General features: G+C 33.0%; 7 protein-coding genes across 40 annotated transcripts; 5 read left to right on the top strand and 2 right to left on the bottom strand.

Moving 5' to 3' along the window:
* Positions 1 to 2,530: 2,530 nt before the first annotated feature.
* LOC105965645 (histone deacetylase 19) lies at positions 2,531 to 8,318 on the top strand. 3 transcript variants are annotated; one of them, XM_088826937.1, is made up of 10 exons: positions 2,531 to 2,696; positions 3,120 to 3,141; positions 3,732 to 3,820; positions 3,926 to 4,544; positions 4,854 to 5,294; positions 5,542 to 5,772; positions 7,141 to 7,266; positions 7,385 to 7,453; positions 7,652 to 7,736; positions 8,084 to 8,318. In XM_088826937.1, the coding sequence occupies exons 4-10, from the start codon at positions 4,017 to 4,019 to the stop codon at positions 8,119 to 8,121; spliced, it is 1,518 nt and encodes a 505-aa protein (XP_088683063.1). In that variant the 5' UTR covers positions 2,531 to 2,696; positions 3,120 to 3,141; positions 3,732 to 3,820; positions 3,926 to 4,016; the 3' UTR covers positions 8,122 to 8,318. The 3 variants fall into 3 exon arrangements, with proteins under 3 accessions (XP_088683063.1, XP_088683062.1, XP_012845666.2); XM_088826936.1 differs by lacking the exon at positions 3,120 to 3,141 and having other exon boundaries at positions 2,560 to 2,696; XM_012990212.2 differs by lacking the exons at positions 3,120 to 3,141; positions 3,732 to 3,820 and having other exon boundaries at positions 2,565 to 2,696.
* A 5,812-nt stretch (positions 8,319 to 14,130) lies between these two features.
* LOC105959881 (gibberellin 20 oxidase 2) lies at positions 14,131 to 16,407 on the top strand. Its single transcript, XM_012984044.2, has 3 exons — positions 14,131 to 14,800; positions 15,043 to 15,364; positions 15,859 to 16,407. The coding sequence occupies exons 1-3, from the start codon at positions 14,205 to 14,207 to the stop codon at positions 16,159 to 16,161; spliced, it is 1,221 nt and encodes a 406-aa protein (XP_012839498.2). The 5' UTR covers positions 14,131 to 14,204; the 3' UTR covers positions 16,162 to 16,407.
* Positions 16,408 to 30,835: 14,428 nt separating this feature from the next.
* Positions 30,836 to 31,862, bottom strand: LOC105965650 (uncharacterized). Its single transcript, XM_012990216.2, has one exon. It carries the CDS (start codon positions 31,807 to 31,809, stop codon positions 31,093 to 31,095), a length of 717 nt encoding a protein of 238 aa, XP_012845670.2. The 5' UTR covers positions 31,810 to 31,862; the 3' UTR covers positions 30,836 to 31,092.
* An 869-nt stretch (positions 31,863 to 32,731) lies between these two features.
* Positions 32,732 to 34,061, bottom strand: LOC148766270 (F-box protein At3g22700-like). The gene has a single exon (XM_088826972.1). The coding sequence runs from the start codon at positions 33,900 to 33,902 to the stop codon at positions 32,829 to 32,831; it is 1,074 nt and encodes a 357-aa protein (XP_088683098.1). The 5' UTR covers positions 33,903 to 34,061; the 3' UTR covers positions 32,732 to 32,828.
* A 15,707-nt stretch (positions 34,062 to 49,768) lies between these two features.
* LOC105965651 (F-box protein At3g22700) lies at positions 49,769 to 50,866 on the top strand. The gene has a single exon (XM_012990220.2). The coding sequence runs from the start codon at positions 49,769 to 49,771 to the stop codon at positions 50,864 to 50,866; it is 1,098 nt and encodes a 365-aa protein (XP_012845674.1).
* A 3,811-nt stretch (positions 50,867 to 54,677) lies between these two features.
* LOC105965652 (putative F-box protein At3g22650) lies at positions 54,678 to 55,715 on the top strand. Its single transcript, XM_012990221.2, has one exon. The coding sequence runs from the start codon at positions 54,678 to 54,680 to the stop codon at positions 55,713 to 55,715; it is 1,038 nt and encodes a 345-aa protein (XP_012845675.1).
* Positions 55,716 to 57,221: 1,506 nt separating this feature from the next.
* On the top strand, positions 57,222 to 62,085 carry LOC105973481 (uncharacterized). Of its 32 annotated transcripts, none has more exons than XR_016034717.1 (9): positions 57,222 to 57,420; positions 57,588 to 57,746; positions 57,812 to 57,852; positions 57,971 to 58,021; positions 58,386 to 58,489; positions 58,567 to 58,670; positions 58,786 to 58,862; positions 59,168 to 59,246; positions 59,350 to 62,085. XR_016034717.1 is itself a non-coding variant. In XM_088826350.1 (7 exons), the coding sequence occupies exons 1-7, from the start codon at positions 57,368 to 57,370 to the stop codon at positions 60,051 to 60,053; spliced, it is 627 nt and encodes a 208-aa protein (XP_088682476.1). In that variant the 5' UTR covers positions 57,222 to 57,367; the 3' UTR covers positions 60,054 to 60,151. The 32 variants fall into 32 exon arrangements, 5 of the variants coding, with proteins under 5 accessions (XP_088682476.1, XP_088682477.1, XP_088682480.1 ...); XR_016034718.1 differs by having other exon boundaries at positions 58,829 to 58,862; XR_016034720.1 differs by having other exon boundaries at positions 57,588 to 57,651; positions 57,812 to 57,868; positions 58,410 to 58,489.
* Positions 62,086 to 72,089: the final 10,004 nt, after the last annotated feature.

Consider the following 72,089-nt stretch of genomic DNA (forward strand, 5'->3'; position numbering starts at 1 on the left):
GGTTCTAATTAGTAAATTTACAATTTGTTAGACAAACACTTTAAATCGAACAATTAATAAGTACAACATTCTAATTAGTAACTTGACAATTTGTAAGATAAACACTTTAATTTGAACAATTAATCAGTACAACATGCTAGGGTTACTATGGATCTGTGATTAGAATTCTAAATAGTAACTTGACAATTCGTAAGATAAACACTTTAATTCGAACAATTAATCAGTACAACATGCTAGGGTTACTATGGATCTGTGATTAGGATTCTAATTAGAAAATTGACAATTTGAATCATATGATTGTTTGTAATTATGTTTCTAAGTAAAATCAAATTGTTTGGGATAAACGGAATTATTCGAAATCAATAAAATAATCCGTAGAAAGTTCTAGGTTCCCTATGGATTTATTTGTAATTAGGGTTCTGCGGATTCGTAATTAGGGTTCTAGGTAAATTCTAGGCAAATTGTTTTTTTTTTTTTTTGATAAATAGTTACCATCGAGAAATTAATCCATACAAATTATAATAATGCAGATGTAATTAGGATTTTAATAAATTCGTATTAGGGTTCTAGTTCAATTCTCAATTTTAAGTAAATGTTTTTTTGTGAAATATAATCCAGATAATTAAGAGGTCAATCATAATTATTTAAATTAATAATGTCCTTGTTCCGAATAAAATTGACTAGGGTAATTACGTCAAAATGATAATTTATATTTAAAACGGATTTAAATTAATTATTTCAGTAAAATATAGTCGGGGTAAATTAGACAATTCGATATTAATCTATTTTATATTGGTTTGATAAAAAAAAAAATTGAATGATACTTCGGTAAAATGCTTCAATTTTTGTAACACCAGTCATGCTATTTTTTTAGGGTCCAGATTTAATTTTAGAAAATTAATGGTGATTGAAGCATATCTCATATAAGTTTAGAACACGGTGTATCTCATCCTAGACTAATCCTAAATAACTATCCACGAAGTATAAATATACATGGGTGTTTGTGATATTATATGTAGATCTAAGGTTCAAACCACCCAGCGTAAATAATCAGGTGTAACATCTAATTTATCAAATAATGTGTGTTGAAATCTATGTACGGTTAAACCCAAGAAATACATAATTCAGTAAATTTGCACACATAACGTAGATAGGGAAATTAGTTAAACCATATCAACCCTCGGTCAAAGGAAATTAGGTGTTACACCTGGTTATTTACATTGGGTGGATTTAAACGGCTGATTTACACAGTGTATGTCTGCTTAGTAAGTAATTATTTAATCAAATTTCAGGTATACCATCTAACTGCCCATCGCTCAACGTAACCAATAAAGAAATTAGACATAAATTAGGGGTAAATGCAATTTTTTTCATAAATTAAGTTAATGCATGTGCAACAATTCACAGATACTTGGTAATTCGGTCCACCATAAAATTCAACCGTAAATAAGGCAAAACTCATGAAAACAAGCTATTCGTGAGGGACGAACAAGCGAGTAGTGAGTAGATGCCTAGTGTTCTCGCGCAAAGCAACCGTCCAGGAGACGGTTGGCGAGCATCGAAACCTTAGCCAACTTGGTCGTTTGACAGCATTTAGCATTTAATGCACGCCCCATCATATTCATGTCACTTCAGAGAATATTTATTACTCTTGACACATGCAGTTAATAAATTGACATGATATAGTACATGCTATTGGAATGAAATTTGGGTTCCGGAGATATTTTTTACCGGCAATGATTAGACGGATTAAACTGATTTGAATGCAGAATTATAGTAAGTCCATCCCCTATGTAATTGTAATTGTATTTTGTTCTATAAACATAAAATAAATTCGTCATATAAGATGTTTAAAATTTCACGGTTTTATGTTGTTAATTGCTTGATCTCATTATATAATTCCTACTCAGAAGAAAGGAGTATCGAATTCCAACAATTTAACTCATGATTATATGTATGTGCAAAACTAAATTATTTTATGTCCAATTATTAATCATATATTGTACTGAAATTTCCAATTTTTGCCAATTTTAATTCTTCAAAATTCAATTTTGGATTGATATTTTTTATACCAAACTCAAAAATTTCAATTTTCAATTTTTTTTTATTGAAATTGGAACAAATAGAGATTTCAATTTTTCATTTGATTTTAATTTTTTAAAATAAGTAGATAACATTAAAAAAAATCAATATCTTTTTAACAGAAAAAAATTGCATTTGTAAAATCAGAAAATTGAATTTCACCGATTTCGATCCTAAATATTTGGTTTATGAACATTTTTTTTCCATATCAATTTCCCTAAACACTAGCTTTTACTCTTTTGAATTTGTTGTTTAATTTGTTTTCAAGTAATAATTTATTTTTTTTAAGAGAATAATTTCGATTCGATCCGTACGATTTCTACCTGCACAATGCATACAATCGGATTTTAGAAAATAAAGAGATTATTGAAGGAGAGAGAAATTAAACACTAAAAAAAAGGCAAAAAAGAAAATTGAAATAAATACAAAAGAAGAAAAAGTTGGCAACAACAAATGACAGTAATCTGGAATGAGCAGATTTCGATACATAACAAAATGCACACACTCATCATTCTTAAAACACACACACACGCACTCTCTCTCTCACACACTCAACCTCTTTCTCTCTCTATACACCGATTCACTGAGTCTGCGTCTCTCCGAGTTGGTTGCAGGTATATTCTTCCGTCTTTTCTCATTTGATTTCTTCATCCATTTTTTAGGGTTTATTTTTCTGCATTCAGAAAAAAAAAACAAATTGTGCTTCTTCTGAGTTGGGAATTGTTCTTTAAGATTCGAAAAGTAACGCCTGATGCATCAAATCGTCCAATTTAAGAAAGAAATTCGATTAATTTAGGGTTTTTTGTTAGCATTGAAATCATCAAAGACTGGATTTTTTTTAATTCTAGTTTTTTTAATTTTTAATTTGTTTGCATGCAAGAGTTGACAATCACGTGCAAAAAAAACATGATTTCTTTGTTCATTTAGTTCTTATGAATTACAGATCTCCATTTTGTTTATGTTTTACTGATTTCTTTTTTTCCCCTAAATCTTCTGTAATTTTTCATTGGATTCTCTCTGCCTACATCATCATGCAGCGGTTGATGCTATTAAATTTAGGTTTTTTTGGCATCTCTCTCTCTCTCTCTCTCTCTCTCTCTCTCTCTCTCTCTCTCTCTCTCTCTCTCTCTCTCTCTCTCTCTCTCTCTCTCTCTCTCTCTCTCTCTCTCTCTCTCTCTCTCTCTCTCTCTCTCTCTCTCTCTCTCTCTCTCTCTCTCTCTCTCTCTCTCTCTCTCTCTCTCTCTCTCTCTCTCTCTCTCTCTCTCTCTCTCTCTCTCTCTCTCTCTCTCTCTCTCTCTCTCTCTCTCTCTCTCTCTCTCTCTCTCTCTCTCTCTCTCTCTCTCTCTCTCTCTCTCTCTCTCTCTCTCTCTCTCTCTCTCTCTCTCTCTCTCTCTCTCTCTCTCTCTCTCTCTCTCTCTCTCTCTCTCTCTCTCTCTCTCTCTCTCTCTCTCTCTCTCTCTCTCTCTCTCTGACTCTCTCTCTCTCTCTCTCTCTCTCTCTCTCTCTCTCTCTCTCTCTCTCTCTCTCTCTCTCTCTCTCTCTCTCTCCCTCCCTCCTTTAATTTATATGTATCTCCGCAGATCCCCTTTTCCAATTGAAGAAACTAAAAAAACTAATAATTCCATTAATTATTTATTTTTGAAATGTAGTTTGCTATTTTTCGAAAATCGAAGCTCGAAAAGGGAATCGGGCGAATCGGACTGTGTAATACAGTGAAGGACAGTGCAAGTAGTCTTGTGTAATGCATTCTTTCCATGTTTAACTATCTTCATTTCAAAACCTAGTAATTAATTAATTTTTTTTAATTGTACTCATTCAGTTAGACTTAATTCGTCCTGTGCAGATTTTTCACCATATCGTGCGAGTTCGTGCGTTTAAATATATTCGGTGTTCTTTAATACATACAGTGCAGTTCAAGCTCGATTTTTTTTTAAATGGATATCGGAGGTAATTCTTTAATATCCGGATCGGACGCAACGAAAAGAAGAGTGTGCTACTTTTACGACTCGGAAATCGGAAACTACTATTACGGGCAAGGCCACCCAATGAAGCCGCACAGAATGAGAATGACACACGCCCTTCTTGCACAATACGGACTACTCGAACAGATGCACGTCTTAAAACCTAACCCTGCTCGAGAAAAGGATCTATGCAGATTCCATGCAGATGATTACGTGGCGTTCTTGAAACGAATCACGCCGCACACGCAGCAAGAGTACATGAGGCAGCTCAAGAGATTCAACGTGGGCGAAGACTGCCCTGTTTTCGACGGGCTTTATTCGTATTGCCAAACTTACGCGGGCGGGTCGATCGGTGGGGCCGTTAAGTTGAACCATGGGCATTGCGATATCGCCGTTAATTGGGCGGGCGGGTTGCACCATGCCAAGAAATGCGAGGCTTCGGGTTTTTGCTACGTGAATGACATTGTGCTCGCCATTCTTGAACTCCTCAAGAATCACGAGGTATTAATTGCGTTTTCGTTTTCCTTCAATCCAAACAGAGCCTAAATATTGAAAACGCGATGCTACCCAACATTAATGATGATTCTTTTTTATTATTATTATTATTATTATTATTATTATTATTATTATTATTAATTACAATAGAACCTCGATAAATTAATAATTCGCTAAATTAATAGTTTCTCGCGGTCCCAACCTGGTGAAAAAACGTGTTAAATTATTAACTCGATAATTTAATAATTCGCTAAATTAATAGAATTTCCCTTATCCCGACTGTATTAATTTAGAGAGGTTTCACTGTAATTGCAGCGTGTTTTATACGTCGACATCGACATTCACCACGGGGACGGTGTAGAGGAGGCGTTCTACGTAACCGACAGAGTAATGACCGTCTCGTTTCATAAATTCGGAGATTATTTCCCGGGTACCGGAGATTTTCGAGATATTGGATACGGAAAGGGGAAATACTATGCGATTAATGTTCCGTTAGACGACGGAATTGACGACGAAAGCTATCAATCTTTATTTAAGCCGATAATGAGTAAGGTTATGGAAGTATATAGGCCCGGAGCGGTTGTGTTGCAATGTGGGGCCGACTCTTTATCGGGAGATAGATTAGGGTGCTTTAATCTCACCGTTAAAGGTCATTCGGAGTGCGTTAAGTATATGAGATCTTTTAATGTGCCGCTTCTTTTGCTCGGTGGCGGCGGTTACACTATACGTAATGTCGCTCGATGTTGGTGCTATGAGGTATACAGTAGAACCTCGATAAATTAATAACCTCCCTTAAATAATAGTTTTTTCTGATCTCGACTCGGTAAAAACCTACTAAATTATTAGTTCGATAATTTAATATTTCGCTAAATTAATAGAATTTTGCTAGTCCCGACTGTATTAATTTATTAATACTTGATTTTTATTAATATTGTCACTTTTCGGTTTACGTCGAATGATTAATATTTGATTTTTTTTATTTTTGTTTTAATTTAAAAAACAGACAGGAGTGGCACTCGGAGTTGAGGTTGATGACAAAATACCAGCACACGAATATATAGAGTATTTCGGTCCCGACTATAGTCTTCATGTATCACCAAGCAATATGGAAAACAAAAATTCTCGTGAAATGGTCGATGAATTAAGAGCAAGAATCCTCAATAATCTTTCTAAACTCGAGCATGCTCCAAGTGTCGAGTTTCAAGAGCGGCCACCTCATACTCAACTACCAGAGGTTCGTAAAAACATAAATATATTGTTCTCTCGATTTTGTGTTTTTCGATTTATTTTCCTTGAAAATTTACGACATGATACTATAAATTTTTTCCACTTTGATATTTATTTTTTCCCGTTCCATTATCTATATTCTTCGTTGAGTAACAATCATTTTGTCACTAAATTTGCTCGATCTAGTTATATTTGCATTCCTTCTCAAGACAAATATTCAATTAGATATCCAATCAATTTCAATAGTCACCAGCTAACGATCCATCGAGTTTAGGGATTTATTGTAATTATCATAACATAATCGTGATTGAATATTCTTTAACATCATAAACTTATTACTAAATTGCAACATAAGTTCCAGAAACATATGAGCAACTCTATAACATATAAACAAAATGATTATAGCATATATAGAAAAGGAAGGAAAAGTAACAAGTACCAATAACTAACGGGTTTTACGAAGGAACTCATATTTTTACGATTTCTTGAAACTTTTATTCGTCTTCTTTTCGAATCTATGACAAACCATTTTCTACAACTCCGGAACAATTTGGTTTTTTTACGAGAAAGTATATAGAGAAAGGGAAAAATTCTTTATCAACTATTTTTCTTTATTACAAGTCTCGTTTTATATAGTTGTAAAGTAGAAGTTCAAAGGTTTTATACAATCTCGCGTAGTTGAATCGTTTAAAAATTTGTCGAGATGCACTAAGACTATAGTTTTAACTCACTAGTGTCTCTAGTTATATAAAACACTCTATATGACTAGACTTGCCATCCGATATCGTTAAAATACGGCTACCCTAATTTCATTAATTCAAACTTTATTTAAGCATGTTTGTTATTATGTATATATTTTTATAACATTACTAACTAACCGATTCGATTGCAAATCGGCGAATATTCAATTGAGTTGACCAGGAACATTATTTGGTAATTATAAATTTGATGAGAATCAACAGTAAGTAGTTGTGTATATATTCCTTAATCGTGTATCATATATCCCTCGATACTACTCTGCATACTTACACCATGTGAGTGTGTAACGAGTGTCAAATACACACATCCATTTACGGATGTGCGTACTTTTACGTGTATAAGTGAACGGTGGATGCACATGGCGTTCACATTTTCCGCGCATAGCATCTATCGGAAATGCACACATGGTGCGCATTTAACATGTGCAGTATTTGTACCTTCTAGAAATTTTTTTTATCAATATATTCTATTTGATATTTAAAAAACAAACGAGATACGATTCACAGAGTCGTACAATGTAGTTGTTATATTTGAAATACTTTCTTCATTTTGTTTTAATATAAAATAAAATGTAAAATGTTTAATAAATTCGTTTTGTCGTAAATGGTTCTCACAGGAAGATGAAGGTAAAGAAGGTGCTATAGATGAAAGGAAGCATCCCGATTTCGATGCTGACGTGGACAACAAATCTAGTCCGGGCAGGGTGCAGATGGACATTGTTGAACCAGAGGGACGAAATAAGGTATATTCCGTTTTCTTTAGTTATTTTATAAAATAATTTGTCGAAACACATGGCTATAAATATTTATACAAATATTCTTGCATTTAATAGTATAACATCGTTTCTTGCGTTCTTTCAGGATGATATGGTTGTAGACGAGCTTGCCACACCGGTCGAGTCTACATGCATTGAGGAGACAGGCCCAAAGGTAAATAAAAATAAATAAATAAATAAATTTGCTTAATTAATTATATTTTACAAATTTGTATAATAAACAATATATGCACATCATAAACGCGTCACATGCACTTCATAAACGTGTCGTATGCGCATAATGCATATAAGATTAATTTGTATTATATACAATCTTGCCGAACAGCTTTGTGTAATTTGTATTGTCTAACAGGACTCTGTCGTATATGCGGAAGAAGATGCTGCCACGCGTGTTAACGTGGAGCAGCAGAACTCGGTAAAATTGCAAGACGAGGCTGGTAAGACTGATCTGCTGCATTGATTTATTACTAAAAATTCTTTAAACTCGATATAATAGTAATTATGTATATGTTGTATTTTAGTTTATGCCAAATTGAATTATGTGATTCCGAACTTTAATTTATCAAGAAGAATTTGTGGTACTCTGTTTCTACGTGTATATTCCGTGTATGTGCCTTGTGTGTGCATGTTGTGTGTGAGATCGTATACGTGTATACGTCTACGTTCGATATAATTTTAATTTAAGTAACTTTATTATTTAGTGATTCAATTCAGCAAGAATTTAGTATTTGTATTACTTAATGCACTGTTGTGCGTATATATGATTTGATTTTATATTTTTCAGATACCGAGGCGAAACTTAGGTTCTTGAAGATCGATTGATCTTCCGAGTGCCAGGTGGAGTTGATGATGGAAGATCAATCCGAACTTGCTATGTTATTTCTTCCTCAGCAATATATATACAGGATAAACTTCAACGTTATGAATGTACTATTTCTTATTAATTATAACTACTCGATTATATGTAGATGTTTTTATGTTTCGTTTTGAGCATTAATTAAGTTTTAAGAGTTTTATTACATCTCGTCGAGTGAATTATACAATATTAGTCGATAACGAGTTTTTTTGGTTGATGAACTAACTATGTATATGGTGATTAGAAGTATAGATTACTACATTTATCATCCATCTCGGATTTTCTATTACATTTTTTTTGTATTGTACAATGTTTGTACATCGTATGTACCTTGTATGCGCCTCGTATGCGCTGACTCTGTGCATTGATGTCGGGGGATTTATGTGTATTTTAAGAACGAAATGTGCGCATTTTATTCTGCTATTTTGAAAGCTTAGTGATACGCTTAATTGGGCCTCCAACAGTCCCATTATTCACTCTATATTGGGCTGAGAAATTAATATAATAGATTAATAGCCCAAAGCTCACTGAAAAAAGGGTTTGGGCTCATTATATTAATTAGGGCTTAAATTAGAGTTATACTCTAATTATGTGTCATTTCATTTGCATCCATAATAAAATTTAATTTAAAATTTTCTCTCTCATTCAATTATTGCATCTATACAACGTTTGTCCAGTGAAATACACTGGATAATTATTAACCACTGATGTGGTGAAATAGCTTCCCACCTATATAGCACAAAAAGTCGAAAATTTCAAATTCGTAACATTTTCGCATTTCGAGCATATTTAGTGTGCGACACTTTCCGGACACCTTAAGGGCCATTTTGCAATTTCTAAAAAGTTAGAAAAATGTTTGAATAATATATTTTCCAATATTGATTGTTGCTTCCCTAATTATTTACATGATTTTGATGATCAATTGTAAATTGATAGTTGATAATAAAATTTATTTTGAATATGTTTGTATAAAAATGTATAAACAAAATTTTATATATAAATAAAATTTTATTATCAACTCTTAATATTTATACGATTCCTCTGAGTTCCCGTATCTCTAATTTTGGGACATGCTGTTTTCTCGTATCCGTTTCCCCGTTTCCTATACTCTTTATATTTATACGATTCCCCTGAGTTCCCGTATCTTCATTTTTGGGACATGCTGTTTTCCGTATCCGTTTCCCCGTTTCCCTGGCATCGTCGTTTTCGTGTCCGTGCTATAGTTTCCCACTAAGCACACGCACACATGAGTGTGTCGGATTATGTTCAGATCAACGGCATCAAATATACCTGCAAGAAACGGACAAAGGGCTATATCAAAATTGAGAATAAAATCATCTCGGGATTTATATGATAATATCCATTTTCTTCACGAATGCACGTGCTCTAGTTTTTTTTTTATCTATTCTCAGCAAACTATAGCAGCTTTGATGAATCCAAATTTTTTTTTTTTTAATTTGTAATTTTTTTAATTTGGGTTTGCAGAAAAGGACAAATCTTGAAAAAAAAAAAATCAAAGAATAAAATCTTCATACGGTAGCTAAATTAACAAAAAAAAAAAGTGTCACGTGACATGGGCGTGGTACACTGGTGGAAGTACAGATGTATGCAGCATGAAATACAGACAAATTATTATTGGGAATAAGAAATCTGAGTTCCCAAACAAAGTTAATAGATTGTCTCTGTCTTATTTATTGGAACTTGAAAACTGGCTTTGATTGTGTGCTAAAACTGTGTTCTGTTTGATTACCAATTTGTATTCTACTGCTTCTGAGATTCATGAACATACTCGAAAACACTCCCAAAATTAATCTTATATTAAAAATAAACCCACTTAGATATGTTTTAATAATGAATATCCACTTGTTATTGGGTGGTGATAAATGCACGACGAGTTTCAATAATTAAAAACTAATATATATCCCGTCTTATTTTGTCAAAATGATGAATACAGAACGAGTTTTAGTAAATATAGGGCATTTTTGAATTATTTAGTTTTATACTTATTGACTTGTAAATTGTGGTGTATCAGAAATTACAATTTTTGCATCCTCCAAAAATAATGAATCCATGTTCTTGGTGATTAATAATGATTAATGGTGTGATATTCTTCCAAAATAATGACGATGGAGACTTATAAATAAAAAATAAGACCATATATATTAGGTTTTGAATTTTTAAATAAAGTGTCCACGTTTACTAAAACTCTGCATGTGATATTCTCCCAAAATAATGTCTTTAAAAAATTCAAAAAAAAGGGATTTAACAAAATAAGATGGGATATGTATTAGCTTTTGAATTTTAAAAAAAATGTCATATATTTACTGTTTTCAAATTTTCGATGTACCGAAATTTCGGTTTACGAAAATTTCGGTACAGTTCTTGTTTTACCGAATGAACACCCATAAACATAAGAATAAGAAGTCAATACTTAAAAATTGGGGTTTTTTTATAAAATTACTTTTAAAAATCAACTATAGATCTCTAATTCTTTATCAAATAAATTTTGCTAGAATTCCAATAAAAAATGGCATATTACAAATAAGTCCGTCAGAGGATACTTATTCATAAAAGGGTTCAGATAAAATTTTTTTTTACAAAAAAGTCCATACATTGTCCAGAGGTGTGTAAAAGACTAAAATAGCCCATCACAATTTAATATGCTATAATTTCATCATTTAATTTAATTTAACCTAAATTTGACCCAAAATTTCACAAATTATTCAATTTTGACCCAATACCCAATTTTGAGTATAATTTCGGCCGTCGCCGCCGTTGACCGTTGGTCTCCAGAGTTGACTTTTTTTCTTTCTTTTTTTTTCTTTTTTTATCTTTAACATATTTTTGCTCCGTTTAAACAACAATATTGTTGTGGTTGAAAGTCATATTATTATATTACTGTTAAACACGGTAATATTAACTATACTACATTTTAACATAGTAATATTGCTATATTAATCTCTAGCACGGTAATATTAACACACAAAAAGTCGTTATTATTGTGTAATAGAGTAATATTAATATGTTGACCGTTCAACAAAGTTAAACATAATAAAAAGTCAAAAGAATTAATATTGACGTGGATGACAGTAATACTATTGTCATCCACAGTAATATTACCGTCAACCACAATAATATTATTGTGTTTACAGTAATATTACAATAGTAGACAGTAATATTATTACGTTAATCCGTCAACAACTCAAACAAAATAAAAAAAGTCAAAATAAATAATATTGATGTGGTTGACAATATTATTATTGTGTTTACAATTATTTTACCGTCAATGACAGTAATATAATTACGTTGACTTATCAACAAATCAGAAGAAAAAAAGCCAAAAAAATAATAATATTGTCGTTAACTATAATTGTACTGTCAACGTTAATGTACTGTCCACAACAGTACAATTAGTGTCAGTGACAGTATAATTACTGTTAATGACAGTACAATTACGGTCAACGTTTAGCGGCGAGCGTAGAAAAAACGAATAAAAATTTTAGGAAAAAAAATAGTCAACGCCGAAAACTGACTACGGAAAAAGTAGACATGACAAAAAAATCGAAAAAGTCAACACCGGAGACCGGCGACAAAAAATAATTTTAGAAAAAATAAATAAAAAAGGTCGAAATTTAATTTTTGTTGTCAAAATTGATTAAATTGGGATTACAAATAAGAATAATGAGTGTAAAGGGTTGGGGATAATTTTGTCATATACATTAACTTTTACTTTATTTATTAATACATGTTAAAAGGATGGAGCTTATTTATGAAAAAGATATAACTCCTGAAACTAAAATAATAAAAATAATTGGTCAGAACTTATAAAAACCTCAAAAAAAGTGTGAAGCCGCGGATTGGATTTTTACAAATTGACCAAGTGTCGTTAACTATTAGAAAAGATTCTCAAACAAATAATATTTTAATTTTTAAGAGACCTTTGGTGGAAACAAGTATATAAGAAAATGGTATAAAGAAGAGAATAGACCTTGGGTGGAAACAAGTATATGGGCGATTTGTTAAACTTTCATTAACACTAATACTCTTTTAAATTAGAATAATGAGACTTTAACATTTTACTAAAAGTCTTTCAAACAAGGTCTTCTTCTCCAACATTCCAGCCATTTTTGCTGCAACCTTTTAGATTTGTTTCACTCCCGCTCCAATCCCTATTATTGCCGTCACCGAAACCCTTCAATACACAGTTATAAACACGAGCACACACCCACATAATGACACATACACCAGACAGAGTGACTCACGCACATGCACACTCACACACGCACAATAGTCGTTTGAAAAATCACATCAACGTATTTTGTTAATTCACTTTGTTTAGCTACATTATTTGGGAGAGAGATGATTGTAAATATATAAGTATTCCATGGTAGATGACCATTAAACATGACTAAGTTCCATAACTAAACTCAGTAACTAAGCTATCTGTGTAATACTTAGTTTGAACTCTTTAAATAAGATCTGAATAAATGATCTTTAGCAAATTGTAAAATATCGCATGCCCTTTTAGCTATATAAAAATTTCTAAAGGTGGAGCAGCTAATTTCCCCTTAATTTTTTATTTTTTTTTGTTTTTTGTTTTTTTACGAAAGAACCCGCAGCAACAGATGGGCATTAGTAAGCTTTGCTCCTATATAATAGTTCGTGCGATATAAATTGCGGAATTCCTATGTGACGAGATCGATTTAGAAAATACTGACAGAAGAAATTGAATTCGTATAGTTAGACAGTAACTCATATTTCACCAACTAGACCAGTGTTCGGATAATTAATAAATATATATATATATTTGTTTTGTAGGAAGAAAGTGAGGGTGAAGGGATAAAGGGCGTCACGTCCCACTTGTTGTTGGCATTGCTAATAAGCTTCCAAAACTTATCTTTCAACCATTCCCAATGGGCGGCCTTTGCCTTTTTGTCTTCTCACTCCTCTCTCTATCCATCTCCAATACTTTATTACTATTTCCATATCCAGTCCGGGTATTTTCAGTAAAGTGTCATTTTGACCCCTTCAATTTTATTGTTTCTTGATTTTCAGATCAATTATTCGAATCTTTGCTATAAAAAAATTTACAATGCACGAACCATGTTAACGTGTCATGACACAAATTAATCTTAGTGTCACCCTTCAAAGTGCGAAACATTGAATTAAACCATCACCAAAAAAAAAAAAAAAAAAAAAAAAAAAAAAAAAAAAGAAAGAAAAATAAATGCAATAGGGTAAATTACACCTACACCCCTGACGTATGCTAAAATAACTTTAAGGTCCATGTGGTATCGATAATTACAATCACCCCTCTGAAATATTGTTAGAAACTCTAATGGGATAATGCATTGGATACGTGATTCAGATAAATTTCTAATGGACTATTAGTTTCAGGAAGTGGTGGAGACAACATAGAGTTAGGGGTGATTTAAGAAATGTTGGGGGAGCCATGTCAGCCCTTAACTCTACGTTGTCTCCACCACTTCCTGAAACTAATAGTCCGTTAGAACTCTATCGGAATAACGTATCTAATATATTATCATGTTAGAGTTTCTAACGATGTTTCAGTAGGTGATTGTAATTATCAATACCATAGGGATCTTAAAGTTATTTTAGCATACCTCAGGGGTGTAGGTCTAATTTACCCATTGTAATAATTAAAATTATATTGTTTAAAAACTAATGAAAAACAAAAGTATCTTTGTCAAATTGGTTTTTGACTAATCAAATTTGTCAAGGTAAAAAGTTCTAATTTAATTAACTCAAACAAATATTGATATTATCTAGTCATTCTAGTGTCATACTCTGAGATTACATCAATCAAAAGTCACAATAGGATGAACTTAGCAAAATATGCAACTAATTAATATTTTCAATTTCTTTCTTATCACTACCTCTGTCATGAAAATGAACACTTGTACTTTATTTTAATAGCCAAAGGGCCCTTTGATTGTTCTTTGCTCTCACAAACCCCACTAACACTTTCAATTTTGGCACTATAAATACCCTCTCTTTTCAAGTCACAAATCCTTCAAACAAACAACATATGTACAAATCCCTCATGGACTCAAGTACCTCAACTCTCCTTCTTTGTCCCCCACTTGAACTCCTCAAAAAAAATAGAGATAATAATAATAGTAATAGTAATAATAATAACAATGGCGTTCTACTCTTCGACACGAACCTCCTCGAAAAACAACAAAATCTCCCCACACAATTCCTTTGGCCTAACGAGGACTTAGCCTACGCAGCTCAAGACGAGCTCACCGATCCACCGGTGGACTTAAACGGCTTCTTAAACGGCGATCAAGAATCGACCGATCGAGCCGCCGCCCAAATTAGGGCGGCGTGCTTGAACCACGGTTTCTTCCAAGTCATCAACCACGGCGTCGACGGAGCTCTAGTTAGCGCGGTGCATGACGAGATGGACGCATTCTTCAACCTCCCCTTGAGCAAGAAACTTAGTGTGAAGAGAAAACCAGGCTGTCTTTACGGCTATTCGGGCGCCCACGCCGATCGGTTTTCTTCCAAGCTACCGTGGAAGGAGACGCTCTCCTTCACTTACGAGCACGCAAACGAACCGCAGCTTGATGTGGTTAACTACATCAAATCTTCTCTAGGGCAAGAATTTGAAGAATCAGGGTGAGATATATATATATATATATATATATATATATATATATATATATATATATATATATATATATATATATATATATATATATATATATATATATATTGCATTATACATAATTTACATTTCACCATTTTCATATACACTAATACAAGAATTAATGAAGTTACTATATATATATATTACCCCAATTTTCTTGATTGATATTGCATGATAATAATAAAAAAAAAATCTTTTTCTTGTTCTTTAGGTATGTTTATCAAAAATATTGTGAAGCAATGAATAATTTGTCGCAAGTAATATTGGAACTCTTGGCGATAAGCTTAGGCGTCGATCGGTTGTACTATTGCAAGTTTTTCGAAGACGGTAGATCTGTAATGAGGGGGAATAACTATCCACCTTGTAGAAACGCGGGCCTCACCTTTGGCACCGGACCTCACTCCGACCCTAACTCGTTGACTATACTCCATCAAGATCAAGTTGGAGGGCTCGAAATCTTTTCGGACAACAAATGGCGAGCAATTAAACCTCGTCGCGACGCATTTGTTGTCAACATTGGAGACACATTCATGGTATAAATTTTTTTCACTATATATCCATTTCTTTTTTTTTTCTCTATATTCAAAGGTTATTATTGTATATTAATTAACATAATTTCATGGTATGTATGCATTATTATTATTATTATTATTTCCCTTAAAAAAATTAAAAATATCTTTGGTGATTGAATGATTAAACACATGAGTTCAACCAGAAAAAAACAATTTTGATGAGGTGAAGCATTAATAATGAGTTCAATAGGTAAAACAAAGATGGGACAACATATCCACCTTTTTCTACTTCTACTTTTTTTGGCTATTTATTCGACAGCATAGGGCAAGAGGGGGTCATGGCCCCCATTGTTTCTAAAAAATCTAGAAATTTATTATTATTTCTTTAGTATTATTTATTGGTCTTCAGAAAGATAAAATTCTGGTTCCGTCACAGTCGATCAGTCTATTTACTACACACATTTTTCAATTAATCTTATTGTATATATAGTAATTAAGTGTGTGTGTGTGTGTAGGCATTATCGAATGGAAGGTATAAGAGTTGTTTGCACAGAGCAGTGGTGAACAAAGAGAGAGTGAGGAGATCAATTGTGTTTTTTGTGAACCCGAAAGACGACAAAATAGTGAGGCCCCCACCACCACAAAAAAGAAAGGATATAAATGTAATTATGAAGAAAGAAGAAATGGAGGAAAGGGTGTATCCAGATTTCACATGGTTGGATTTGCAAGAATTCACACAAAACCATTACAGGGCAGACACCACTACCCTCCAAAACTTTGTCCACTGGCTTTCCTCCAACAAACAAACACAACCTTAAAATATTAATTATTAGTGTTTCTTGGTTTGTCTTTTTCTTTTTTTTCGTTTTTTTCTTTTTTTTTTTTTTTTTTGTTAAATAAATTATCATGGGTTACCTTGGTTTTTTTTTTTTTTTTTTTTCCTTCAATAAAAACATGATGATTTTTTTTTCATTTTTTTTAAATTTCTTAGTTTGTTTTGTCTTCTTTTGAAATTTCTAGTGTACTATTCTCGTTTGTACATAAATTGAACAGCAATTTTTTTTGGGATTTTGTTGATTTTTATTTAGTGTAATTTAATCTTATTTTTCTGCCTTTTAATTATATTTATTTATTATTTTAGTTCAAAAGATACTATAAAATAGATAATAAACAGAGCAAAATGTCAAAATACATTTATGCAAAACATAAAGAGGAAAATATATAGTTCTTATGTAGAAGAACAGTAGAATCAGTATGCACGAGTCCACCCTTGGGCAACGATCGATTCGATCCCCCCTCAATTGCAAACCTTCATATAATACCTATACATATTTATTTAGCATCCAAATTTTATTATTTAGCCCACTCAAATCTCAAATTAATGCAAGAAATGTCGTAATAGTTTTTTTCTTTTTTCCATTCCTATTTTCTGGTTTTGTAAAAAATTGGTCATAATTTTTTTTTCGAAGACAGCATCTAACCCACCTAAATCTAAATTAATGAAAAAAAAATTCTATTTTTTTCCCCTGTTTTCTGGCTTTATCGAAAAAAAGTCCTAAATTTATTTATGTGATGTACTAGATTGATGAACCCTAAAATTAGTAAACTTAAGTTAAATCCAACCAAGTGAAATTTACATGTTTAAGCTGACTCTGGTCAACACTAGCCCAATAAGACCTGACTTTGACCTGACTTACGTCGTTTGGGATCACTCATTTACATATTTTAGACCAATTTAACATAATTTTGACCAATCGAAAGGTATTTAATCCAGTGTGTGCCTACATCACATTATTTTAACTGATTTCTTTTCTATTATTTTTTGTTCTGATTTTTAATTTTCTTTTATATTTTTTTTTTTGAAAAACAAAGAGCAGTTTATATTATTGTCGCCAAATCGGCAGGAAGATCAAGAGCTTCCAGAGTATCAATATCCGATAAAGGAGCAAGAAAAGATAGTAAAAGAGCTAGAAAAGTCAAGTAGAGAAGTGATTATCGCCCCAAATGGAAGATGAGGGTCAACCACTTTACGTTGGATTGCCAAAATGATTTGTGCGTTATCGCCTTCGAGAATTACCTGCTGCCAACCACGAGCTAATGCGAAACGAACGCCCCCTAGTGCCGCCCGTGCCCTCTCCAACTTATTAATTTTCTCTTATATAACTTGTATTTAATTTTTTGTGTTTTTACATGATTTAGATTGATTTTTCAATTTGAATTACTTTAAATACTTTTGTCCGTTTTAACCGGTTTTGCAAACATTTAACACAGTTTTTGTTGGAAATAATCTGCTATGAACGTAAATTTGCCGAGGTGAGTTGACTCTGTCCTTAAGACGAAATTTCCCCGCAACGGTGCTAACGGATTAAATGGAAATCGTCTCCCAAGATACAACGGCAAGGCTTGGAATAGGAGCACTCCAATCCCAAGTACGACGAACTGTACTTTGTGTAGAACTTTTCGAGAGAATCTGTGAAGGGTAGGCTTAATATGCAGTAGGCTTATTTTGGATTTGAAGTGAGGAATTTTGGGAAAGTTAGGGTCTATTTATAAGGCTGGAAAAGTAGTGTCCTTTGAAGCAAAAGGTACATTTTGGTTGAATGGTTGCACCATTTTGAGTTGAGCCGAATAAATGTGATGAGTGAATGATTCAAGCCCATCTACATTAATCCACCGTGATCCCACTTTCCTTATATTTTGGACTAGTAAATTTTTCATTCACCACAAAATTGGTTCTAATCCAAAATTCATTTATATACTCAATTTAGACCGTATCGATAAAAAAATGTTCATGACTCAATTTTTAACCAATTTTCCCAACAGTTTTGACCTTATTGTTTTTAAATGAATCAACAAACCAAAACGAGTGAAATCGATCAAAAATGTGTTACATTGGAGAAAATAGCTTAAACCGATGTATGAATGTGTTAGAACGGTCTCCGTTATGAGTTAAATCGGCAAAAAATCAAAGTTGTCCTTAAGAAATATATTAAGGTTGTGTTTGCAAAAGTTTTAGAAAAGTTATATATATACACGAGAAAAGAGGTAAGTCGACTGCGAATCAAATTTGGATCCATGTTGGATTCTTGAAAATTTAGTTTGATTCACAAGTGGATCCATTATGAATCAATCCAAAACTTAGTGGAGATCACTCGATACTACTTCTATCACTTCAAAAGATACGGTTGTCTTAGATACCTATGCAGAATCATTTAAGCTATATTTCAAATGAAGTATTTAATTTGAAGGTAATAATTTAAAGGGTTAATTACACGTACACCCCTGAGGTATGCTAAAATAAATTTAAGGTCCCTGTTGTATCAATAATTACACTTAACCCCCTGAATCATAGTTAAAACCTCTACTGGGATAATGCATTGGCTACGTTATTCCGATAGAGTTTTATCGGACTATTAGTTTCCGGAAGTGGTAGAGACAACAAAGAGCTATGCGTGATTTAAGAAATGTTGGAGGAGCCATGTCACCTCATAACTCTACGTTCGTTGTCTCTACCACTAGCTAAAAGTAATAGTCCATTAGAACTCTATCGGAATAACGTATCCAATGAGTTATCCCATTAGTGTTTCTAACTATGTTTCAGGGGGTGAGTGTAATTATTGATATCACAGGGACCTTAAAGTTACTTAAGCATACCTCAAGGGTGTGGGTGTAATTTATCCTAATTTAAATTAAAATATGTCTATGTATTATAGTGGTGCATGTTGTGTCTCTTTATATATAACTAATAAACATCTACATATCACTAGAGACATTGAAAATACTTAGCAATAAGGAGAAGTATATTTTTGGTTTTAACAGAAGTCCCTCACTTCTAGGGGTGCAAGTTGGAACGGAAATTCCAGTTTTCACCGATTCCGATCCGAAAAGTTCCGATTTTGGAACAACTTTTTTCATTCCGACTTCCGAAATTCCGATTTCCGAATTTTTCCGATTTTTTTGGATTGGAATTGGAATTATATAAAATAAATTTGAAATTTCCGATTTCCGATCCGATTTGATTTCCGAAATTAATTCCGAAAAATTCCGATTTTTTTTCCGAAAATACACCTATAAATAATAAATATTATATAATATTTATTTTTCCGTAAAATACACCTATAAATTTTCTTTAAGGATTTTCACATAATGAATTGTTGTTAGAAAATTTATTTTGTGATTATTTTTATTTATTTTTTGAACTGAAATTTAGTAGTTTTTAGTTTTACTTTTATCGACATGGATGTTCTTATTTTTGGAAAATTATGAACATTTTAGAAAATTTTCACTAAGTTTTGAAATTTTTAAGCTTATGTGACTTCCGATTTTTTTCCGAAATTCCGAAATTTCCGGGCCTTTTGGAATTGGAATGAATTTTTAGATTCCGAAAATTTTGGAATTGGAATTGGAATTGATTTTGTACTTCCGAAACTTTTTGGAAATTTTCCGAAAAGGCTAATTCCGATCCGATCCATCCGACTTTCACCCCTACTCACTTCAAATGAAAAAAAACGGAAAATGACACTTTTCATCCCTTATGTTTGCACTAATTCCATATCTTGTCCTTCATGTTCTCAAAAAATACATTTGGTCCCTCATGTTTCAATAATATAATCATTTAGGTCATTTCCGTCAGTTAAGGCAATGATGCGCACACGGTTGATTCCACTAGTTTTAACAGAAAACTGGCGAAAATGACTAAAAATGTTGACTTTTTTAAACATGACAGACCAAATGTGTTTTTTATAGACATAGATGACCGAATGTGAAATCAATGCAAACTAGAGGAATGAAAACCGTATGTTTTCCAATTTAAAATTGTTAAAAATACCTTGACTAGGCTTATAAGCAAATTTTATGACTGTTATAATCTCATCTTTGCAATTGATGCGTGCCAAGCATTTCTGAATTTGGATATTCATAATTTGACGTCGTTTAAGCGCTCAGAAATGCATATTTTTTTCCTACTTTTGATTATTTTTGAAATTGTAGTAGTGTTTCGTAGGAAACTCGGATTTGAAATTCTTGAATAGAGTTGCTCTTACAATTTTAATTTTGATTACGAGTAAGCCTTCACTATATTTTTACCATTGATGGTAATTTTTTTAATTAACTTATAGGAAAAAAGATTTTTATTGCTGATTGACGTGACAAATAAAATTTATCTTTTTTTTTTTCAATAGACGATAAAACCTGCAGCCGCTCGTAGATCAGCTCGCAAAAGGTATGGAAAATATAAACCACACTAGATTAACCATATTTGACCAACTCGATCGATCAAGAAGAGATATAATAAGAAAGACTAATGACACCGCACTCTTTTACTCCACCAGCTATAAATTTTAATATACTTTTGGTTATATAACATTCCAATTTACAAATATAATACAATTTCCCCAACATTTAAAAGATGCTAACTTCTATATATGTTGAGCAAATCTAAGGCAGTGGTCCACTCACAGATATGAGCTGATGCATATAATTTATTGTAAGATGCATATAATTTATTGTAAGAAGTTCAATTTCTGACTTTTAGGGGACAAATGACTTAAGGACTACAAAATTTTGTCATGATTTTCAGACAAAATTAAACAATATCTGGGAAAATTAATTTTTATTACATGGACTTGAACTAGTTCTAGTCAACAATTTTTTTTATTTTTATTTATTATTATTTTTTTTTTTTATGAATTATGGTGTGGGTCATTTATGTTCTTCATAATGTGTATGTGTATAGTCTATATATATGACTGGTGCAACAAGATTTGTGTTTTTTGTATACGCCAAGGTAACGAAAAAGCTATACAAGATTCGGCAAAAATAAATATAATATGATTTGATTGTTGGATTCGAGTCTTCGACGACTCAACATGTTGCTTATGATAAATTTATTCTGGTATTATCTTTTCCCCCTGTATTATAGATAGCTTCTTAAATTATGTACAATTATAAACATTTATATTTTATATCTACTTACTCTCGAATCATGAAAACTAGCTACCATTCATTTTATCCGTCGCCTATCAAAATCGGACCCGATCGATCGATCGAACTGCACGACTCGAATATTTGGTCAGTCTAATTCAAAATGAAAAACTGAGTACTCAATTTTACTCGACCAACATGTTATGTTATCTTTACAATAAACCTTGTATGGCGCATACTACCTATGGTTGAACTGTGATTATGTAACTCAACATTGAACGAACATAGACATATTTGTTGCTCATCCAATTTAATGGAAAATATTTTTTGCTCTCGTTTTTATTGCTCCAGTGTGAAAAACGTAACTTTCATTGAGAATATATCGGGTTCAAGGCTTTGTGGAGAGACATCAAGTTTCAAGAGTTATCACAAGTTTGCTTCTTTTACAGAAAAAGACAATTGGTTGGTTTCTTTCGGAGAGTGGCTTAAAAGATCTGGAGAGGAGATCAATCCGCCGACTGAAGGGATTCAGCGTTGAAGAGAGTTCAACCGTGCGAAGAGGATCGAAGCCTGTTATAATCGAAGTCACTAGTTTTGAGTATTGCACAAGAAGGTCGTCAAGATAAAGATGGAGTCTTTAGTTTATTGTGTAAGTCCTTTATATTATTGTGCTTGTAAAACTAAGATAGCGAAAATTCATTTTCGCAGATACTTGTCAGTCGATGTAGGGTACAATTGTATCTGAACCACATTAATTAATTTGCGTTTCTTTTAATTTTGTTTCTACGAATTGTTACAACACTTTACGCAACAGTAACGAAACTGAATCTGACGCATATAACTAATATTTGCACAAAATAAATCTAACAAAAATGAAATGGGATTTCATTTCTCTTCAACTTGTGTGAATATCTGATGATTCTACTCGACCAACCTGTCATGTAATTTATCTTTACAATAGAAGTTGTAGGGCATGAATACTATCGATGGTTGAAATGTGATTATCGAACTCGACAATTGAACCACCATACACATATTTTGTTGCTCATACAACTTAATGGAAAATTGGTCCACTTCTAGATATAGGTGATACAAACAAAAATTGAGAAAAAAAACAAATAATCAATCAATTTCCCTATTTCCTTTTGTCCAAAGGGTCCACTTTTAGTATAAAGAATTGTTTACTTCCTAATTCTTAATGGTTTGTTTTTGTAATAGGTGGGATTTCATGTCTTTGATGTTATAGTTCATAAGTGGCCCTTACTTTGTCCTATTACATTTATGCCAAATTTAGCTATAAGTCTTTAAGAATGGACAATAACTAGAAGAAAAAAAAAACATATTTTTTTTACTAATTAAAGTCCATCACTTTTGTATTTTTATTTGCTATAAAACCTTTTAACTAGTCTATTTTGTATGTAATGGCTATTTTACTCTCAATTTCATCATTTAATTCGTTAATAATATTTTTAGAAAAAATAAAGTTACTCATATTGACAGAAAACATACATTTTATACACAAAGGTCGAAAATGCATGCACACATTCACACACAAAACATGCATAAATGAACACGTTTCACACACAAACTCCTATATTTCAGATGTAAAAATGGACACAGACACAAAAACAAACACACACACTCACACTAAAAATGTTATCGACGGAGCACATCAACATTGGGGGAAGTGCGTATTGTGCGAAACTTTGCATAGCTCTCTCACAAAAAAATCAAATGAGTAAATCGACTCAAATTGCATTTAAATTGAATCTTGGACAAAATTGATCAGTTTAGTAAAATAAAAATTAGTATAATATTTTTTTTTAATATAATGATTGAACGATAAGAGAAACGGTTTTCTGCGTTCTATATTGAGACGCCGTTTACGATAGGCCGGTTTTGGTAGTGATACCAACTTGAGCTTATAAAACATATATGGTTAAGGCCACACGGCCCACACATACCATAATGCATACATCAATTGGCAAAGTTGCTAACTTAAATTTTGCAACTTGCACAATTATTAAACGACAAAACAAATGACAATACATCTATTTGCTAATTAATTTCAATTACGACACATCATCCAACTGCAGCCAACTCATAATTTTTTCTTTTATTTTCAATTTGTGAAGAGACACACAAGATCAAATTTTCACAAGGGGGTGTCTTATTTTGTTGATACAAATGCATGCATCACAATTAATTTCAAAGGACCCCCCCCCCCCCCCCCCCCCCCCCCCCACCCCACCCCCACGGACAACTACGAGACGACATTATATATTATTTGAAATAATCGGAGCTCGTTTGGTTGGGTGATTTGTTTTTTTCTTTTAAAAATAAGGATAATTATTGGTTTCCCAATTACCCTCCTGGTGTCTCGAGTCCATGTACTACAAGAAAAAGTTGCATTAGCGACACCCCAATTGTGATAAATGCAAAAGTTGTCACTTAGTGTACACATTAAGTGACAACATCCTTTTTATTGTCACTAATAGCTCTTTTTGCTGTCACTTAATCCTTATTTATTGTTACTATAGAGCATTAGGGACACCCGTTAATGACAAGCACAGTGACAACACTTTTTGCCTAACTATGTGAAAAGTTAGGTGTTGTCCTCAAAAGATTTTTTTTTTGGAGTAGTGAACCTACTAACAAAAATCTATTACTTTAGCAAAATATTAAATTATCGAACTAATAATTTACTATATTTTTATCGAGTCGGGACATGGAGAAAGTATTATTTAAATAAGAGTATTAATTTATCGATGTTCTACTGTAGTTCTAGGTGCAATGTGCTTACCAACGGGCTACCTTGTCTTGACCATTTGACTTGGGAGATTAGTCATTATTAGCTAAATAATAAAAAAAATATTTGATATTTGGTAACCTCAAACCCAATAACTTGTCTGGTCGACCAGTAAATATTATGTTATTAAAGCTTATCTTGGCTTACAGAAGAGTTTTTTATTCGATGTGTGGGTTTGATTAAATAATTGAATTTTCACTAGGTTATTTAATTTTGTGTTATCTTGACAACCAAACGAGACGTTGATTGATGAGAGTCGAGAATAATTATTGGGGTCAAATTAAAAACAGCAAGGAAAGTAGAATATAATTAAAAACCCTACATACCCACGTGGCCTCCCTCGTGCCATTGTGAATTTTGTTGCAGAATTTTGAAACAAAGGCCGCGTGTGCATATGCGAGCTGCCCCAATTCTACTAGCAAAGTCACCATCCGCATTTTGTGGAACTTAATTAAAGGGTCCATGTTTTCTAAACCATTATTAATATTAATATTGCTTTTGAATTTATTTTTTTATTTATGCATGTTTTCTCCCAAATTTAATGTCTTAAAATATCTCAATATATTAATTAAAAAAAATTAATATCTCAATCAATGATATTATATTTTCGTTTCGCAGGATTATAAACTCGCCTCGAACTCGATTAGGTCACATTAAGTAAAAAAAAAAAAAGAGTTGGTTCCTTGTGGGCACCAGGTCCGGGTCCGCTACCTTAACGGGCCGTTGAGTTACCATGATTTACATTCCTCCATCAATCCTTGTCAGGCCAAGGGATGGGGGCCCTGGGGGCGAGGGATTTCGCCTTTTGGTGCAAGTAAAAAAAAAAGAGTTTGTATATACATAGATTAAAATCAAATAACGTATTAAGACAAAATTCGTTTTATGATTGAGACTCGATCACAATTAATGCCGAGTTCGATGAGAATTTTTTACACCTTGTCATGGGTTCAAGCATTCTTTAATCCTCAAAATCTTACATACAACTCCATATTATAAAGAAAAGTTTTAATTATTGCACTTAACTCCCTTATGATTTCACTATTTTGCATGTATTCTTTAGTATGTATTTATTAGTTTATGTAATTTCGCCCATGTACTCCAAAGTTTATTTTTATGCACTTTTAGTCTGGAAAAAAAAAAGTTTTTTATCTTTTTTTAAATCACCCCATATTCGAGCTCCTCCCACAAAAAAATATATGGGTCCACCCCTGCTGAGTATCAATATAGACACATGACCTCCTTCTGATTTTAAACGGGGTAGCTTCTGCAAATTCCATTAACAGAGAAATGTAAATATCTATGATCCCCTCCTATTTTTTTTTTCTTATTTACGTTCATACCATGGAGTGTTATTAAGAAATAAAGGGGTGGAGGCGTTTCTTAACACAAAAAGGCGTTCGGCGAGTGAGATACGGCTTATGAAATCCTACACCTGGTGCAATATATTATGTGGTTTTAAACTGTAGATCTATATAATTATATAAATATTTATCCACTTAACACATATACATATGTGTGTGTTATTATAATGTGTAGTTCTACTCTTTAAAAAATACAAAGTGTATTTCATCAGGTGTAAGGTTACAAGACGAGTGAGATACGAACATTCAATGCTATTTCTAAGGGAATATTTAACGGGGGTTACGCTTTCACAACTATAAGATGACTATGTGCCTATATATAATATAGGGTAAATTACACACACCCCCCTGAGGTATGCTTAAATAACTGTAAGGTCCCTGTGGTATCGATAATTACACTTAGCCCCCTGAAACGTAGTCAGAAACTCTAATGGGATAATGAATTGGATACGTTATTCCGATAGGGTTCTAACGGACTACTGGTTTCAGAAAGTGGTGAAGACAACAAAGAGCTATGGGGTGACATGGCTCCCCGAACATTCCCGAACATTTCTTAAATTACCCATAGCTCTTTGTTGTCTCCACCACTTTCTGAAACCAATAGTCCGTTAGAACCCTATCGGAATAACGTATCCAATTCATTATCCCATTAGAGTTTCTGACTACATTTCAGGGGGCTAAGTGTAATTATCGATACCACAGGGACCTTACAGTTATTTAAGCATACCTCAGGGGGTGTGTGTAATTTACCCTATAATATATTGAAGTAGTATTATTCTCCGTGCGGCACGTGATAATATTTTTAAGGGTAAATTACACACACCCCCCTGAGGTATGCTTAAATAACTGTAAGGTCCATGTGGTATCGATAATTACACTTAGCCCCCTGAAACGTAGTCAGAAACTCTAATGGGATAATGAATTGGATACGTTATTCCGATAGGGTTCTAACGGACTATTGGTTTCAGAATGTGGTGAAGACAACAAAGAGCTATGGGGTGACATGGCTCCCCGAACATTCCCGAACATTTCTTAAATTACCCATAGCTCTTTGTTGTCTCCACCACTTTCTGAAACCAATAGTCCGTTAGAACCCTATCGGAATAACGTATCCAATTCATTATCCCATTAGAGTTTCTGACTACGTTTCAGGGGGCTAAGTATAATTATCGATACCACAGGGACCTTACAGTTATTTAAGCATACCTCAGGGGGTGTGTGTAATTTACCCTATAATATATTTAAGTAGTATTATTCTCCGTGCGGCACGTGATAATATTTTTAAGGGTAAATTACACACACCCCCCTGAGGTATGCTTAAATAACTGTAAGGTCCCTGTGGTATCGATAATTACACTTAGCCCCCTGAAACGTAGTCAGAAACTCTAATGGGATAATGAATTGGATACGTTATTCCGATAGGGTTCTAACGGACTATTGGTTTCAGAATGTGGTGAAGACAACAAAGAGCTATGGGGTGACATGGCTCCCCGAACATTCCCGAACATTTCTTAAATTACCCATAGCTCTTTGTTGTCTCCACCACTTTCTGAAACCAATAGTCCGTTAGAACCCTATCGGAATAACGTATCCAATTCATTATCCCATTAGAGTTTCTGACTACGTTTCAGGGGGCTAAGTGTAATTATCGATACCACAGGGACCTTACAGTTATTTAAGCATACCTCAGGGGGTGTGTGTAATTTACCCTATAATATATTTAAGTAGTATTATTCTCCGTGCGGCACGTGATAATATTTTTAAGGGTAAATTACACACACCCCCCTGAGGTATGCTTAAATAACTGTAAGGTCCCTGTGGTATCGATAATTACACTTAGCCCCCTGAAACGTAGTCAGAAACTCTAATGGGATAATGAATTGGATACGTTATTCCGATAGGGTTCTAACGGACTATTGGTTTCAGAATGTGGTGAAGACAACAAAGAGCTATGGGGTGACATGGCTCCCCGAACATTCCCGAACATTTCTTAAATCACCCATAGCTCTTTGTTGTCTCCACCACTTTCTGAAACCAATAGTCTGTTAGAACCCTATCGGAATAACGTATCCAATTCATTATCCCATTAGAGTTTCTGACTACGTTTCAGGGGGTTGAGTGTAATTATCGATACCACAGGGACCTTACAGTTATTTAAGCATACATCAGGGGGTGTGTGTAATTTACCCTATTTTTAAAGTGAAAAAAATGTTAATTTAATGCACGACAATAACAAATATATTAAAACTAATATAATAAAATTTATTAAGCATAAGATAAATTGATAATTAAAAAGATGTCATTAACAAAGAAATCGGCCAACCGTTCCATTGAGATAAGGAAGAGAAAAATTAATTAGAAAATTAGTAGAGAAAATCGTTCGATGAAGATAAGGAAGAAAAAAAATTAGAAAATTTGTAGAGAAAAGAGAAGAACAAAAACAGTTAAAAAAACGTCATTAGAGTTGTTTCGAGGGGGAATACGATGCTACACCCGGTGATTTTCACCGGGTGGCTCTTTTCTTGACATGTGTCCTTTTTTTATTTATTTTATAATTATAATTCTAAAACCCATTGGGCCATAACTGAACCCGTAGTGAGAATCTTATTAATTATGGTGCCTGGTTATATTCACCAGGTGTAGCATAGAATTTCCCTGTTTCGAGTTACCATAATATTAGAGAAAATTGTTCCTTTAAAATAAGAAAGATAAAAAAAAATTAGGAAATTAATAGAAAAATAAAATAAAATAAAAATAATTACAAAAGATGCTATTATTAATTATCCTCAAGTAGTTTTATATAGGGCAAAATACACTTTACCCCTTGTACTATGCCCCACGTAACACTTACCCCCTCGTACTATGAAAAATACACTTACCCCTTATTTTAATAGTAAACCTATTTGACTCTTAACGATGTGTCCTTTAGTAAGGATTATTAAAAATATATTAAATTTATTATACTTCTAACACCGTTAAGAGTCAAATATGTTGACCGTTAAAATAAGAGGGTAATTGTATTTTTCATAGTACGAGGGGGGTAAGTGTTACATACATAGGAAATAATACAAGGGGGTAAAGTGTACTTTCCCCTTTTATATATAAGATATCCAATGGGGCTACATTCAAAATGGTTAAATAACAAGGGGCTTCACATTTGGTTCCTGCATATTTGCAAAAAAAAACACATTTAGTCTCTCATGTTTCAAAAATTCAATATTTTTAGTCTTTTTAGTTAATTTTTCATTAGTTTAACACAATCAAGTGTGTGTACATCACTTCCGTAACTGACGGACTAACGGTAAATTGATGGAAATGACCAAAAGTGGGACCAAATGTGCTTTTGTAAACATAGGGGACCAAATGTGAATTCGGTGCAAACTTAAGGGACAAAAAACATATTTTTACCTATAAAATAGAGCAAAATACAGTTTGCACCCCTGAACTTTAAGGGTTGTACCAGTTTGCCCCCCTGAACTACAAAACGTCACAAATACCCCCCTCGAGTTTATGGTCAACCATTAAATTATTAACACCTTTAATTTAAATGTGCAATTACTTCTCTGCCCTTGGGGGTTTGTTGTAAGAAACTTAATAATTATATAATTAATATGGGTCATATTTGTCGATATTGTTATGAATTTGTGATTGAAGTGGATTTATAGTTTACATGATTTTCTTAACTGTGTTTAATTTTTGGATTCAATATGTTTGCTAATTGTCCTTTTTTCAATTTTGTGCATTTTTTGTTTAAGCCCTCAAATAAATGCATAACTTTTGGGGTGATTTTCGTGCATTATAAGATGTCTTGTACCACGAAGTACAAGATTTTTGTGTATTTGAGCTGTTACTCAACATTTTAATAAATTTTAGAAGAAAAAAACAGTGGCCTTTTAGTGGTTAAATAAGGAGAAGAAAAGCGGAAATGCGAGGAGAAAAAACACCAAAAATATGGATAAAAAAAACTTGACAAAATAAGCAAAAAAAAATTAGTGAAAAAAGTTTTACTACACACACACACACACACACATATATATATATATATATATATATATATATATATATATATATATATATATATATATATATATATATATATATATATATATATATATATATATATATATATATATATATATATTTGAATAGAGGGGCAAAGTAGTAAAAAAATGTCCAAAAGTGGAAAAAATAGCTAGAAATCTTAAAATCAAAATGCCACATCAGCATTTACAAACAAAATTTAAATAGTGAGAGGTATTGAGACGTTTTATAGTACAAGGGGGCAAACTGGTACAAAGCCCATAGTTCAGAGGTGTAAACTGTACTTTGCCCTATAAAATATACACATTCAAATTAAATCAAAGCAATTACGTCATAACTAAAAGACATAGTATTTGGCAATGTTTTGAAAACCGGACCGGACATCGAACCGGACGCACCACCGGGTCACGGTTCGACCGGTTCAACCGGGGTTCGACCTGGTTTTTCACTTTTTTTATATATATAATTATTTATTTATTTAATACCTTAAATGTAATATTTTTATATTCATTTCCAATTTTTTTTTCCACTTTATTATCCAATTTACTCCATTAAAAAATAAAAAGAATTTATAATCATTTTTTACTCCTCTCTTCTCTATCCTCTCTCTCTCTCTCTCAATCTTCTTTCTTCTTCCTCATCATTCACGCAGAAGCCTCCCACCCCCTCCTCTTCTTACCTTCTTCTTTTCTTTTTCTTTTTCTTTCTTTCTTCTCCCTATTTTTATTATTTCTTCTCTCCATTTTCACGCATATACTTTCTTTTCTCCACTTTAATTTTTTTGAATTTTCTCTTTATTTTCTTTTTCACCTTATTCCTCTTCTTTTCTTCAATCGATATATATGGTAGCCACCACTTCGATTGAGTAAAATACGACCCAAATCCGCCTAGATCTAATCACCCACAACCTTCTCCGACAAGATTCAGCCACCCACGAGCACTTTCGAACCAGATCCGACCATGACACGTCCTTTTGAGCAAAAAACCGGTTCTTGGATTGGTTCCCGGGTTTCCCGGTTCTTACCGGTCGAACCGGGTTTGGGGTAGTTGACCCGGGTTTTTGGTTTTTTTGGGTTTTCACCTCTAACCGGACCGGACATGGCGCCGGTTCGCGGTTGAACCGGTCGGACCGGCCGGTCCGGTCCGGTTTTCAAAACATTGGTATTTGGTAACAATGAACTATAAACTAGAGCATTTCAGTTTTGATGGGCCAATCTACAAAAAAAAAATCATCAGGCCCTAATGACCAATTAGGGCAACTGAAAATATTTTCTCGTACAAACTACAAACAACAAAACAAAATATTTCAAATTAAAAAAAAAAAAAACAAAAAAAAAAAAAAGAAAAGAAAAGAAAGAAGAGTATTATCAAATAATTATATTGTCTTTTGGACCCAAAAGGCCCAGTAGATATCACCAAACTTCTAAAATTGCTAAGTTTGTTATTAAACCAAGAAAAAAAAAAACTAAAGGATACGCCAAGAATTTGGTATGTCTTAATTTATGGGGAAAAAAATAAATAAAGAATCGATTATGGACTATATTACATAACTCAACAAAAGAAAAACTTAAAAAAAAAATAAAAAAATTAACAAAATCATTTTCATTTATTTTTTGTTACCAATTTGGGTCGAAATGGTGCGGAGGCAAAGAATTTTGAGAGAAAGGCAACGGGAAAGACGGATCCCCCGACGAGAACGACTGTTGCGACATCATATTCGTCGAACTATACGTCTTTTGCTGGTCGTGCTGCATCGGTTGTTGTTGTTGTTGTTGTTCCATGCGTTGTTGTTTCGGTACGTTGAGTTTCTCCCCTTCAATCTCGCGGTACTTTGCGAGGTATAGCTTGAGCGGGTTGACGTAGTCTTCAAAACCGAGGGTCATGATCGCCCATAGTACATCGTCGCCGTTGATCGTCTTCCTCTTCTCGCGCTGGCATTTCTCCGACGCCTCGCCCGTCACGAAGCTAATAAACTCCGACACGCATTCCTGGACGGTTTCCTTTGCATCTTTCGAGATTTTCCCGTTTCCCGGGATGACCTTTTTCATGATCCGGCCCACGTTGGCTATCGGGAGGAAACGGTCTTGCTCTTTATTATTGTTGTTGTTGTTGCTGTTGCTGTTGTTGCTGTTGTTGTTTTCGTCGTCTTCGATAATTGTCGTGCTTTTAGTGGGATTATTGGGAATCGGGATAATATTATTACTGTCGTCGTTGTTGTTGTTGTTGTTATTGTTATTAATGGTGGTGGAGAAAGAATTTTTAGAGCGAGTGCCAAAGGTTGTGTTTGGATCAAATTGAGAGCTTTCATCTTCGAAATCTCTCTCTCTCTTCATCTTCTTTTTGGTGATTTAATCTTTTTTAATTTTTTGTAATTTTTTTTTTAAATTTGATTAATTTTTTGTTAATTATGGGGGATGAGTTATATGGCAAAAGAAACATAGTAATAGCCATGTTAATAGGAAGGTAAATAAATTGTGATTGTAGCAACTGATCCTCAAGACTTGCACTTATTGACTTTTTATATAGTTTGGGGAATATTAAAATTGAAATTTTATTTGAGAGTTCAATTCATAACATAATTTAATGTAACATAAGTTTTTTTTTTCCAAAGAAAAGTAGAAAACTATGAAGGTTTAGTTATTTGGGCTCTATTATATTAAATAATACAAGTTCATTAAATTATAGAAGAACTTTTTAATTTTTAATATTTAAAATATCTATGTTGATTAATTTAGTTAATGATACGGAAGAAAATCGGAATGATCAAATCGAAGTTGGCACTTTTGGAAAAGTTCCAAATTTTTCGCAGAAGTGAAAAACTAATTCCAAGTACTACTGAAAATCGTTCATCGAAGTTTTGGACATATGATATAAAATACATATACTATTAATATTATAAATATAATTTTCGGAAGAATTAATGGAATTAACATTAGTTTGAAAAATCGGAACCTAATATATATTCCAATTCCAAAATAAAAAAAAATCAAACCAAAATAGGCCGAACTGGATTTTTTTCGTTCCAATTTTTGTCCGTAGTAAATAATAGTTATTTTATAAATAATGATAATATTATTATCAAGCCTTAAATAGATCAATTTAGTGAATTATAATATCATATAATTATATTAATCATATATATAAAATAAAATGGCAAGATAAATAAATTTTTAATTTGGAAGAGAAAAAACATAAAGATATCAATTTGAGTTTGCATAAAAGCAAAACCAATACCTAATGAATTATTGGCTGAAATCTAAATTAACATCTAAATTTAATTAAATATAAAAAAAAAATCTAAATTAAAAATCCTATATATGTATAACAAAACCACATTAATTCTGAAGATTAATTAATCATCAACAACTGGTGATGATTTTCTTGTCACTTGTTTTGGTTCGCTGATAAACAGATTTTCCAGATACGGGATTCGCTGATAACCCATTTTAATACCATAAACGCGGTCGACGGCGAAGCAAAGTATATTCTCATCTTCTTGAACATTGGAAGCCATATCAAACTCGACGCGCTCGGAATTCGGTGGCCTACTGTTTAAATCGACCCAATTCCACTCTTCTTCTTTTTCTCCGCCGCCTCCGACTTTGATCATCTGACAACGGCTGTTGTTGAAGCACAAATAAAGATAGCCCCCCACACAAGTCATGTACATGAACAAGCTATCTTTTCTTTGATACGTCAGCTCGGGAAATCTCTTGAACTTGTCGTTGACGGAATCGAACCCGACTATCTTGATCCTAAAACCGTAATCTTCAACGGTTTCGACGATAAAATACAAGTCGCCGTTCAAAGAGACGCTTTTGCCAACTAACAATCCGCCGCCCGAAAATTCTTCCGGGGTTTCTCTAATCTCGCTCCACCGCATGGCTCGACAGTAGTAAACCGCGTAATGCATGGAGTCGATAATTATCACCTTGTAGTCGTTAATGGACGGATCGTAGCAGATTGCGTAAACAGTTTGATGCGAGTCGTATAATATCTCGTCGTAAGGGCAGTAGAACTCGACGTGGGCCCCGGTGGATAGATTGCACAGCACGTACTGGTTGTGGAGACGTTTGCCGTATCGACGAAGAGCTAAGCCGTCGCAATAGCACAACACGCTTGGATCGAGTTTATGTTCGTGCTCCAATTTTTCAAGTTTCATCTTTGTATTTATATGTTGAGGTATTTTGGTGACCCTTACTTGGGATTCGTATTTCCAGCCTTGGTTCTCGCACCAGAAGAATATGTCTTGGTTTCCGGAGCTCTGTCGGGATTGCCGGAGATGAACTCCGGCGAATCTTTCGCCGGAGATTGTGGAGTTCCATGACTTGCATACGGATTTGAATCTCAAGAGAGATTTCGACGGCAGTCGAGAGAGGATGATTTCGACGACGTCGTACGGCAGTTTCTCCTTGCTTTCGTCCATCGCGACGGCTGAAAGAAGAAACGAAGGATTTTTTTGTTCTGCTTTGGGGGTTAAGAATCCTACTTATATAAAATATTAAGAAAAAATAAAATAAATAAAGAAATAAATCCTACTTATAAAATAATACTAATACCTAAGTCGGTGAACTTCTTTCCTAGTACAAACACTTTATTTTTTTTTATTTTTTTATTTTTTCTTTTTGTTACGTCTAATACTCTGATACAAACATAAGGCTAAATTCCACTTTCTCCACTTTACTTTGACTCCATATCACTTTATCCCCTCCTACATTCGATTGCATCGATTTGGCCCCTGTACTTGAAAAATTGTCTCAATGTCGTCCTCGCCGAGTTTTCAAATCTTTGACCTTAACACCGTTTGATCTAAGTCTGAAAATTACAAAAAAACCACTCCTCACAGTTTAAATAATTATAAAAAAAAATTAATTATGGCTGCCGTCGTGGACTATGATTTCTTGTGGTCTTGAATTTTTTTATATTTTTAATAATTATTTAAATTGGGAGGGGTGATATTTTTGTAATTTTAGAGCTTAGACTAAACGGTGATAAGGTTAAATGTTTGACAACTAACAATGTGGACCACGTTGAGACAATTTTTCAAGTACAATGGGATAAATCGATACAATCAAGAGTAGAATTGGGTGAAGTTATACCAAACCAAAGTACAAGGCGGGAAAGTGAAATTCATACCAAACATAATTACCAATTGGATTTATTAGGGATACCCCCTTGTTGAGATTTTGTAATGAGGCAGATCCATTTGATTTTTTCCTTTTTCAGATACACCAAATTATGCCAACTTTGCACAATAAATTATTTAATTTCCCTAGAATACCCCTATTTTATTTTTGGACGGCAGTTTTTTCCTTATCGACGTGATATGGGATTGCTGATACATTGCCTATAATCACGGATTAAAATCATGTGAGTATATTGGTGGTTTCATCGTTATCATCATTATCAAATCGTGTACAATCGGGCTACGAAGAATTTTTCACCGGCGTCGTAGTATTTTCGGATCTGAGCGTTTTCATCGTTTTCATCATTACGTGAATATGAACAGTTATTGTTCGTTTTTTTTGTCGCTCTCATGTGCAAGTGTTGTTGTGTTATGGTGGTTAGCCATTATAAGATTTGTGTTAATATGTTGATTCAATTGGTATCAAAGTAGATCGTTTTTAAAAAAAATTGCGTCGTCACATATACATCGTTATTTTTGTTTGGTGATGTTTGTCTTGGAGTAGGATTCACGTAGTCGCAAGAGGAGGGTTCACGTAGTCTGACCAGAGTTATTTCATATGAGTGCCGTAGTTGGTTTACGCAGTAATCGAAATAAATATTTGGTGTGGTCGAGTTGATGAAGTTGAACTTGATTGATAGTTGTTTTGTTTGTTTACAGCAATCGAATTTAATGTATTCGGTAGTACATTGAAATATATTTCATAGTCTATTTTAATCGATTATTTGGATTATGCATTTTTTAAGTTCATTTGATGATGTTAATTTTTTGTCATTGAAATGTATTTGGTAGTCTATTTAATCAATTTTTCGTATTCTGCATTTTGAAGTTCATTTGATGATTTTAGGTTTTTTTAGATGGCTAATTTCGTACGGATTTTGTTGAGGTTAGGTGGGTTGGTTGCTATAAAGAGGTGTTCGAATGGGTTTTCTCGCGGTTCATTGGTTGCATTTGCTATTTCAAAGTGGCCACAACTCGATGGATAGGATATAAGCATGACATATAGGCTGGATGACATTGGTGAATGTATTTTGGCTGACTACGAGGACATGATGTCGATGTTTGAAATGTTGTCAGAGCTTTCATTGGATCGTATTGATGTTAACATTGTCTGCAACACTTTCGACACATCAAAAAACAAACATGTGATTAATAACATATTACTGCAATCGATGAGATAATCTCATCACAATTATGATTTTACATTGGTATACATAAAAATTTCATATAACACACAACTTTATTTTTCAACCACATAGTATATTAATGATTTTAATATAGTACATTAATCTGCTATGATAGTATATTACGGTTATAATATTAGTATGAAATTGTGTTACAAACAATATACAACTGAAATGACAAGAACATTGAGAACAAAACCAACGTAAAGTAATTCCAACATAACCAATAAAATACTTAAAACACATCATAACACAATCAAACCAATATGTCGAGTTAAAAAACTCTAGTACATTAATAATCTTATAATAGTATAATAAAATGATAATGGTAGTATCATACGGTATTCATTATAATATACTAATGTATTACAACTGTTTAACACTTAACTGAAGTTACCGAACCATTACATCGTAAACACAAAATTAATTAAACATATCAAATCTTAGGGGGTTTGGAAAATAACAACCATCAGAATCAATTGAATTCATTGAGTTTATGTCCTCGTCGCTATCATCAGGAATGCAATTGACTTCTTCGTCGGATAACTGCACAACGCCTGCATTCAATGCCTCACTTCCAGTGGCATCAACAGCTCCAACTAGTTCACCCCCACCCTCTGTTCCAGCATCATCAGAAACAACAACTTCATTATTATTACGAACTTGAGGCGACCCGTTATTCTCGACATACAAACAAAACCAACACATGTTGAAGCCTATTCGTTCATAATAAATCATCATGTGCCTCGAATTACGATAATTGATTAAATAGACTACCAAATACATTTCAATGTACTACATAATACATTAAAATCGACTGCTGTAAACAAACAAAACAACTATCAATCAGTTTCAACTTCATCAATTCGACCACACCAAATATTTATTTCGATTACTGCGTAAACCAACTACGATACTCATATAAAACAACTCTGGTCAGAATACGTGAACCCTCCTCTTGCGACTACGTGAATCCTCCTCAAACACAAACATCATCAGTCAATAACGATGTATATATCACGACGTAATTTTTTTTCAAAACGATCTACATTAATACCAATACAAGATGACTACCACGTTGCAGTTAAACAAAAAAATTGACATGGGTTACCACTTCTGGTGGATGTCTTGCCCATCGATCGTTGCAACACCACAGATTTATGGCTCGATTTCGGTGGGCGATTTAGAAAATATCTGCAATTAAACCAACATTACAGTCGATTAAGTAAAAAAAGATCAACATATCGATGGGTGATGGCGTTTCAACAAGCGGCAAAGACGTACCAATGCCAGAGAGGTCGGAGTGCAGAAACGTCGATCCACCGTATAGCGTGCTATCTTCCCCGGCGTATAATTTTTCTGGTTTTTTTTGGGAGGTTGTAGAATTGGGTAGTGGATTTTGTGGGGATAGTGTTTTAACGAGAAAATAGTGGGGGATTTGATATCATTTCAAAAGGTAAAGTAACGTGATTTGTGGGATTTGATTGAGGGTACTGATGGAATTTAGAAAAATATGGGTTTTTATCAAAATGACAAATTTGAGTTTGGATCTACCCCTATTATTTGTAATACTAAGGGGGTTACATCTAATGGACCCTTACTAATTAGGGGAAATTTGTTAGACACCCATTATTTTGAACTTATATAGGTAGAGATCATAGTTGCTAGATGAAGATAGGCATAAGTCTTTTGACCCAAAAGAATAATATAAATAAAATAAAATAATTAGTATATAGACATAAACACGCCCAATTAATAAGAAAACAAATCTCATATATCACTTTATTTTTCCCTCTAATTTCACGTTTCTCTCACCCTATATTTAACCCTTCATCTTTCTCTCTCTCTCCCTCTCTATCTCGCGCCTCTCTCTCTATCTCGTGCTTCTTTTTTTTTTCTTTTCTTTTTCTTTATTTGTTTTTTATGAAGAAATATTATAGAGAAGAAAAAAAAATGAAAGGGAGCTTTTTAGATTATGAGACGATTTGTTGGTGAAAGAATTAAAGAGGACAACAAACATTCCCTCCCCCTACCAAAAAACAAAATCAAAAATACAAAATTCTAGCCAAATGTCGGATTATGTCTTCCGTATGTAGAACCTTCCCATCGTTTTGTTCTTAGCAATTTCCGTTTGCATATTGGTTTAACTCCGTTTGTTGTTTGAAGAATTGTGTTTGGTGTTGAGATTATTCAATTCCTCTAGTTTACAATTTGCAAGGTATGTCTTAAGTTACATTTTACATTAAATACTTTGTTTAATGTTTTTTGTTGTTTGCAACGTGTTCCATAAACCTGCGCCAAATTACCCTGTGTTTTTTTGTCTTACGTAAAAAAAAAACCCTTGTATTTCATTCTACTTTGCACAAAATTCTTTTTTCAGTTAAAAGTTAACACCGTTAACTATAGACGGGATTTTATACAAGTTTTTTTTGTAACAAATGAGGATTTGGTGCATTATTTTGCAACACATGCATGGGGTCTATGCAAAATTAATTAATTCATTTAAAATTCAAATTATTTTCTTAAATTAAGTAGAATGCGTCTATTCATTTTAAATATGAAAACTAAAAAAATAATATTCGAGATGGAAGTTGGAACAAATTCTCAAATTATTTATGTTCTTTTCACATATAATTAATCCAGAATAAATTATAAAAATAGATGATAGTTCTAATAAAATAATTATATATTTTAAAAATTTAAAATTCTTAGATACATTAATAAATCATATCATATAAAATTTATGTAAAAGAAAAATAGTCACCACACCTATTAAATTTCTATTTTTCATATTGTAACTGAATAAATGTGTTTGACTTAATTTAAGAAAATAATGTGAAATTTAAATGAATAAATTAATTTTGCATAAAATCCCCTTATATTGAAGAAAATATGCACCAAATCCCCTACTATTATGAAAAAAATGCATAAAATCCCCTCTATAGTTAACGACAATATTGTTAGAACCGGACCGAACCGGCCTGTCGGACCGGTTCGACCGTGACCCGGCAATAAAGCGGTCCGTTCTTACATCTAAAACCGAAAAAATCGGAAACCGGGGTCAAATGACCAAAATCCGGTTCGACCGGGTAAAACCCGAGAACCGACGAGTCAGTCAAGGAAATCGGTTTTCGACCAAAACGTCTTGAATCACCGTTGAGTTGGTTATTTGTGGCTAGATTTGATCGAACCTTCACATACTTAGTAGTGGGTGGTCGGATCTAGTCATGCGTGGTCGAATGATTGTCGGATATGATCATGGGTGATCGAATAGGGGTGGCCGATTGTCGGATTTGAAGAATAAAAAATGGAAAAATATAGAGTATAAGCAATAAAATATTGTAAAAAATGAGGTAAAGTAGATAAAAGTGAAAATAATAATTCGGAGATAAAAAATATAAAGAAAATAATATTTATAAAACATTAAAATTAATAAAATAATGGCATATTAAAAAAATTCAAAAACCCGGTTGAAACGGTTCGACCCTATAAACCCGTGACCCAAATGATAGTCCGGTTCTGAAAACATTGATTAACAGCGTTAACTTTTAACGGAAAAAGAGATTTCGTGCAAAGTAAAATGAAACACAAGGGGATTTTATGCATGAAAACAAAAACACAGAGGGGAATTGCGCAAGTTCTCTTCAACACAGGGTGTTTTAGGTTGTTTATCTCTGTAAAGTGCTGCTAATTTTTTCGAGGGTGCAAAGTGTTGAAAAAATATATTTAAGGATGCAAAATGGAATCAAGCCATAATTTGTTACAGTGTGACTAAATTATTATGTCATGTTTGGAAATTTATATGACCGTACCCCGCCTTCAAACTCCGATTTACAAGAAAACAATTCTGCAAATACAAATAAATAAAATTTTGAGATAATAACAATGCTGCAAATACAATTTTACTGTTACATACAAAAAATACTTTCAGAAAATCAAAATCAGAAACAATAATAATTTCAATCTAACGAGAATTAAAATTCTTTAATGCTCAAATATATCATTGTGAAAACAAAAGATAAACACCTTCCATTTTTTTAGGAATTCTGATGGGTATATGGTTTGGGTTTTCGGAGATACAGCTAAAATTGTCCAATCCCGATTGTCTCTGTTGGCGCTAGATTTTCGAGTGTTGAAGATCGAGGAAATCCGCCAAGTTTTTTGGAATTAAAAGATTGACAAAGATATCCTGAAGCTCATGGCCTTGGAGAAACATATCCTGAAGAGAAACTTGTGCGCAAAGTTCTAAGATCTCTTCCAGATCGATTTGCATACAAGATAACTGCAATTGAAGAGGCTAATAATGTTGATGAACTTCATCTTGACGAGCTCATAGGAAACTTGCAGACATTTGAGAACAAGATGAGTATGAGTAGAATGGACAAAGAAAGAAATTTAGCTCTGCAGTCAACCGATGTTCCAACTTCTGTTGTTCCGACTACTGTTGTTTCCACTCCTGATGTACCAACAGTGTCTGCTGTTGAAGCAGAACTTATCAAATTAATGGCACGTATTGCTGAAAATTTAGATAAAATGGTCAAAGTAAATGAGAATCCCTCAAAGGCTGACACACGCCTCAAGAAAAGAAGAATTCAGTGTAAAGTATGTCAAGGATTTGGTCATACTCATTACGAGTGTACCAATAGAATAAAGAAGCGGGGAAATTCTGTTACTACTACCAAGAGAGATGACATGAAATACTCCAATGATGAGGAATACAAAAAGGATGGAAACCTTTTCTGTGGGACTAGCACGATTGTTCAACCAATAGCTGAGGCTACAGTGCCTGTGCAGACATCCGTCGGGTATGAACATTCCTTGTCTGATCACCTTAGTAGTCTAAACTCTTCTTTTAATACAGGTGAAACCAGCTCAGATGATGAAGAGGAGATTACTGCAGAAATGATTCAGCAACAACAAGATGAATTGCTCAAAACATGTCTTGCTGTCGATGAAATGAATAAGGCCTTGAAGACACAAGTTGCTGAGCTCGAGAAAGATAAAGAGGTACTTCTGTTCAAATTGAATACTGCTACAAAAGATGTTGAGAAACTAAAAGAGCAGTTAAATTTAAAAAAATCTCAACCTTCTGCGAGTAAGAAAAAGCATGTGCGTAAGTTTGACAAAAAGGTTGATCCTAAAAACACTGTTGTGAAGAAAACTGACTGTCATAACAACTCGCATGTCTTAACAAACCAAAAGTTTTCTCATAAAACTAATGGAAAAAAGGTTTGTTCCAACTTGTCACTTCTGCCATAAATTGGGTCACATCAGACCAAAATGTTTTCTAAGATGGAAGTTGATAAATAAGAGTTTGTCACAACATTTACCCAATTCCGCTGTGTTGCAACATGCTCCTAGGATGGGACACTCTGATATAAAACAAAAATGGGTGAAAAAAGATGACATTAATTATTTTTCCGCTGCAACTACTCTTAATGCTTGTGCTAGTAACTTGTGGTACTATGATAGTGGTTGCTCTAAGTATATAACAGGTAATCCGAAGCACTTGAAGGACTATCAGAAATGTGCAAGTGGACACGCAACTCTTGGTGATGGAACTAAGAAACAGATAAGAGGTAAAAGAACTATTAATCTTGATAGAGATCTAGTTGAACAAAAGGTTATGTCAATAGACTGTGTGTCAACAGATAATCAGTTTGCTGATTCTTTTACAAAACTTTTAGATTCCGCTCGATTTGATTCCTTGCGTAAATCGCTTGGAACTTGATGTGTTCATAAATGAACAATGAAATGATAGTGTAACCATCCTTCTGTTATGTCCGGGTTACACTTGAAAGATTGATAGGACATACTGAGTTACCACACATATCTTGTGGTAACATGTTTCAGCCTTTGCTGATCCTTGTTTTACTTTGAAAGGTTTGATTGTTTATTCTTGTTATCTGAATTTGGGTCGATAATTTTTGTGGATTAATTTTTTGTTCCTGCGAGGACTCTAGATAGAAGAGAGCTGCCACCCTCTATCGGGAGTGATCAATGCCTATGACCTCATTCATCTCAAAGATCATACTTCTATAGGAAGAATTATGCCATTTGCATATGCATTCCCGACTTCTAATTAAAAGCTATGTGAATTCTTAAGAAGGTTGCCCTCCTAATATTTGGTTGAACTACATATCAAGAATCACCAAAAAAAAAAAAAAAAAAAAGGGCAGAATAAAACAAGGGTGTGATTTCTTGGGATGTTGTTCAGGTATTTATTAGTGAAATTATTCTTGAAGTTCACGATCGAATTGCTGTGCTAATCGCATATGCAATCATAAACCTATTAAAATACCTAATTTATGATTTCTTGAGTATGGTCATGAGGCTATAGGTATACCGTGCATCCAAGAGCTTGTTGATAGCATTTTATCTAGTTTCTTTCAATGTTCTTTTAATTAATCCTTGAAAAGAATCTTCCTATTTGGCTAACTTAGTCTACTTGATTTCCTTCATTTTTCAAACTTGGTTCATGCTTGGGCTGATGTTCTTTAGCTTTTCGAAAATATTTTTTCCAGATTTATGAGGATTTTCGAATTAAGGGGATCTAGATATTTTGTATTTTTTTTTCAGCTTACCTTATTTGCTGACTGCGTGTTTTAACAGACCTTTGTTCTAACTAGGACTCTAAGTCTATCTTTGGCACAGACTGATCAGAAAGGGGGAGTAGTAACAACTCTGCCGTAACAACTTGCGTTGTGATTTCCTGCGCTTTGAATATTTGTATTTGATATGTCATGCGTTTAAGTTTATATTCTGACATTGCAGGAACATTTAGTTGGTTACGACATTTTTATGTCGAAACATTTAGAGTCCTAACAGTCTGTGTTACAGGGGGAGTATATCTCTTTTGCAGGGGGAGTAGTTCAATTTTGCAGGGAGAGTTCTTATTAAACATGGATTCTGACCAATCTATGCCAAATGGGGAGATTGTTGGCGCCAGATTTCCGAGTGATGAAGATCGAGGAAATCCGCCAAGTTTTTTGGAATTAAAAGGTTGGCAAAGATTTATTTTCCATGTTTATTTTGGAATTTATTAAAGTCCTATTCTTATAATACTTCTACAGTAGAACCTCGATAAATTAATACCCGATAAATTAATAACCTCGCTTAAATAATAAATTTTCACGGTCCCGACTCGGGGACAACGTGCTAAATTAATAATTCGCTAAATTTATAAGATAATACACTTTCGAAAATTTTAAGAAGCCCCATATAATATATAAATTAATAATGCATAAAAATAATTCTTAAATTACATGGTACAATACATACTTTATATATCTATGAAGGCTTAGTAAAATATAATTTCATTGTCACTTGTTTCTTGTTAAAGTTCTCATTACCATCAACCTCGTCCCTCACTTTTCTTAACATGGTTAGAATTTCTGGTATAATTTTCTCATAAGTCAACAGAAAATTGTTCAATACCATATCTGCTTTAAAAGCTTTCGTTTGTGAAACGGGCTCTATAGTACATTGAACTAATGGTACAATGAATAATATACACGTAAAAAAAAAAAAAAAAATGTATTATTGAAAATAATAATAAAAATAAATTTCATAAATTAATAAGTTATTAATTAATGTATAAATTAATAATTATTAATTTATCCATAAGTTAATATTTCACTAATTTAATAGAATTTTGATGGTCCCAATTGTATTAATTTATAGAGGTTTAACTGTATTAGGACTTAGATTTATTTCCATGTATTTTATTCTAGTTAGGTATCTTTTGTACTTATCTAGAATAAAAGTAGAAATCAACTAGGATTCTATTACCTAGTTAAATAGATTTCTTGGGGTTCAAGTTAGGTCTTTGGGCTTATTTTCGTGGCTATATAAGCCTCCAAGACATACAAGAACCGTGCGCATTATTTGGAAGAAAAACCACTTCATAGCGTCGAAGGTTTGCTAAGGCGTTCTGCGGAGCAAAACTGTGCTATCGTTGCACTGTGCCATCGTTGTGTGTGCCAATATATACAGATCTGTTGTATAGATCTCAAGGGAGATCAACCGCGTTTCTGAAGGGAGTTCAGGCCTGAAGGGAGTTCGAGGCACGCGGTGTGGAGCTGCTGTTGGAAGAGACACGGAGTTCAAGTTGTGTACAAGAACGGCATATTACATAAAGAGGGAGTCTTTAGTGTTTTTAATAAGTCCTATTAATGTACACTGTAAATCTGAACTAGTGAAATCGTGTTTGCAGGTCCACGTGGATGTAGGGCACATTTGTGTCTGAACCACATTAAATTCTTGTGTTTGTTTACTCGCTTTTAGTAGTTTATAACTGTGTTAACACAAGAATTGTAGTTGTAACTACGTACTGTTCCCACGACAACTGTTACAACTTAGGTTAACAGATTTTCATAGGCATTTAAAATCAACAGTCTCTTTCGATGTTGTTCGTTGGAGTCTACTCCATAGCGATAATTCAAGTTTAGCTCGCGATTAGGTTAACTTGCACTTTTATTTTATTATAGGTCTTTTCGTACGAAAACTCTAATTTTGGTTATTAAAATTTGGTTGGCAACAAGTAGGACCGGCAATTGAGCCGGGCCTATCCGAAGCTCGATAGCTTTTGCCCTGATTTTATTTGAGCCAAACCTGATTAACAGTGAGCCAGAGAGAGAGAGAGAGAGAGAGAGAGAGAGAGAGAGAGAGAGAGAGAGAGAGAGAGAGAGAGAGAGAGAGAGAGAGAGAGAGAGAGAGAGAGAGAGAGAGAGAGAGAGAGAGAGAGAGAGAGAGAAAGAGATTGCGAGAGACAGAGAGAGAGCGAGATTGCGAGGGAGGAGAAAAAAGAAAAATAAATTTGAGAAATACGTGACTTTAGAATTTATGGATTTAGATTAAGGGTAGATTATGGATAAAAGAAAAAATATATTCCACATCTAATTATATTTCCAACTAGGGACCTCTAGCATATTACCCCTTTTTTTTTTAAGTTGCGCAATTTTCAAATTTTCCAAAAGGTTCGAGATTGGAATGTATTGGTAGATTTTTTTTTTTTTTTTAAACTGGAACTAGAAGTGGTTTTGCAATGTTTTCCAAAAAGTTCGATCCAATTCGTCCCATCTCACTTTTACCCCTACAAAATTTACATCTAATTACAATTGATTGGTAGTTTAGGGATGAATTATGTTTTGCACCCTAGAATGAATAGTGTTTGGCGTTTTGCATCCTATCATTCAAAAAATTGACAAAGTTCACCCTTACGAAATATATCTCATGGCAAAATGCACCTTCCTCAATTTCTTGTGATATTTTAGCCACAACTCAATAACATATCGTGATATTTTACACATTTGAAGAATTTTCATTCTTCTTTATGTTTTGTTTTATTTACTTAATATTTATTTTAATTATTTTACTTGTATACAAATTAAAGAAAAACATAACTGGTGATTTATTTCTTATGTTTCACATCGAATTCATCAATGCATATAAAATTTCTAGTTCAATTTTAATTTTCAGAAAATTCTAATTTTCATTAAATTAATATACATTCAAAAAAATAGAATGAGAACTGTTGGACATTATTAAGTTTATATTAAAATGGTTTGTTGATAAAAAAATAAATGGATGAATGAAAATAAGGCTTTACAAATATTTTTTTTAATAAAAAATAAAAACTATAATATACCATCAAGCATGAAAATCCCTTCAAAGGTTAATATATCATGATATATTGATTTTTGGGTTAAAATCTCATAAGGAATTGAAGTGGGATGCATTGTGCCATGAGAAATATAATTTGAGTTTGAGCCTATAGGAATGAGGCCTGATGAAATTTGAGTTTGAGCATATAATAATGAGGTCCGATGGTATATGAGTTTGAGCCGACCGAGGCTCAGCTCACATGGCCCGATTGCCCCCTAGCAATAAGGTAATCTACAATTTTTTTGAAATTTGAATTATGTTCAGGTCTAAATGTCCAAATTATAAAACCTTATACCTTGTTTGGTTGGAGAGATTAGTCATGATTAACTAAATAATTGGACTTTATTTGATGTTTGGTATTTTCAATAACTTGCCGATCGAGTCAACCTGCAAATATTTTAATCTAGAATAACTATTTAAAAAAAAACCCCAACATTAATTTTTCGTTTTTTTTAAATTGTAAATCTATGTAGAATTTTTGGAATTTTCGATCCGATTTTTATTTTTATTTTGCTTTCCTTTAGAGAATGTTTATTATTTTAGTTTACTTATATATTATATATATCATGTATGACATATATTAGTGAACACTTAATTAAACGTTGAATACACGCCGCTACTTCCAAACTTAATAAGCTATGATGCACAAAAACTTCAACCTGCACACGCGTTTCCATATTTCGGAAATGTTTCAGAAACCGAAACTATGACACCTGTCGGAAACGTTTCGGGCTGTTTCTATAAATATTTAATTTTTTTGGGGACGTTTCTAATAATAATGAAAAATTGGAAACGCGTTTCCACAACATAAATCGAAATTTCATTTTAAATAAAAACTTCGAATTGCATATGCGCACTTAAAAAAAATCTTAATACACTATGCCTTCTTTTTACTTCTAGTAGTGTTTTAATATTTTTATAGATGTTAATTCCATACTAAAATAAATGTATGTACCCCGGATGTAATTTGTGGAATGATATTAACATTATAATATTTTTTTTGAGAAATTATGAATGCACCTCTCTATATTTTTATTATTATGCGTATCCCCACGTTCCCGTTTCCTTCTTTTTGGAAAATTGAGTTTCTCCGTGTCCATTTCCATCTTTTCTGTGTTTGTGCTACATAGCTTAACAATTTTGAAATTTATACAATTTTTTTATAGTTCACATATATAAGTTCTTTATTTCTCTATTTCAAACTTGTTTCAGTATTTCAGTTGTATTTATCATTATCCGTGATAGATTTGGATTATATACATGATTTGAATTTTTTAGATTCACAACGAGTCATTGGTGAAATACATTCTATTGAGTTTTATAAAAGTTGGTGTTCTTAATTTCTCAAAATTTATGAAATTTCCAAAAAAATCCTAAACTAACTAATTCTTTTTAAAAGTTGCACGATTTTCAAAATTTCCATAAGTTTCGAGATTGGAATGTATTCATAGATTCCATTTTTTCTGAAACTGGAACTAGAAGTGGTTTTGTAATGTTTTCCAAAAAGTTCGATCCAATTCGACCCATCTGACTTTTACCCCTACAAAACTTACAACTAATTACAATTGATTGGTAGTTTAGGGGTGAATTATGTTTTGCACCCTAGAATGAACACTGTTTGGCGTTTTGCACCCTACCATTTAAAAATTGGCAAAGTTCACCCTTACAAAATATATTTCATGGCAAAATGCAACCTCCTCAATTTCTTGTGATATTTTAGTCACAACTCAATAACATATCGTGATATTTTACACATTTGAAGAATTTGTTCTTCTTTATGTTTTGTTTTATTACTTAATTATTTTAATTATTTTACTTGTATATAAATCAAAGAAAAACATAACTAGTGATTTATTTCATATGTTTTACATGGAATTAGTCAAGGGAAAATTAGAAAAAACCCCCTCATCTAGGAAATATAGTTAAGGAAACACCCCTTCCAAAAAATAATTAGAGAAAATCCCCTTACCTAATATTTCACCCATGTGATATTTTTATAATTCCAAAACTACACTTAATTGTCTATTATATTTTTTTCAAAATCCTGATTTTATTTTAATTTTATTCCAGCGTGTTTCTCTCTTCTCTTCTTCTCTTCTTTGTTTTCTCTCTTCTCTGTTTTCTTCTCACTCTCTCTCTCTTTTTTTTTTTTTTTTTTTTTTATTTCTATTTTTTCTCCGCCAATCTTCTCCCCGTTGTTGCTGCCGCCGCCGGAAGATGGAGAAAAAAGAAGAGGAATCACTCGTCGTCGGCGTGTGGGGGAGAAACACTCTTCTTTCTCAACATCATGTCCCACCCCGTCGGCGTGTGGAGGAAGAAGAAGAGGAACAAGTTGTTGAGAAAGAAGAAGAATCACTCGTCGGAGGAGGAGAATCAACGAAAATTGTTGATGAAGGTATTTTTTTTTTACCTTTATTATTTTTTAGTGTTGGTTTTCTCATGTGCTCAAAAATTGTTTATGGAGTGACCAACAATGATTGACAAATACCTTTGAATCATTCTTGTTTTTTTTTTCGGACATTGAAATGCTCATTTGTGTTTTTTTTTTTTCATGAATTATTTATTTTATTTATTTTATTCTTGTTAAGGATTGGTTGAAATTGTGTGGTGCGACGGTGTGGTGGCGATGGGGAAGCAGAAGTTTTTTGGTGGATCGGGCGAAGGACGGCGCGTGTAGAGAATTTTGCGCAGGCTGAAACCTTAATCGACTATGTACATGTTCATAGTCGATTAAGCTAATCAACTATGCTCTGGCAGTCGATTAAGGTTGATCGATTCCAATTTTTTTAATTTTTTTGATTTTTTTTATTGATTCGAATTGTATAAATCATTTATAATGTTTGTATATTTTTTATTTTTGTAATATATTGTTGATTTTGCATTTTTTCGCAGTTGTGATTTGTTATTTTTAGTAGTAGATTCTTAATCGACTATGCTTCACATCATAGTCGATTAATATGCTTCATTGACTCCAATTTTTTTTTTTTTTTTTTTTTTGTTTTTTTTTTGTTTATTGATTCTAATTGTATAAATCAATTATAATGTTTGTATATTGTTTGTTATTGTAAAATATAGTTGAGTTTGCATTTTTGTAGTTGTGATTTGTTATTTTTAGTAGTCGGTTCCTTAATCGACTATAGTTCATCATAGTTGATGTAATATGCTTCATAGTCGATTAACATACCTGATAGAGAAAAAAAGTTAAAAAACCAAAAAAGGAAATTAAAAAATAATAATAATAATAATAAATTAATAATAATAATAAAATAATAATAATATATAAAAATGAAAAAAAAAAAGAGAAAGACACGGCTGATGGGTCATGGGATAGTAGGCTGATGGGTCATGAAGATAGTGGGCTGATGGGTCATGGAGATAGTGTGTAAGGTGGAGGGACATAAATGAAAAAATGAGTAGTTGAAATTTGGAGTGGATTTTTCTCAAATGGTGCAAAATAATTTGGGCATTTCTCTATTAAAAGAAGTATTGATGGGTTATATCAAAGAGCCCCATTAATCAATGAATATAAATTTTTCAACATTAATTTTCAGAAAATCCTAATTTTCCATTAAATTAATTTATATTCAAAAAAAGAGAATGATAACTGTTGGACATTATTAACTTTTTTTTTTTAAATGGTTAGTTGATAAAAAAAAAAATTGATTAGTGAAAATAAGGCTTTACAAATATTTTTTTTAATAAAAAGTAAAAACTATCCATCAAGCATGAAAATCCTTTCAAAGGTTAATATATCATGATATATTGATTTTTGGGTTAAAATCTCATAAGGAATTGACGTGTGGTTCATTGTGCCATGAGAAATATAATTTGGGGGTGGACTTCGCCAATTTTGAAATATTGGGGTACAAAACGCCAATTAGGGTTAATTATGGGGTGCAAAATGCGATTCACCCGTAGTTTAGCTAATAATCCTTAATTAGAATAAAATCGGTAGATATATTGGGAAAAGAAAAAAAAAACTAAAATTAAAAGTTCCATTCATGTAAGGAATTATGTTTGTATTAGATACGTATATTAAGTAAAGTAGGAAACTAAGAAAGAAATTCACCTGTAAAAAATAGTAAATAAACAAAAGAAAACTTGAGAAAGAAGTTACCGCAGGATTTTCTACTTTAAGTAGGAGTGGAGGAAACCCTATAAAAAGGAAGCCCTAAGAAGCAAACTTCAACACAACACAGCGGAAGAAAAAAAAAAAAAAAAAAACAAACAAACAAAACCCTAGTTCTAATTGTTCCGATGGGTGAGATCGAGAAGATTTTTCCGCACGACATCGTCGAACAAATCCTCTCTAATCTGCCGGTGAAATCGCTCTTCCGATTCAAATCCGTATGCAAGTCATGGAACTCGACAATCTCCGACCGTAGATTCGTCGGGCTTCATATCGAGCAATCCCGACGGAGCTCCGGCAACCAAGATATCTTCTTTTGGGGCGAAAACTTCTACGAAGACCAGCGTCTGTACTGGTGCAGACACCACCTGGGCTGGGTTTACAGAAGTAACGACAAGGTAGCCGTCACCAAGAAACGGGATGAATTTCTAGAGCCGAAGATCAAATTCAACGTCGTACGGACATTGGATCCGGTCGTTTTGTGCTACTGCGACGGGCTAGCCCTCCGCCGGTTCCCTAGAGTTAACGAGAAAAGGTACGCGCTCTTCAATCTACTCATCGGCACTTACATCGAGTTCACCTGCCCTTATCCGATGAGACACGACCCCCACAAGACGGTTTACGGTATCTGCTTCGACGAGTCGACCAACGACTACAAGGTGGTCATTATCGACCGCATGCACTACGCGGTCTATCACTGCATGAGCAGGAGTTGGAGTCCCATGCAAGAAACGGGAGACGAGTTCCCGTGGCGTAGAATGATCCACGGGAAAGGGGTTTCGTTGAACGGGAACCTGTTTTGGGTTCTCAAAACCGAGGAGCTGCCAGAAGACGAGGATAAATCGGGGAATAAAGAAATAGTGGGTTTCGATCCTAGGTCCGAAAAGTTGATCAAATTGCCGAGGCCGAAAAACACGAAAGCGCCACTGTTATGGATGTACTTGACTTTTTTGGAAGGCGATTTGTGTTTGTGCATCAACCAAAATAATCATCAGAGGATCAAAGTTGGCGTAGAAGACGCGTGGAGGGAGTTCGAAGGGGAGCTACCCTTGCCTAAGCAAGGGGAAGAAGATCTACAATTGACGCCGCAGTACGAGACTGTAGTCAAGGTAGGTTACTCGACTACTACAACGGGTTACTATCGACTCCCGTATCTCGAGAATCTGTTCTTCAGCGAGCGCGAACATGCCCTCAAGAAAAAGAAGAAGAAGAAGAACTACAATTAAATTAGAGTTTTTGTTAGAATAGGTTGTGGAATTTTGGTTTAGATATTACAATTGGTAGTTTGGTATACGTTTTACGAAAAGTTTTGTTTTTTATTTTTTAATTATTAATTAGGGTCTTTCTAGGGTGAGATCCCATGTTCTAAACTTTTATGAGATACTCGTGACCATCTGAAAACTCACAAGAATACTTACCATTAAGACACAACACATAATTGACAATAAACTAACAATACGGATATATATCACAAAGCTGCAATTTATAATGGTTATAAAACTTATATAAATAATGTTAAATAAATTATTAATTCTCATATAATTATTATTATTATATATTAAAAATATTCCATACTAACAAATCTTTATATAATATAATTTAAAAATCTAAGGAAATGTTGTTCAACTCGTGTAATTTAAAAATGAGTTTCGAAAGAATTTGAAGTTTGAATTGAATCGTAAATTGGAAGATTTAATTAAATCGTAATATTTGAATCAATTAAACTCATGTGTTTTCAATTCAAAAACAATATTCAAAGATTTGATCGATTAAGCTCAACTCATTTCAATTCGTATACAATATTCAAATATTTGAATCGGTTAAACTCAATAATTTACAATAGCGTATTAATCAATCTGTGTATAGTTAAAGTTTAGTAACCTTTTTTTATTGAATTTTATCATAAAAAATAATAAAATTTAATTCGTAAAAATCGTAAGATTTAATCGGTTCATGGTTAGATTAAATCTTACGATTTACGATATGATTTTTACGATTTTACGAATTAAATTATTATTTTGTTGTTAAAATTGAATTAAAAGGATAGTAGACTTTAATTATAAATAGTTAACTCGATTAATACGTTCTTGTCAGTGGTTGAACTTAATCGATTCAAATTTTTGAATAATATTTACAAATTAAAAGGATTTGCGCTTAATTGATTCAAATCATACGCTTTAATTAATCTTATGATTTGATTCTTGCGTAATTTAGGAATTATTTTTTTATGATAAAATTGAATTAAAAATGTATTACACTTTAATTAATAATAGTTAATTTGATTAAGACGTTCTTGTCAATAGTTGAGCGCACTAATGAATCGATTCAAATATTTGAATAATTTTTACGATTTGAAAGCACTTGAGCTTAATTGGTTCAAATATTACGCTTTGATAAAATATTATGATTTACGATTAAGTTCTTACATGTGTTAGGAATTAAATTTACTATTTTTTATGACAAAATTGAATTAAAAAGATATTAGACATTACTTATAAATAGTTAAATCAATTATGTAACATGTTATGTCAATAGTTAAGCAACCGATTAAAATATTTGAATAATGTTTACTAATTGAAAGGATTTGTACTTCATCGATTCAAATCTTACTAGTTGATGAAATTAAATATTAAAAGAAATTCACAATATAGTATTTGTAGTATATAATTTTATTTTAAAGTAAGAAAACTACTAATTGGAATGAGTTATAATTTTTTCTTCTTCTAAACAAACATATTATTTTATTTTTTATTTGGATTTGTCACACTATCGATTAAATAATATAAGTGAGTTTGAATTAAGTTATGCATTTTTTTATATTTAATTGAGCATTCTTTATATTTAATTGAGCATTCTTTACATTAAATGGTGGAGTTTATTAATACTTCTAATATTATATAATTAATGATAGATGTTTGGCGTATTGAACTGCAATTCTTTATATTTTTAAAACTTTATTTTATTAAATTTGTTAATAATTTATTTAATATCATTTAATAATAATGAATGTTGCAATTAATATTTGAATTAACAGTATTTATACAATTATTGTTAAATATATCATAATAAGTTAATGTGCTTGGATGGTTAGGAGTGATAAATGTATTAAGAGGTCACAAGTTCTATTCCTAATGAATGCATTTTTTCGATTATTTATCAAATAAATCTCGGTCACAATGAATTTAAATTAATTATTTAATTAAAATATAGTAGGGGGTAAATTAGACAATTCAATGTTAATCAATTTTATATTAATTTAATAAAAAAAATAATCGAAGGATAATTTGGTAAAGTACTTCATTTTTTAGAACATAAGTCATGTTATTTTCCTAGGGTCCAGATTTAATCTTAGAAAATTAATGGTGATTAATGCATATCTCATAAAAGTTTAGAACATGGGTATCTCACCCTAGACAAACCCTATTAATTAATCAAACAATCATGTTTTCAGAATTTTAATTTCGAATTCAAATTATTCAATATATATAATATACTTTGGTCTTTGTATGTTGATATTTTAGATATCCATAAATCAACTCGTTCCATAAAGGTTTCCTTTTTAAAATATTTTGTTCCATGTTGTATACTACATTGAATTTTCAATACTGCATTAAAATGTTTTTTTTCTTTCTATTCTAATTTCTAAATTTATTAATTCAACTCTCTCTTATCACATTATTAAATATTTAAGATTATTTTAGTCTATCTAATTTATTTTTTCTAAAATTAATACATATTTATTGATAGTTTTAATACTTGTATAAAACTAAAAACTACACTTAATAAGGAACGGATGAAATAATTATATTCCTTGAATTCTAACCCCATATCAAACACAAATCACAATCCAAATCCTAATTTGAGATGCACCTTAATTATTGGATAATTCCTTGAATTTAAACCCATATTAAACACAAATCACAATCCGAATCCTAATTTGAGATGCACCTTAATTATTGGAGGATCGATCGGAATTCATAATCTATTGAAACTCAATTATATTATTCGACCTTCGATGATCCAATATAAAAACATGCCTAGAAGGCATGATCATAAGGCATGATAAATTGATATATAACATAATGCGGGTTGACCTGGCAAGTTATTGGTACCAAACATCAAACAAAATCCTATTATTTAGTTAACATGGCTAATCTTCTCAACCAAACGAAGTTTTGATCAGCTTAACGAGATTAATTATGTTTTGGATTGTGATTTGTGCATCAAACCGTGGAGGTGGAACTTAATTAGAACTCGTGCACCCTTAATTTAATATTTAAAACTTAATAGACAAACCTCCTCTTTTTTTTCTTGGTTTTAGTATTTCCACGGTGCAAAATAATAAATTAAAAGATCGTTTTCTTCTACTTTCAAGCTAATTTCGAGCGAGTGCGAGGTGCGAAAAAAATAAATCAAACTGAATTAAAGAAAACAAATATTTTTTCTAATAATAAAAAAATCTTTTCTCACTAAATTATTCGATTGATGGATCTTTTGCTGTAATTGGTGAAAATATTTGGTAGAAATCATTGAAAGAACATATAATTTTCAAATAAGTTGATAACATAATAGCTGAATGGTTTTTTTGTAAAATATATTTTTGTGATAAAAAATATAATATTAAATATGTTGATGAGATGTATATTTTATTTTTGCATTTTGTAGTTTCTAAATAATCAATGAATATAAAAATTTGATTTGACATTCGGCATCCTAAACAAATACACTAAAAATGTTAAATTACCTTCATCAACTTTAAAAATTCAATCAGGGTGCACTATGCATTATTTATTATATTTTGACTTTTGAGGGTGCAAAATACTATTAATTATTTTTTAGGATGCAAAGTGCAATTATCAAAATACTATAGGATTAACTAGAATCCTAGATTAACTAGGACTCGTGCCAATTAAAAGGATGCTCCATAAAGCAAAATAGAAGAAAAACTTTTAACAGCAAAAAAACAAAACCCTAGAAAATCTTCTTCCTAATTAATCACCGTTCTTCTATTCCACCGCCACCGCCACCGCCGCCGCCATGGAAGACGGAGCCAAGAAAGAGCTGCCATATGACATCATGGAAAACATCCTCTCTCGGCTGCCGGTGAAGACTCTCTTCAGATTCAAATCAGTCTGCAAGTCATGGTACGCCACCATCTCCGACGACCAGATATTCGCCGGAGTTCATCTCCGGCAATCCCGAAACATGAGTTCCGGCAAACGAGACGTATTTTTCTGGCTCGAAAAACAAGGCCCGGATTTCTGGCCAATTGTCTCCCACCAGCATCAATTTCTACCGAAGAAGATCGAGTCTCAATTGGATCCAACCGTGTTGTGCTATTCGGACGGCTTAGCTCTGCGGCGCTACCACGGAGTCGACGCCGGGATTTACGTGCTCTGTAATCTATCCACCGGGTACCGCGTAAAGTTCGCCTGCCCTTGTCCAATACACCATCACCCTCACCAAACGGTTTACGGGATTATCTACGACCCGTTGATCAACGATTACAAGGTTATCGTTATCGATAATAACATGCGCTACGCGGTTTACCAATGTAGAACCGAAACTTGGAGTGCGTTGCAAGAAACCAACTTTTCGTGGGGCCCGCTAATCACGGGCAAAGGCGTGTCCCTCAATGGCGATTTATATTTTATTCTCAAAACCCTAGAAGAAGAAGAGGAAGAAAGTCGAGGTAGGATTAAAATAGTTGGATTCGACCCGAGTCGCGAAAGTTTCGTCCGTTTGCCGGAGCTAAATTACACGACGAAGCCGGATTTCTTCATGTTCCTGACTTGTTTGGAAGGTTGTATGTATGTGTGCATCAACCACAGCTGTCTGGTGATCAAAGTTGTTGGCGGGAAACATGAAGAAAAATCTTGGCGGGAGTTTGAGGGTTTCCCGCCGCTTTCTACGCGACGGAATGTTGATACTATTAATTGGTATTATCCAGGAGGAGATGAGACTGAACTCGACGCGGGTAATAATTATATTATTCGAATGGGTTATTATCGAATCCCGTATCTGGAAAATTTGTTTATCAGCGAACCCAAACGAGTGACAAGGAAATTGAGATGAACAAGAATTGGTGATCTTTGATATATGTTAGTGCAGTAAACTTCAATTGAGAATTGTTTTGTTTATATTTTGATTGGGTAAAATTCCCATTTTAAATTATTTTCTTTGGATAAATGGGAATTATACTATAGATTGTTTGTGTTCTAAATGATTTTCTTACAAATTTTTCTATGAACTCACTAATTTATTGCATTAGTGACTAAATTTCCTATGTCATGTTGGGAAATTTTTTATGACCATTTGAACTTTTGAAGAGACAAAATCTTATTGTTACAACACCTATAATTTTCAATTGATACACATAAAGAGTAAAATAAAAATGCCCTCTCCTATGAAAGTGAAATTACCATTTTGATATCATGTTAAGAATGGTGCAAATTTAGACCGCATGGTTTGTTTTAATAGGACAGTCGGATGCTATAGGATGATTGACACGTGCATAACCCGTATATAATCCCTCTAACCCTAATTATAATAGCGGCTGATCCGCTCAGAATTTAATCTCTTTTAAGAACATAATTATATTAATTAGAATTCCCTCGTGAGATTTATCATAAGAAGCTTATCGTACGCACATATCCCACCCATCTCCTCGGCTTCTTCGACCCTACACCCGATGATAAACATCGGATGGGTCTTCTGCTGACACGTATCATATTTAATTATATATTACATATGGGGAAAGAGGGTCACCTTGAGAGAGACCTCTTTCCAGATGAACAATGTTTCCAATACGCAAACAAAGAACATTTATCAGAAATTGAGAAGAAGCAATTATGGAATACGATGAGGGAAAGTCGAAAGCTAGCTTTCTATGAAGAGGAGCGTAGGCGATATGATGACAGTATATAAACTTTTATATCCTAGTAAATTGTTATACTTATAAAATATGTTAATTAATTAATTTTATTTAATTCTAGGGCACGAGGGCCAGGAATTAAGCACAGTCCCTTTGGCCGTCAAATTGGTAGTACATATCTAGGTGAGCAAGTTTCTGAATTGAAAGGTACATATCCACTTTAACATAAACTATGGTTGTACAATCATGTGAGATGGTTGGAGTACTAAAATAAGAATCATATCATCAATTTTATGATATGTTGTGATCGATCAATGATATATCATGCATTTGTGGATTGTACTAATAAAATAAAGGATGCAGATTTTTTTTTATCTCTATCTAATAAAGTTTTTGATGACACATGGGATATATATATATATATATATATATATATATATATATATATATATATATATATATATATATATTAAGTATATATATATAGGGATCTGCTATTTTCTTTTTATGCCTTTTCTTATTCCTTTTTTTTTGCCCCATTTAATTCCAAAACTGCACCGTTTCAATTCCTTCCTCCAATCAACGTCTCCTATTATTTTCTTTTTCATTTATTTTCCAAGTAGCTTGACCACGACACGCCTGCTTAATTTCTGGCTTTTCTTTTATTCCGCTAATTGAAAAACGACGTCGTTCCTTTCTCTTTTACTCTGCTCGGTACAGAACGACGCCGTTTTAGCGCCCGACGTCACATATCGCCCACAACTGTTGACCTCCGCCACCCGCTTTGCCCGGCGTCCGCCGGCGCTTCGACCGATGCCCCTATCACGTGGCGCCGCTTTTTTCCTCCAGTAGTATGGCTCGCCGCCCTCCTCGTCTATATCTCCAGCCACTCCCTTTTTCCTCTACGTGTGTTGTCCTCCTTCTGCCACTGCTTCAGAAATATATTTTTTCCCATCTATATCTCTTAATCCTCAGAACTGAGGTTCATTGAATTGAATACGATGTTTTCTTCCTCACCCATTTCTGATTTCTTATTTAATTTCGATTAAACCTGTTTTCCGGCGATTGTCCAGGTGTTCCATTGACTTGCTTCAAATCTCGGCCAACCCTCGCACCGCCACTGCCACTCCGTTCGGGGTCGGCGCCGTAGCTCCAATTTTTTCTTCCAACACTTTTTCTCCTCAAGAACCTTTTAAAGTCAATTTTTCTTCCAGAGCTGCCATCGGAGCGAGGTCAGTTTGATTAGCATCTTTGTTTTTCAGTGGTTTATTCATCAGAATTCTTCTTTGATTTTCAGGTTCAGTGGAGGATTTCCTGGCGGCGGCGGTGGATGCTGGTAAGAGTGCTGGGAGGTGCTCTTCGGCAATTTTTTGAGGACATAATTAGATCAGCTTTCGCCCACATTTCACTGCTTTTATTATTATTTTTATTTAATTTTTTTGTTTTGGGTAAACAGGTAATTCATTATGGGTTTTACGAGACGAAAAACGTGGAGCACAAACGCGAGGTAAAATATTAGCTTATTTTGATTTATTGATTTATGTATAATATCATTTCATATTCCTAGGTTTAAACATTTTGTGTAACCCTTCAATTTATGAACAAGGGGTATATCTTCAGTAATCTGTAATAGATTTGTTTACTGTTACATAAATCGTAATTAATTGGTATCTGTTTCGTAAATCGTATTACTCTAAAAACTGTTGGGACTGTGCTATTTATGCTCACTGTTAAGCACAGCTTTCCGATTGTCGACTTCGGTAATGCTTCGATTGCTTCTTCGGGTTTCGGAAATTTGTTCTGATGAATGATGATGTTAGGAGTTTATATATTGGGACGCGTTTGTTTGTTTTTAATTTTTTTATATGCAGATGTGTGTCGATCGTTCCGTGTAGGTACATTTGGTCACAGAGACTGACAAGAAATGCGAAGAACTCATTTTCAATTTTCTCAAACTACAGTTTTGGATTTCTTGGTAACGTTTTTTTTTCCAGTTGGATGCTCGCTATAGTGAACTCCGTATCTTGACGTTAGTCTTTTGTTTCATGTTAGTTCGTTGGGGAAGAAACTACTGCTGCTTTTGGCACCACAGAATTGACCGATGAACCGACTTGGATTGTCGATCCGCTATATGGAACCACTAATTTTGTTCACGGGTTCGTATCTTTATTATTATTAGTATCTTGTATTTAATCGAATTGCCTACTGCCTCTGATGTATTTCCACTTATGTTCTATTGTGAGCATTTATTTTATTTTTCTCATGCTACAGCAAGTAAGGTTTCTATTTCCCTGATTTTCCTGATATTTGCAAGGTTGCTGCCGAGACATTCCTAGATATCCTCCATCGTATGAGTCGATCTTATTTATTATCTTTTGATTCTTTACTGATGAATACTATTGGTTCATTTTTATTATCTCCTTCTTACAGTTTGTCCGTGTTATTATACGCCTCTGTCTTTTCTTTTCTTTTCCCTTCTTTTCACGAGGTGTATGATCGACCTGTTTGCTTCTTCTTTTCTCTTTTCTTTTATTCTCGATTTTATTTTTCTTCTCTTGCTTCTTTGTCCTCACTCGTCGCCCACAATTGCTGAATCGCCGTTGAATATTTATCGATTTTGCTTACAATTTTGGTTCTTCTCTGTGGGTGCCAGTTCCCGGGTCTGAATTGGATTTCCTACAATCTTTAACGAATCATTGAAGCGCGATGTCTATCCGTTCTTGTTTTGTTTGGTAATGATGCAGCTATTTTTATGTGCCTATTTCGAGTTGCAAACTTGTTTTCCTGATATCTATCGGTGTTTACGCATATTTAAACACTTTATTTTTGGCACAGATTAAAACGCATGGCTTCGGAAAGGTTTATGTCCAGTATGAAGGAGGTTGGAGAGTTGCATCTCTTCTCTCACATCCTGTTTATTAGACTATGTCTGTTCTTTGTTTGTTACTCAAGTCTGATGTAAGTCAAATTGTACTTTTATGCTTGCATTTTACCTTCCAAGATACCTAATTGATCTGAAATTTGAAATTATATTTTCGTGTGTTTTGGTATATGATTTTAAAAGAAAATTCACTCCGACATCTCAATCACGATTCTGTGTGAAGCAACTAATTAAGGAACCGGATGTTACTATATAAAACCTTTAGCCACCTTCATTAATTATTTACAAATGGCATTTCATGTTTTCGCTTTATGATTGTTTAAAAGAACAATAGATTGCGACATTTAATTTGTTATTAGCACCAACCGTTGTCTTGAAAAATTCCATTAGTTTTCCTATCTTGTTAGTTTCTGATCTTGGTTTATGCACCATTTATCTTACTCTATAGCTACAACTTATTTATGATTCTTTCTTCTCAATCAGTTTATGTGGATCCATCACCGGAGAAGAAGAGGGTGTACAGCATATAATCTTATTCCTCTGTACATATATGTTCATTTCGACATATATATGTTATACGTCCTCCTTTAATTCTTTAAAATATTTTCACTCATTAATTGCATATCTCCTGCTCTTATCTTCGCCAGCAAAACTTTAGCAACCGCTCATTTTTCATTATTTTTTAGTTTATGGATTTACTGATTTGTTTTGTTCCTTACTTTTTTTGGCGTTTAATAAACTTATCTATTTTGTATTTCGAATTTTTGTACACCATGGATCGGTGCAAAATCTGGAGAGGCCAAAGGTAGATACACCAACTAATGAGAATGACTCTGCTTCAGATATTAGTTCCCCTATAAGTGCTTCGTGCCATGTTATATCACGGAAGGAAGAAATCATTTCGTTATCACCAGGTTTTGTTTATTACAAGATATCAGAAAAAACGAGTGAGTTTGAGTATTTAAGAATTTTTCTTGCTCATTGAGTAATTTTGATTTTATTTTTGTTTGTTTAGCGCATAGTCTTGCTCGTTGGCATATGGTTCTAAATATGTACATTTTTTTATCCAATATCATTTTTTATAAATGTATAGGGAGTTGCAGAATTAGTAAATTTCTTTATCCAATACCATAATTTTCTGAAATGTATAGGGAGTTGCACAATTTTTGTTTCCGTTATGCTCTTTTATTATTTACAATTTATTCTTTGAAATTGTAATCGGTTATTGTTTTTTGGCTGCGAATCTGCCAAGAGGGTACAAGTTCTTCAAAAACTGGTATTGTTGCTACTTTATGATGGTGTTTGTGCTACACCGCCAATTGTTCAACTCGGCAATATTACTAGGTAAAGAGTTATAATTGTATGTCTTTGCCGAAACATCTCTATTTTTGTGTACTCTTTTGTGGTTTTGATGTTTTTGTTTGTGAAGTTTGGAATTTCTTATTAGTCACGAAGACGTGGATGTTTGAAAGTTTGAATAACAAAACATTGTCGATCCATCACTTTTGTAAGGAACACTTTTGTTTGCTTCTCCTTTATTCTGGACTCCGTTTGTACTATCTACTTCTATGGAACTTTTGAAATTATGTCAAAAAATTCGACCATGATTCCCTCACGACAATTTTTCAAACTTGGGGTTGCATACATACCTCTATTTGGATCCGAGGTACGTCGCTAAAATTCAGCTTCAGACGGATTATTACAAGGAATTTTGAATTATGTGATCTTTGTTATTTATATATCTTACAAATTCTCTTCTTTGACTCCAAACTCGCACAACAATTTCATTTGTTACTATTGTTTAATATTCTTTTCATATGCTGGATAAAAAGTCGGAACTTCTTTGCTTATGGCTTCCAAAGGTTGAGTCGTGGTACAGGTGACTCTCTTCTGTTTTCCTGTAATTTTCTCTTTTTTGTGTTCACCCAATCTAATTTTATTACTTTCTTCATTCGCAACCATTGTTTCCTTTCTTTTCTTTTTCTTCGTGTTTTCTATATTCAATTACAGGTTAGCCCTTTTTTGGTGTTTCGGCTTCGGTTTGCTGTTGCTCTCTCTGTTCGTACACAGGTTTGCCGCTTGTTCAAGAATTATATTGATGTCTTCCAGTGAAGTTTACTTCTTATAGCTGATTTTATTCGGCTGAGTGAGTTCGTCCACATCTGTAGACGGCGCCACTCTGACGAGTAGCTTTGCGCTTTCGACGACTTCGTTTGACGTTGGACTTCTTTATATTACTTTGGTTTATGCCTCTTATATTTGTATTTTTTCCTTACGATTTACTTCTTGTACATTATGCTTCAAATTTTTTGCTCCCTCTCCACCACCTCCTTATTTCCCGGCCTCCGTCGACTGGACACACGAGGCACACATTCCGGCGGTTTTCGATTTGTGTTCTCATATTTTCCCATTTTCTCTGCACATATTGGTGCTTTAGGGAAGTGGATGAATCGCTGCTCGATCTCAAAAGGCCTTCCCTATTTCCTTTTATGGTTGTATCTTTTGTTCAGGAAAGCGGATGAAATCGCTATTCGATCGCAAAAAGCCCTCCCTCTTTTCTATGAATATTTGTTTTCGTAGTTGGGGCTATTAGGTCTATAATTTAAGCAACCTGTATCGTATAATTGCATTTTCAGAACTTTTGAATGCAACAAAATCAGGTGAGGAATCACACGTTCACCTCATATTCATTCTCTGTTTTCCCGTTTATTATTTTCTTCTTGTTTTTCAATTTCCTATACATCGGATTACAAAAAGATTTCAAGCACTTGAAGGTATTCACAGCTTTATGTATGTAGACACTTGTAATCCGATCATACTCGTATTTTCATATCTTTGGTAAAATTGAAAACCAAAAATTTGATTGTACGTCGCATAATTTTTTGAATTGTCTATAAAGTTCGTGGCTTACGTTTAATTTTTGTTTTTAGGTCCCTATATTACATATATTTTTATTTTAATTTTGGTCCTTAAAAAAGAAATGCGCACCCCAAGTGGGGGTCAATTTGTAATTTCTGGTAATCTACAGAAACAGTTTTGAAAATTGAAGAATTGCCGCTATACTTACTCCATCTTCCCATTCGTTCCACCCAAATAGCAAATTTAACACAAAGTAGGTCTCTCTTGTAATATCCGAAATATCAGCCACAAAAGCAGTATGCTTCGACTCCTCAGCTATAGTTGCCTATGACTCATTTACGAAAATTCGCAATACTATCAAATTTTACGATTTACGATTTAAGAAAACAATAATTTATTATATTATTTATAATTAACGTGTTATAATTTCTATTTTGGTTCCTATATTATATCCCATTTTTAATTTGGTCCTTAAACCGGAAATGCCCCAAGTGGAGATCAATTGGTAATTTCCAGAAAATCCACCTCCCTAGCTGAAGCAGTTCTGAAAATAACATAATCACTCCTATACTTATTCAATCTTCCTAACAACTCCACCCAAATTACAAATTTGACCCCATAGCGGATCTCTCTTTCAATATCCAAAATATCCGCCACATTTATGAAAATTCGCAACACCGAGCATAAAATCGTATGATTTACGATTCAAATCTTACGATTCAATTCATTCATATCTATGTTGATTCAAATGTTAAAATAAATCTTAAATATCAACAAATCGATTAAATTTTACGATTTTTGGTCCCTATTAATATATATATATATATATATATATATATATATATATATATATATATATATATATATATATATATATATATATATATATATATATATATATATATATATATATATATATATATAATTCCGGTCCTTCAACTATAAATGCACCCCAAGTGGGGGTCAATTTGTAATTTTTGGAAATCCACCTCCCTGACTGTAACAGTTTTGAAAATTTCAGAATCAGCCCTATACTTACTCCATCTACCCAGCCGCTCCAGCCCAATTGCAAATTTATCCCCAAAGTGGATCTCTCTTGCAATATCTGAAATATCCGCCACCAACGCAGTATGCTTCTACTTTTCAACTATAATCGCGTGTGACTCATTTATGCAAATTCGCAATACCGTGTTTAAAATCTTATGATTTACAATTCAAATCTTACGATTCAATTCGTTCATACCTAAATCGATTCAAAAGTTAAAATAAATCTTAAATATCAACAAAAAGATCAAAGCTTACGATTTACGATTTAAGAAAACTTTAATTTATTATATTATTTTTATGATAATTACAGTTTTGGTCCCTATATTATATACATTTTTTTAATTTTGGTCCTTAAACCGGAAATGCCCCCCAGGTGGAGGTTAATTTGTAATTTCCGAAAATCCACGTCCTTGGCTTAAATAGTTGTGAAGATTGCAGAATCACCCCTATACTTACTCCGTCTTCGGCTCCACCCAAATTGCAAATTTGAACCCAAAGTGGATCTTTTTTTCACTATCCAAAATATCCGCCACATTTACGAAAATTTGCAATAACGAGCATAAAATCTTATGATTTACGATTCAAATCTTACGATTCAATTCATTCATATCTATGTTGATTCAAATGTTAAAATAAATCTTTAATATCAACAAATCGATCAAATTTTACGATTTTTGGTCCCTATATTATTATACCTCTTTTTATTTTTGGTCTTTAAACCAGAAATGCACCCCAAGTGGGGGTCAATTTGTAATTTTTGGAAATCCACCTCCATGGCCGAAACAATTTTGAAAATTACATAATCATCTCTATACTTACTCCATCTTCCCAGTCGCTCGACCCAAATTGCATATTTAACCCCAAAGTGGATTTCTCTTGCAATATCTTAAATATCCGCCACCAACGCAGTATGCTTCAAGTCCTCCTCAGCTATAATCGCGTGTGACTTATTTACGAAAATTCGCATTACCGAGTTTAGAATCTTATGATTTACGATTCAAATATTACGACGTTTATACCTAAGTCGATTCAAAAGTTAAAATAAATCTTAAATATCAACAAGACGATCAAATTGTACAATTTACAATTGAAGAAAACTTTAATTTATTATATTATTTATAATAAAATTACGATAATTACAGATTTGATCCATATATTATATACGAATTTTAATTTTGGTTTTTCAACCGGAAGTGCCCCCAAGTGGAGGTCAATTTGTACTTTCCGAAAATCCACCTCCCTGGCTGAAATAGTTGTGGAGATTGCACAATCAACCCTATACTTACTCCATCTACCTAACTGCTCCACCCAAATTGCAAATTTGACCCCAAAGAGTGGATCTCTCTTTCACTATCCAAAATATCCGCCACATTTACGAAAATTCGCAATAACGAGCATACAATCTTATGATTTACGATTCAAATCTTACGATTCAATTCATTCTTATCTATGTCGATTCAAATGTTGAAATAAATCTTAAATATAAACTAATCAATCAAATTTTACGATTTTTTGTCCATATATTACATACATTTTTTTTAATTGGGTCCTTAAACAAGAAATGTACCCCAAGTGGGGGTCAATTTGTAATTTCTGGAAATCCACTTCCTTGACTGAAACAGTTTTGAAAATTGCAGAATCACTACTATACTTACTCCATTTTCCTAGTCGTTCCACCCAAATAGCAAATTTAACACTAAAGTGGATCTCTTTTGCAATATCCGAAATGTCTGCCACCAACACAATATGCTTCGACTCCTCAACTATAATCGCGCGTGACTCATTTACGAAAATTCGCAATACCGAGTTTAAAATCTTATGATTTACGATTCAATTTTTCATGCCTAAGTCGATTCAAATGTTAAAATAAATCTCATATATCGACAAAACGATCAAATTTTACGATTTACGATTTAAGAAAACAATAATTTATTATATTATTCATAATTAACGTGATATAATTACTATTTTGGTCCCTAACCCAAATTGCAAATTTGACCCCAAAGTGGATCTCTCTTTAAATATCCAAAATATCCGCCACATTTATCATCACAAGTTTATCATGAATAATATAATAAATTAAAATTTTCCTAAATCGTAAATCGTAAAATTTGATCGATTTGTTGATATTTAAGACAACAAATTCACCTCCCTGTCTGACACAATTTTGAAAATTGCAGAATCACCCATATACTTACTCCATCTTCCCAGCCGCGCTACCCAAATTGCAAATTTAACCCCAAAGTGGATCTCTCTTGCAATATTTGAAACATTCGCCACCAACGCAGTATGCTTCGACTCCTCAGCTATAATCGTGTGTGACTCATTTACGAAAATTCACAATACCGAGTTTAAAATCTTATGATTTACGATTCAAATCTTATGATTCAATTCATTCATACATAAATCGATTGAAAAGTTAAAATAAATCTTAAATATCAACTAATTTTACGATTTACGATTTAGGAAAACTTTAATTTATTATACTATTTATAATAAACTTGTGATAATTACAGTTTTTATCTCTATATTATATACCATTTTTAATTTAATAATACACCATTTTTTAATTTAGTCCTTAAACCGGAAATGCCCCCAAGTGGGGGTCAATTTGTAATTTCAGGAAATCTACCTCCGTGGCTGAAACAGTTTGAAAATTGAAGAATTACCCCTATACTTACTCCATCTTCCCAGCCGCACTACCCAAATTGCAAATTTGACCCCAAGTTGGATCTCTCTTGCAATATCCAAAATATCCGTCACCAACGCAGTATGCTTTGACTCCTCCTCAGTTATAATCGTGTGTAACTCATTTACGAAAATCCGCAATACCGAGTATAAAATCATATGATTTACGATTCAAATCTTACGATTCAATTCGTTCATGCTTACGTCAATTCAAAAGTTAAAATAAATCTTAAATATCAACAAATCAATCAAATTTTACGATTTTTTGTCCCTATAAATATATATATATATATATATATATATATATATATATATATATATATATATATATATATATATATATATATAATTTTGGTCCTTAAACCAGAAATGCCTCCCAAGTGGGGGTTAATTTGTAATTTCTGAAAATCCACCTCCCTTACTGAAACAGTTTTGAAAATTGCAGAATCACCCTATTTGCTCTATGCTTCTACGACTCCTCAGCTATAATCGTGTGTGACTCATTTACAAAAATTCGCAATTCCGAGTTTAAAATCTTATTATTTACGATTCAAATCTTACGATTCAATTCGTTCATACCTAAGTCGATTCAAAGTTCAAAAACAATCTTAAATATCAACAAATCGATCAAATTTTACGATTTACGATTTATGAGAAATTTAATTTATTATATTATTTATAATAAACTTGTGATAATTACCTTTGTGTCCATATATTATATATACCATTTTTATTTTTGGTCCTTAAACCGGAAATGCCCCCAAGTGGAGGTCAATTTCAAATTTCAAAAAATCCACCTCCCTGGCTCAAACAATTTTAAAAATTGCAGAATCACCCTTATACTTACTCCATCTTCCTATCCGCTCCACCCAAATTGCAAATTAGACCCCAAAGTGGATCTCTCTTTCAATATCCAAAATATCCACTACATTTTTGCAATACCGAGCATACAACTTTATGACTTACAATTCAAATCTTACGATTCAATTCATTCATATCTATGTCGATTCAAATGTAAAAATAAATCTTAAATATCAACAAATCGATCAATTTTTACGATTTTTGGTCCCTATATTATATACTTATTTCGCATCGCACGCGCCGTCATTTTGATAGCTTTAACGGAAGGAAGAAAAATTAACTCCTGATTAACCAGCTTTCGTTAACACAGAAACGAGTTTGTATTTTGACAATCATTTGTGCACCAGCAAATTGCCTTGTTTCTAAGGGAGTGGACCCCACAGCACCCTCCGTAGACAACTTCAAATCGTCACTTCCCATCGCCACATTCGACACAAATTTTACATAATCGTAAAAATGCAGCCTAAAAATCGATATATGAAAGTATGTCGAAAATACATAATACGATAAGTTCTTATTTTCACCCGAGGCACCCGGCACCGCGCATTGCGCGGTGCTCTACACTAGTATATATATATATATATATATATATATATATATATATATATATATATATATATATATATATATATATATATATATATATATATATATATATATATATATATATATATATATATATATTGTACAAGTTGTTACAGATAATGAAGTTTCGAACAAAGTTGTTGGAACAAAATTGATGTTGGAAAGACCACATATATTTTGGTCTCCTTGCCCTGCACATTATTAGAATTTGGAAGATATCAGTAAGATATTCAAAATAAATAAATAAAATGCATAGAAAGACAAAGAAAACTACAAGTTTTATTTACAAGAGTGATAAAATAGTGAATCTTATGAAGTCATCATTAAAAAAGGAGTTGTTAAAGACCAAGAATTACAAGATTTACAACAATATTTATTCCTATTAAAAGTCTTGGTGGACACTCTATGGAGTTGAAGAGAATGTGCACCGTTGATGAGTGGAAAACTTATAATCACTAGTAGAAAAATGAGTTTTACTAAGATTTTTTAGTTTTTTTTTTTTTTTTTTTTTTTTTTATCATAAAAAGCTGTAGTAAAAGGTACCTTTTACTACGGGACAATCTTGAAATCGTTACAAATGTTTGGATTAACCGTAACAAAAAAATATTTGCTACGACCATATACCGTAATACAGTTTTTGTCACACCCGTACATGGTACGGGTGAATAAGTACCAAAATTTTTTTTACTACGAATTATAATTCCTTTTGCTAGGTTAATGATCATAGAAAAAAACCATTTTTCTAACACTTCAAAAGGATGTCATCCAATATGATAATCAGATAATTGGGTGGCTTTTTAGTATTTTCCCCTATTGAATATACTCAGTATGATCTCCTTAGGTCTGATAGTAACCGATTGATAGATATTTTTTTTAACAAATAATTCATATTTAATGTTACGGCGAATGTCAAACAGACCCATCACATGGGATTTAAATGTGCATTGGTCCACAAAAAAACAGTCTTACAAATAAATCCATTCCCATATTTTTAGTCTAAAATACCCTCCATAATATAATTTTTATCAATTCTATATATTATGCTATAACTTCCTTAATATTACACATTGACCCCAGATTTAAACAAATATATCACATAAACTGCCAAACTATTAATTTTTTGAAAAAATATTTTTTTATCTGAAATTTTATTATTCCGGCCAGATTCCGGCTTTGACTTTTTTTTCTCTTTTTTTTCAATTTTTTTTCTTAGAAAAAAATACTTTAATTAATATTACTATCTTGGCTACTAAATTACTGTCTCAGACAGTAATATTACTGTTTGGGACAGTAATATTTTGAATATTATTTTCCTGAACAGTAATATTATTTATATTACTGTCTGAGACAGTTAAATTACCGTTGGAGATTTAGCAGCCAAGACAGTAATATTAATTAAAATAATTTTTTTAAGAAAAAATATTTCAAAACGAAAAACAAAAAAGTCAATTAACAGTTAAATTACTGTCTCTGACAGTTAAATAACTGTTGGAGACAGTTATTAAGCAGCCAAGACAGTAATATTAATTAAAAATATTTTTTTTAAGAAAAAAAAAGTCAATTAACAGTTAAATTACTGTCTCCGACAGTTAAATAACTGCTGGAGACAGTAATTTAGCAGCAAAGATAGTAATATTAATTAAAATATTTTTGAAGAAAAAAAAAGTCAATTAACAGTAAAATTACTGTCTCCGACAGTTAAATAACTGTTGGAGACAGTAATTTAGTAGCCAAGACAGTAATATTAATTAAAATATTTTTTTTAAGAAAAAACAAAATTATAAAAAAAAAAAGTCAACGTCGAAGACCCGGCGGTTTACAACTGTTGATCTACCAGAAAAAAAATTTTAAAAAAAAGTTTTCAAAAAAAAAAAAAAAAAAAGTTAACGCCAGAGACCCGCGGTCTCCGGCGATCAACAACGGCTGACCGGCGGTCTCTGATGGTGGTGGGTCAAAATTGAAATTAGGGTTAAAATTGGTTAATTGATGAAATTGAGCTAAATTGTGGTGTAAATCATGAAATTGGAGTTAATTTGGGATTCAATGAATTGGGGGTAATTTTGGTATATATGAAAGGATTTTCTTTATTGGCAAATAAGTTTAAATGAGCTGGATTAATCTGAAAGACAAAAAAGTTGGATGTTCCTCTTTTAATTAAGTGCCCTTGTCATGGGTCTATTTGCCATTTGCCCTTAATTTTATTAAAATAATCGCTCAATATATTGGACAAAATCTGAAACTCCAATCATATTAATTAGTAGGGTGAATTACAACCACCCCTAAGGTATGGTCAAATTACGAAAAAACCCTTAATGTTTGGATAATTATATTTACGACTCAAATATGAATATTCTAATTAGACGTACACCCTTATGGTCTCACATTCAACATAATCATCTAGATTATGTGGAATGTTCTCTAGTTTGTACTCATTTTGTGCAAAAATACAGTTTCTGATGCACCACAATCTGATATATACAAGCAAAAAAATACATGATCATCTTGCTTCAAAATGTAGAAACACTACAAAAAAAAAAGTATTTTATGTGACAATTTCGTGTGACAAAAAATAATTTCGTCACACTAGTAAGTGCATTTTATGACGAAATTCAAAGTCATCACAAAAATTGAACATTTTATGCGATGAAAATTTACTCTGTCACATAAATTTTATTTTAGATGACAATACTATGAAATCGTCATAAAAAATATGAAATTGTCATAAAAAAATGTACGTGATTTTTTTGAACAATTCACCGACACTGTGCTGCGATGAGAATTGTTTTCTTATGACAAAACCAATTTTGTCACCGTGATTATTTTAGGCAACAATTTTAATTTCGTCACAAGGCCAGATTCATCTTAGAAAAAAATATTCCCTAAATTTTTTCCCTGATCATTTAATGGTGTCTTTCCATATTTCTTATTTCCAACACTTCAAATTTCTCACAAAAAAATTATGGACTTCTCTCTCTATTGTTTGCTCCTCCACCACCCCTAATCCACGATCCACCAATCAATTCAGGAATTCTCGGCATACATCTCCCCCAAATCGGCGGCTCAGAAGAAGGGATTGACGCACAATGAATTAATTCATCTTCCCACCAGTCCCCGCGGGGGCTCCGTCGAGGAACTCGATCGTAATATGCTCGGCGGCGGCAGGGACGACAGCAATTTGTATAGTTAATTATTGAAATTTTATTTAAGGATATTTGTAGTTTCTTTCACTTCATTTAGGTAACATGTATTGCGTAGTTTTTCTCAGCCACCGGCTCTGTGATCACCGCATCTGGAGCTTGCTGAAACCAGAGCATCGCTCTCTCTGTAAGACGTAATACTGCCGGAAACTCTCAAGTTCTCTGCTCTTCGGCGTCTCAGATTTCCCGATGCTGCCGCATTCCGTGCTAAGGATCTCAATTGCTCTAATGCCCCGTCGACTTTTCTAAATTACATCTCTGCCATCGCCGATGAACTCAAAGGTGAGTCTCTCTCTCTCTCTCTCTCTCTCTCTCTCTCTCTCTCTCTCTCTCTCTCTCTCTCTCTCTCTCTCTCTCTCTACTTCAACCCTTGAATTGTTAGATGCAAAGATGTGAGTACTTCAAACTTATACAATGAATAGTAGAATTCGTTGTTAAAAAACATTGAAGCGAATTTGTTATGATATTGTTGCTCGATTTGTTGATTTCATATTTTTTTTATATAATACATGGATATATATAATTTATCAATACATGTTAGCATCTTTAATGGAATTTTCTGCTGGAAAATGGGATGAACGAGTGCTTGAGTATGTTTAACAACTGCTTAAGAAAATTCGGTAGTTTGACGTAAGCAATAACCGCTTTTGAATAAGTTATCTTAAGTTTGGTCTGGTTAGGCCTATTTATCCATGATCTGGTTAGGCCTATTTACCCAAATCGAATATGTTTTGATCATATAATTTAGGGATAATTAGTGAAAACCCCCAATTCTTTTACTTATATTATGCTGGATCTAGTCCCTTTCGTATTATTAGTCATACCGCCCTCACTTGCCACTTAAGATTAATATTTTAATAAAATCTTTTACGATAAGACTATTTTACCCCAAAATTATAATTTATATTATTTCAGATTTATTATTTTCAAACTGCCAAACCCTATCACGTTCCAATTGTTTTCTTCTTCTTCTCTCTCTTTTCTTTCTACGCCGCCATCTCTCCCCTTGCATCTCAGCCCCGTCGCTGCCATCTCCCCCTTCCACCTCAGCTCCGATGCCGCCAAGTTCTCCCTTCGTTTGCCGCCGCCTCTCTACTGCCGAAGCCGCTCCTCACGCCCTGATGGTGAAAAATTCAGTCCATCTACCCAGCACTCCGATGATGAAACATTCTCAAAAAAATCTCCTCTTCATCGCCGGATCTGGAGATCTCGGTGTCGTTGTCGTTGCCGCCATTGCTATAATTTTCGATATAATTGTATAAGACAAGAACAAGAACTCGTAAATCCCTATCTACCTCTACTCATCGTCTTCGCAGCCGGATCTGGCTATTCAACCGCCGCCGCATCTTGCCCCTTCCACCTCTGCCCCACCGCCGTCTTCTTATTAATTTTTTTTTGTGATGCTTTTGATGTTGAGTATTTTTCCCAGAAAATAGTTGTTTTTGCTATTCTCCTAT

This window comes from Erythranthe guttata, chromosome 12 (assembly GCF_056151865.1).
Source record: "Erythranthe guttata isolate IM_541 chromosome 12, IM_541, whole genome shotgun sequence".
NCBI lineage: Eukaryota > Viridiplantae > Streptophyta > Magnoliopsida > Lamiales > Phrymaceae > Erythranthe > Erythranthe guttata.

Bases quoted from the DNA above. Each gene is read 5' to 3' on its own strand.
- LOC148766270 (XM_088826972.1), bottom strand. From the start codon at position 33,902: ATGGACGAAAGCAAGGAGAAACTGCCGTACGACGTCGTCGAAATCATC.
- LOC105965651 (XM_012990220.2), top strand. From the start codon at position 49,769: ATGGGTGAGATCGAGAAGATTTTTCCGCACGACATCGTCGAACAAATC.
- LOC105965645 (XM_088826937.1), top strand. From the start codon at position 4,017: ATGGATATCGGAGGTAATTCTTTAATATCCGGATCGGACGCAACGAAA. The intron at 5,773-7,140 runs GTTCGTAAAAAC...TGGTTCTCACAG, and splicing joins CTCATACTCAACTACCAGAG to GAAGATGAAGGTAAAGAAGG. The intron at 7,454-7,651 runs GTAAATAAAAAT...ATTGTCTAACAG, and splicing joins TTGAGGAGACAGGCCCAAAG to GACTCTGTCGTATATGCGGA.
- LOC105965652 (XM_012990221.2), top strand. From the start codon at position 54,678: ATGGAAGACGGAGCCAAGAAAGAGCTGCCATATGACATCATGGAAAAC.
- LOC105965650 (XM_012990216.2), bottom strand. From the start codon at position 31,809: ATGAAGAGAGAGAGAGATTTCGAAGATGAAAGCTCTCAATTTGATCCA.
- LOC105959881 (XM_012984044.2), top strand. From the start codon at position 14,205: ATGTACAAATCCCTCATGGACTCAAGTACCTCAACTCTCCTTCTTTGT. The intron at 14,801-15,042 runs GTGAGATATATA...CTTGTTCTTTAG, and splicing joins CAAGAATTTGAAGAATCAGG to GTATGTTTATCAAAAATATT. The intron at 15,365-15,858 runs GTATAAATTTTT...GTGTGTGTGTAG, and splicing joins ACATTGGAGACACATTCATG to GCATTATCGAATGGAAGGTA.
- LOC105973481 (XM_088826350.1), top strand. From the start codon at position 57,368: ATGGCTCGCCGCCCTCCTCGTCTATATCTCCAGCCACTCCCTTTTTCC. The intron at 57,421-57,587 runs GTGTGTTGTCCT...GCGATTGTCCAG, and splicing joins CCACTCCCTTTTTCCTCTAC to GTGTTCCATTGACTTGCTTC. The intron at 58,022-58,566 runs GTAAAATATTAG...GTTTCATGTTAG, and splicing joins ACGTGGAGCACAAACGCGAG to TTCGTTGGGGAAGAAACTAC.